We start from the raw sequence: 72089 nt of genomic DNA on the forward strand, positions 1-72089 counted from the left end.
TATATATATATATATATATATATTTATAAATAATATTATCTGTTGGCACTTATGCTCCGAAAAAAAGTTGAATGATGCACTTAATTGAATACTCTTTATTTACCCAAAAAAATAAAGATTAATTCCTACCTAATATTTTTTTTAATAGTGCAATCATATTTTAAAAATCCTAAATTCACATGGACCCGTCCTATTGAAAGACTGGTCAATAATCAGAGGAGTACAGTGTAGCAAGAATAATTGAACTCCAATTAAGTTGAATAATAATAACAATTTTAAAATGGAATAGGTAGGGAACTCCATTTCTAGACAATAGGCCAACTTACTCGAATTGTCTTATTCGGAAGAGATGTACTCAGTGTGAATATTATATTACACGTTGTCGCGTTTCATAAAACACGTTGTTTTTATGCTCTATAACAATAAGAAGTATAATAAATGAACATTTCTACCGTTACATATTCCTTATATATAGCATATTGAGCCTTGGGAAATTTACTATACAGTGTAAAAAAGCGCTAACTTCACTGCAGAGACATGAAGAGCAGCAGGATCAGAGTTCTGTTTGAATCCCTCATATCATGTGGAAAACCTGCCAAAGGTAAGAGTTGAAAGACCATAATCTTGTTTTTATGGATTTTATTATGAAAATTATTACTGCTTTTTTTTCCTTCTTTCCTTGAGTCGAGGGTCTATCGGAAGTAGTTTTTTTATTTTCACAATGTAGGAATACGGTTTGCGTACACTCTACCTCCAGGTCTTAGAGACGGATCTAGAATATTTATAACATGGGTGCATCACTAAAAAAAAGGAGAAAAAAAATTATTAAGTGAGAATTGATTCATGCTCCTTTAGGTAAAAATTTATGCATTCAACCAAGAATACCATTTAGCCTCTTTAGAATATGAGTGTCGAACAGATAATATTAAATCAATTCTAGCAAATATGTACATAAAATGCCTAGTTTGGTGAATAGACTATGGATTCACGTTCCCATAAAATAGACTATAAATCGGCCCCTCCAAACTGACTAATAGGATTACACTAGATTTGTTATTGTTGTTATTGATTTATCAGTGATGATGATTCACACACCAACCAAAGGCAGCGGTAGTTGATTTATTAGTGATGATTATACATAAAATGTTGAATCCCCTTAACGCGAGGAAAAAAAGGTTCAAAGGTTGATTTTAGTCACAAATTTAAATCTCAACTATGACATTCTAGTATTTTCTTTAAATCTCCTTATATAAATCTTGGTTCCGCACTGTATATCCTAACTTGTTATCGTTGTATTGTGAACTGATTTGGGTATATATTACTTCAGTATTGTCTGAACCAGAAAATGAGAATGGCCAAAGACCAGTAGTGGAAATAGAGGAATCAGAAATTACACAAGCCCAAGAAGTAGTGGTAGTAATAGATGATCCAGGAAATGCTGCACGAGGACAAGAGCAGGTGGTGAAAGATCATGAACCGGAAAATGCACAAGGCCAGAAAATGGTAGCAAAACATGAACCAAAAAACGCAAAACAACTACAGCATAAGTTTGTGAAAGATCATGAACCAGAAAAAGGAGGGGTGTATGTAATGGAATATAGAAAACTTATAATTACACATCGAAAAATAGCAATACATGCACGACGATCAGAACCTCCACCCAAACGAAAATATCGTGGTCCTCAGACTGGTTGAACTAATATAATCTCGGAAATTCCTTTTTTTATGCTTTATTTCGTATTTGGTCATCCTTCTATTCTCAATTTAAATTCTAGCTTATCAATATGAGATGGGTAGATTAATGACTTTGTGTAAGTAATTTTTAATTTCTTTCATATGTTGTCAATAATGGAAATGGTAACAGTTTTTCTGCAATCAGCATTGCGGCATGTGGGAAAAAACATGAAGAATTAACCCAAATAGCCGTTCAGCCAATCGCTTAAACTAAAAATAGCTAGAGGTATAATATATGCATAAGTTATATATTATATGTGTATAATTACGTATGATCAATATATAAACGATGTATATGACTAGAAAAAGCAAACAATGAATAAGACCGGCTATTTATATAAAAATCCCAAAAAAAACATTAATCTTGTTAGTCCTATCCGTCTTAATCCAATCCATTTTGACTGAAGCAAATTTTGAATAGGATGAGCCATTCATTTCTAAGCATATTACATTAAAAACTAGGCAAATAAAATAGGGTCAACAACACATAAAATTAGCACACATGCACGAAGCACATGTGGGTAGTTTAATATTTATTATTTCAAAATGATAAAAATCAAATAAAACATTCTAGCCGAAGGTTACTATTTTTAACTATTATTTTTTTCTTGATAACTTCTTTTTTACCCTTGTATAGTAAGCTAATAGCAGCGAGTAAACATTATCTAATAAGATTGTTTTGCAGGGAAAAAGAGTGAACAATATATATATATATATATATATATATATATATATATATATATATATATATATATATATATATATATATGTTCACATGAATTAGATCTAATTAATTAATTAACGAACAATTTTAAAAGAAAAAATCAAGTAGGTAGAGAACTCCATTTCCAGTCAATAATCCAACGTATTACAAATGTCTTATTCGAAAGAGATGTATTCATGTGAATATTTTAGTACTACCGTGCTGTGACGTTGCCTAGGATTCTCCAGATTATTAATTTACAAAGCCACATGGTTCTTAACAGCTTAGTTTGGATTATTATTACATATTGTATTATATCGTATTGTTACTTTAAATACTAATATATTTTTTTATTTAAATTTTATTGTATTGTATCGTTAAATTCATCATTACATAAAATATTCCACTTCATATAACGATCAATTTAGTGTGGTCGCATAGTTACCTTGTCTTTTCTCTCATCTTATTAAATAATTTTGTATACGGGTAAAACCAGAGGTAACCTATACGGGGTCAAACGAAACAAAGGAATGATTATATGATGTCGGAATCAAAGCTGGAACGCCTCGTACTAAGGTCTGAACGGAGTGGTCGCCCCCGGGCTTGATAAGACATTACTTCTCCGATCCCGAAACGAGCTCCGAGACCCCGGAAGCCACGATAACGGTTACCCATGACGAACAGAGCGCCGCGATATCCGCACCCCATCGGATATCATGGCGCAGATCTCGGCCCGTATCCATAGCGGATTAGTGAACAACGAAAAGGAAAACTTATTACCTTTCTTAGAATTGTAATAGGGGTGAAACTCTCTTATTATATAAAGGGGGTAGTCTTTATTGAATGGACACATTGTAATAAGCATATCAAAGCAATACAATTTCATTTTAACTGCTTTCTAACTATAGCCAAATTGTTGTTTTACCTTCCGTCGTTCATTCTCTATTGGCTCCGAACCGAGGGTCCGATCGAGGGTAAAACTATTGTCCAACCCAAGTTCCAACTAGGCCATATCATTACAACTAGTTTGATTATTCGTTTTATCTTTCATTCATTTATCTAACATCCTCAATTACTTGTATTGAATCAATCCACATATCCTTAAAATCGCGTATAAATTTAATTGTTATCCATTTTAAGGGTAAACAATTTGGCGCACACCGTGGGGCTAAGTATAATAGTGGTGGTTCGATACAAATCTCCATAACACATTCTATTTTACACTTGTTCTTTAAGGTCTCAATTTCAGGTCAGCTTAAAAATGTCAAATTTTAATTCCGCTCACTTGAACGTTGAGGATGGGTTTGGCCATCATGGAGAAAACAACAATCTGATGCCTAGAAATGAGGTGCCCTTGCGATCCCAATAGGGTCCCAGTCGTAGACCCAGTTGATGCTAACTCACATGTGGCCATCGACGCCAGCCTTCCTACCGACCCCAAAAATAGTGTTCGCGGAGGAGCCCGACCAATAGCTCAAAGAGCACCCGAAGGCGAATGTGACAGGGTCAGTCTACGATTGATCTTCGAAATGCTGCAGGCTCAGCAGGCGGCGATAGCGCAACTGCAAAACCAAAATCTCGCCCCTAACAAAGTTGAGCCCGAACCGCCCAAGGAAAATACTCAAAGAAATTAGCAGAACACTAAAAGGCAGGGCAAAGCTGAGTCCGGTGTCAGTCATGAAGTAATGAAAATGTTAGAGGCATTAATGAAACGAGTGGAATCTAGTAAAAATAAAATCGCGGGACACGACAAGAAGGTAGAGACATATAATTCTCGTGTTGATCAAATCCCAGGAGCACCTAAAATATTGAAGAGCCTGGACTCCAAGAAATTTGTCCAAAAGCCTTTCCCTCCGAGCGCGACACCAAAACCAATCCCGAAGAAGTTTTGTATGCCGATATTCCAAAAATATAATGGAACCGTGGATCCAAATGAGCATGTGACCTCCTATACATGCGCTATCAAAGGCAACGACTTGGAAGACGATGAAGAGTCAATGCTATTAAAGAAGTTTAGGGAAACTTTGTCAAACGGAGCGATGATATAGTACCACAACTTACCCCCAAATTCCATTGATTCATTTGCTATGCTTGTAGATGCTTTTGTGAAGGCTCATGCCGGGGTCATCAAGGTCGAGACTAGAAAATCGGACCTTCTCAAGGTTAAGCGAAGGGACAACGAGATACTCAGGGAGTTTGTGTCGAGGTTTCAAATGGAACGGATAGACCTACCTCCGGTTGCGGATGATTGGGCTGTTCAAGCATTTGCTCAGGGACTTAACGCCCAAAGCTCCTTCACTTTGCATCAACTGAAACAAAACTTGGTCGAAACCCGGTGGTAACTTGGGCCAACGTCCACAACAACTACCAGTCAAAAATTTGAGTCGAGGATGACCAATTCGGAGCCCCTTCCAGGTCCGTTTATCCCATCAGAACCGTTGACAGGCATAAGAGAATCGGCAATCATGAATCAAGGATGGTTCGAGATCGATATCAACCACACAGTGCAAATCGAAGGGGAAATGTGTCTGTCGCAACTCTACAAGAAACCAAAAGAGAAGTAATTGAGAGCCCAACAACCGAGGCCTGATGAGCAAAAGTGGCTTCAACAGGCTGCACGTGGGATGGGAAGTTCCAAGATTGTCAGAGTATAACTTCAACTTTGACGCAGCAAGCATCATATCGGCTATTGGACGCATCGAGGAAACCAAGTGGCCTCAAGCATTGCAATTTGACCCTACCCAGAGAGATCCTAACCTAATGTGTAATCATCATAGAACTCATGGACACAAGACTGAGGACTACCGATAACTGGGGGAAGAAGTTTCACGATCGTTTAATAACGGGCATCTCTGGGAATTCCTGAGTGATCGAGTCAAAAAACACTTCAGAAACAATGACTCCAACAAACAGGATGACCAAGAAGACCTTCAATACATCATCAACATGATCATTAGAGGGGTCAATGTCCCTCAAAGGCCTATGATAAAACTCACAAAAGTATCGATCATGAGGGAGAAGCGCACCCGAGATTATATCACGGAGGGAGCCATTTCGTTCAGCGACGAGGATGCCGAGGGCATCATGCAGCCTCATAATAGTGCACTGGTAATATACGTAATTATAACCAAATCATGAGTTAAGCCTGTGTTGATTAATCCAGGTAGCTCGACCAACATCATCAGATCGAGGGTCGTAGAAATGTTGGGACTACAAGATCAAGTAGTGTTGGCGGTCCGTATGTTGCACGAATTTAACATGGCTTGCAAAAATACTAAAGGAGAAATAACTTAGCTAGTAAATTACTGCCGGGACGATTCAGCATACCAAATTCTACATGATCGTAGGGGACATGAGGTGTAACGCCTTATTCGGAAGGCCTTGGGTTCACAATATGAGGGCATTACCCTCGACGTTACACTAGGTACTAAAGTTCCCAGACCTGGAGGAATCAAGACGGTTTACGAAGAGCAGTTGGCCGCAAAAGAAATGTTCGTAGTTGACAAGGTGATCTCGGTGCCCATGCTCTTGATATCAAAGAACACGGAGCTGACTAGGAAGGAAGAAACTAAATAGCAATCACCAATATTAGCCCGGACTGAACCAGAAGAGCGAGGAGCAGGCGAGGATGATGATTATGGAGTCCCTAGGTCGTTTATCGCTCCTAATGATTCTGATACCACCAAATCAATGGTCGAGGAGCTGGAGCAAGTTATATTGATCGAACACTTGCCTGATCGAAAGGTATACCTTGGGACGGGGTTTACTCCCGAGCTCAGGAAAAAACTCATTGAATTCCTTATAGCTAACATAGATTGTTTCGCTTGGTCCCATCTTGATATAACAGGGATCCCGTCAGAGGTGACCACTCATAAGCTGAGTTTGGATCCGAAGTTCCATCCGGTTACACAGAAAAGGAGACCACAGTCCAAGGTCAAGCGCACCTTCATCAAGGAAGATGTATCTAAACTCCTTAAAATAGGATCCATTCGGGAAGTTAAGTACTCGGACTGGCTAGCTAACGTAGCGGTAGTACCTAAAAAAGGAAATAAGCTAAGAATGTGTGTAGATTACAAAGACTTGAACAAGGCATGCCCTAAGGATTCTTTTCCTTTGCCTAAAATCGATCGGATGATCGATGCGACGGCCAGACACGAGCTGCTCAGCTTTCACGATGCCTATTCTAGGTACAACCAAATTCGGATGGACCTGGGCGATCAAAAAAAGACTTCCTTTATCACTAAATTCGGAACCTACTGTTATAATTTAATGCCATTCTGATTAAAGAACGCTGGTGCCGTCTATGCCTAGTAAATCGGATGTTCGAAGAACATATAGGAAATTCAATATAAGTTTATATTAACGAAGTGTTATTTAAGTCCCTACGAGTAGAGGACCATTTGAAACATTTACAGGAAACCTTCTACATATTGAAAAAATACAATATGAAGCTGAATCCAGAGAAGTGCACATTCAAGGAAAGTTCCTCGGATTCATGGCATCCAATCGGGGGATCGAGATTAATCCTAACAAGATCAAGGCCATAGAAGACATCACCATAGTGGACAGTGTCAAGGCCGTTCAGAGGCTGAATGGGCATATAGCCGCCCTGGCCTAGTTCATATCAAGGTCCATGGACAAAAGCCATTGGTTCTTCTCACTGTTGAAAAAGAAGAATAATTTTTCCAGGACCCCGGAATGCCAACAAGCTTTGGAAGAACTCAAACGATAGCTTTCGAGTTCGCCACTACTCCACACTCCAAAGGCGGATGAGTAACTGTACCTCTATTTGGTGGTGTCCGAAGTGGTGGTAAGTGGATTTTTGGTCCGGGAAGAGGAAGGTACGAATTTTCCTATTTACTATGTTAGCAGAACTCTAGGCGAGGCCGAAAAAGGGTATCCTCACCTGGAAAAAGTGGCGCTCGCTTTGCTAAGCGCCTCCAGGAAACTAAAACCATACTTTCAATATCACCCTATATGTGTCGTAACCTCTTACCCACTAAGGAACATCATGCACAAGCCCGAGCTCTCGGGACGATTAGCCAAATGGTCCGTCAAAATCAGCAGGTACGACATCGAATATCGACCCCGAACTGCCATAAAATCTCAAATTTTTGCCGACTTCGTGGCCGACTTTACGCTGAACTTAGTGCCTGAATTCGAAAGATAATTATTGTTAGCCTCTGGGACTACCTCGGGGATTCTAACCCTTTTTTCGGATGGCACCTCGAACGCAAAGGAGTTCGAGCTCGGCATCATGATGAAGCCTTCCTACGGGGAATGTAGTTAGGCATTCTATTAGAACTGTGAAATTAGCTAATAATAAGGCCGAGTATGGGGCCATGATTGCAGGTATCGAATTGGCTAAAAGCCTTGGGACCGAGGTGGTCGAAGCTCAGTGCGATTCCCTCCTTATGGTAAATCAAGTAATTGGGATGTTTGAAGTAAAAGAGGAACAAATGCGAAGGTATTTAGATAAGTTACAGGTAATCCTGCATCAATTCAAGGAATGGACCCTATAGCACGTGCCCCGAGATCAAAACCGCGAGGCCGATGCTCTGGCTAACTTGGGGTTCTCGATTGATGACGATGAGTTCAGCTCGGGGATAGTAGTACAACTCACGAAATCGGTAATAGTATAAGGTCACCTGAAGTAAACTCCACGAGTTTAACTTGGGATTGGAGGAACAAGTACATAGATTGCTTGAAGATTGGAAAATTGCCCTCGGATCCTAAAGAATCGAGAGCTCTGCGTACGAAGGCTGCTAGGTTTAGCTTGTCAAAAGGGACTTTATTCAGAAGAACGTTCGACGGCCCACCGGCCATATTCTTGGGGCCGGGAGATACTGAATATGTCTTGAGAGAAGTTCACGAAGGCACTTGCGGGAACCATTCGGGAGTAGAATCTTTGCTTTGGAAATTAATTAGGTTCGGCTACTACTAGATCGACATGGAGAAAGACACGAAGGACTTTGTAAGAAGATGCGACGGCTACCAGAGACATGCACCAGTGATCCATCAACCGGAAGAGCTACTCCATTCGGTCTTATCACCATGGTCGTTCATGAAATAGGGAATGGACATTGTCGGTCCCCTATCGTGGGCACATGGTAAGGCTCAATTCATATTATTCATGATCGATTATTTTTCTAAATGGGTCGAAGCTCATGCGTTCAAGAAAGTCCGGGAAAAAGAAGTCATTGGCTTCATTTGGAACCACATAATATGCCGATTATGGATACTAGCCGAGATCGTATGCGATAATGGGAAATAGTTGGTTGAGGAACTATTACTATCTGAGAAAGTTTGAAAACTTAAAGAAAAAATATGAAGTTTGAAGGAACAAGTTTGAAGGATGAAGAGAAAAGTATAAAGATTTGAAGGTAGGATAAAGATATGGGTAAGAACCGAAGAACAAATATGAAAATTTGAAGATCAAAGATAAAGATATGAAGGTTTGAAAGAGTTAGTAACATCTAGAAAATTTGAAGGTGGAATCTTGGATCGGAAAGTGGAAAAGGAGCAAAGGGTAGAAGCTTTTATAGGGGTAGTACGCGATGTTTCGTATTCGGGAGCGATCATCCGATGGTTGACACGTGTTCAAAGTCAGAACGACATGACTGATGGGACGTTTTGGCTTCTTTGTCCCATCATTTCGGCAAACCTACTCTATGAGAAATGAGGGGACTATCTGTATACAGATAAAACCAGGGGTAACCTATACGGGGTCAAACGAAGCAAAGGCATGATTATACGAGGTCGGAATCAAAGCCGGAACGGCTCGTACTAAGGTCCAAACGGAGTGGTCACCACCAGGCTTGATAAGACATTACTTCTCCGATCCCGAAATGAGCTCCGAGACATCGGAAGACACGATAACGGTTACCCACGACCAATAGAGGGCCAAGATACCCGCACCCCATCGGATATCACCCCGCAGATCTCGACACATATCGGTAGCGGATCAATGATTAACGAAAAAGAATATTTTTTTACCTTTCTTAGAATTTTACTTAGGGTTGAAACTCTCCTACTATTTGGGAGGGAGGGGGATAGTCTTTATTGAATGGACACATTGTAACACGCATATCAAATCAATACAATTTCATTTTTATTGTTCTCTAGCTATAGCAAATTATTGCTTTACCGTTCGTCATTCATTCTCTATTGGCTCCGAACCGAGGGTCCGATTGAGGGCAAAACTGTTGTCCAACCCATGTTCCAGCTGGGCCATAGCATTGGAATTGATTTGATTATTCTTTCATTCATGTATCCAAATATTGTATTTATCAAACAATAAAATACAATTCAATACAATACAATATAATATGATAAGTTATGAAACGATATGTAACAAGCATCCAAACAAGGTGTAAGCATAACTAAGATTGTTTTGGTAGTACAGTGTGAAATGAAATACTAGAATAAAGATCCGTTGCTAGTGTTGGGCTGCAGCCTTTTATTGTTTTGGGCTACATTTCAGTTCTGATAATGCAATTCCTTGTAGAATGAATTGGATAACATTTCTTTGTGCAATATGGAAATGATTGAGGGTGGACTTTCTGAGAGGAAAAACATGCTTGCACACCAAATTCCCCCATGTTCTTGGGAAATTAATGCACTATTACTATTTGTTAAAATTCTTAGCAGAGTCAAAACCCATCTTCATTACAATTGATTTAGCTAGCGTTTTGGCTATAGATCCCAAATTTGTTTTGAAAAATTTAATTTGGGTGAAATTTGGTTTGGAGATAAAAATGTGTTTGGACATACGTTTTCAAAACATATTTCCCAACTTTATTTTGGAAAAACATGTATATAATTCCCAAGTTTTGGGATTTTATCCCAAAATCAGCAATGTGGGTGATTTTGAAATTTGAGGTTTGAGATTTGGGATTTTGCCAAAATATGGACAAAATTTATGGCCTAACATAAATTTTGAAAATAAATCCCAAATTTATTTTGGCAAAATTCATGATCAAACGGGTCCTTAATTAGGATTCAATCATAATGAGTTGACATCACCTTTCAGCTAAAAGTGAAAAACAAGAAAAGACTCACTTCTGGCTTTGGTTGCCCTCTCCTCAAAATCATAAGAATTCCTAAACGCTTTCAGTAAAAGCACATGGACAGTGACATGGTGAAACCAAATCTTCAATTAAAAGATAGCCATTACAACTCAATATTGATAACAAAGAGAGTCTTAAAATATCCTTGACTCCACGAAACAATGTACGGATATATGGGGCGGGTAGAAATCAATTTGGTGGGGTGCCATGTGTCCCAATGAAATAATGTCAGCACATTAAAAAGGGGAGAACACAATATTCCGTTAGTTTTAGACCGAAAGCTAACATTGTAGGTAATTTTGGACAAAAATTGAACGAAAAGTATAAGTAAATCATCTACCAAATGGTGGGGTATTTTTAACTCTTTTCCGAGCAAAGAGAGAAAGCACGATCACTTTGTTCCCATATAGGATTTTGACAATCGCCAGTTCGATCGTTGCAATTTCAAAATTTAAAACCGAAGAGAGATGGCATATTGAAAAAAGTGTGATATATAAGGTAGCTTTTCAAAGGAAGATAAACGAAACAAATGAAAAAAAACTCATTAAAAGGAGAAAAACTATAATAGAGTTCCGTCAAATAGAGGTGTCATCTCACTCTTCTATTTTCCAAAATTATATAAATATAAATATAAATATATATATATATATATATATATATATATAGATTAGATTTGTTTAAGATACGTAATAGTTGAAAGATTGCAAGAAGTACTATAAAGATCTAAATTAAATGGTCACAAATCCAATAGAAATTCTATGGATATGAGTGTTGTTTCACTTCAAATCAATATTTTTTCAAGACAACTGGTAATAAGCATTACACTCTTGGACTTTGGAATAGATATCTAGATCCCAACTAATCATGCTAAATTTTGATTAGCAGTCAACTCTTAACATTTAAATAGTGGAGGTATAAAATAATTTGATTAGGTAGGCTAATTAAATTCATAACCACCACAAGGATATGGTGCGGTGAATGAGACTGTTCTTACCTTAACCAGCGGTCTTGGGTTCGAACCCTGAGTATGAAAAAATTCTTGGTAGAAAGTGCTTTCCCCCAAATATAGCCCTTGCGGCGATTATAGTCGAACTCTAATACGGATAACGAGCACCGGATGAAAAATCAAAAAAATTATAATGATTGTCCAACTGGCCTGGGCCACTTGAAAGACAGATATGTAATCATGTGAATACTATAGCAATAACACGCTATCGACGTGTATGAATTAATAATTTACAAATATGACCTCCAAGCACTATTTGAATAAACTTGATTGATAAACCTTTCAACAACTAATCATTTCAACAATTAATCTCTCATACAGGTAAAGGTAGAGTTTAGGATAAAAATTTACTCGCACTCGATACTTAATTTTGTTGCAATAATAAATAACTATATATATATATATATATATATATATATATATATATAGTTATTTATTTATTTTATATATATTCATACCTTAACTTATGACTTAACCATGACAATTTGGTACATTTAATATTTAACTTCCGTAACTTCCCCGATTTAAATACTATCACATAAAATAGAGAAAATCTCACTTTATAGTAAAAATAGCCAGTTTTTGGACTGGTCATTCAAAAATAGTCATCGTTTACCAAGTCAATGAAAAATAGCCACTATTTTGCTTCAACAGAGACCGGTCCAACATAATATACTGGAGTTCGGTGTACCTGTGTATCAACTCCAGCATATTATGCTGGACCGGTATACTTTGCTGGCTCCAGTATATTATGCTGGACTGGTATACTTGCTGGAACTCCAGTATATTATGTTGGAATTCTAGCATACTTATCCTGGAACTCCAATATAATATGTTGGAGTTCAAGTATAGACGTATTTTTCGAGTTTTGAACAGTATTTTCGCTCAGATTTATGTTTACATAAAAAATAGCTAAATTTCGATTACTTTTGAAACTATGCTATTTTTGAACGACCAGTTGTAAATCTGGCTATTTTTTTAATTTTACTCCACTTTATACCCATTAAGCCTAAACTATTTACCCTTAAATACTCAAACCTAACTATTTACTTTTGAGCAAAAATTATTTATAGCCCTTCGGTGAAAATTGATGACAACGGGTAGCCATAAAATAAAGCATACAATTCATAGCCCAAAACCAATTATAAGGGCTAGCAAGTGAAACCGAGAAAACCAACGGAGACTCTGGCTCCTCAATGCAACCTTCTTTTACACTAAATATTAGTAGTCAAAATATTTAAAATCCCGCCAAAATTCCTTCCAACCTAGTGAAATCAACGTCAAATCCACCCTTTCAACCCAAAAATTTCATTAAACCCAACTGTCTCCTCCATAACCTCCAAAAACCCCTTTTTATCTTTTACAAAAAATTAAAATTTTAGTGATTCAATCTAGAAAAATATGACATTGCATAAGCAAAAATACCCATGATATAAGAAGAGGAAGAAGGTGATGTATAGGTTTTACACGGACTACACATTATACACTAGTATAATGTGTATATACACTTTTTATACATCATCGAACAATATATATTCACTATTATACACTTTATATATAAAATATATACAAATTATATGAATATTGAATTTGTATAAAAAGTCTATATGCATTATATCAGTGTAGATACACCTTCCATATACATGTCCATACATTATATATACATATTATATACAATATTTTCAATACTCACCATAATCACCGTAATCTTTCACGTCCAGTATTGTATAATAAGTGTATCATTAGTGTATAATATATACACAACGATTATACACTATATTATACAATTATTATACATTGATTACACAGTGTATAAATAAAGGAGCGTTAATGATAATGGAGGATACCAAACTTGGCCAGAAAAAGCTTTTCTCCGGCAGCGTCTATTTTATTTTCTCCATTTCTCATCTTCTTGCAAAAGTCATCCGAAAAAATATCATACAATACTATATCTAAAAGTGGACAGAAAGAGAAGAAAGCGACAACCTCCGCCAGACTTTTGCCAGAAATTACTCAAAGAAGATAGATATTTCTGTATCTAAGTAAAATAAGAGGAGATCGCAAAGAAAAAAGAGAAAATTAAAAAAAACATGTGTTGGTGTCGCTATAGGAGAAGAAAAAAAAAGAAAAAAAAGGAGGGAGTGAAGAAGGGAAAGATAAGAAAGGGAAAGATGGAAGATCGGATAAGATGAGAAGAGATAGAGAGAGGAGAAGCAAGCGGTTGAAAGAAAGTGAAAGTGTATTGGAAATAGTGGCTATAACTTGTCAATACATTGGGCCTAAGGGCTATTTCGGGTCCATGTGGAAAAACATGGGCTAATAAAATTTTGAAAGGTTATAGAGGGTAGTTTTCTCTGGGGCATTTGCATCTATATTCGCTTTTTGTGTCACGTTTTAACTTGTGCCCGCTTTGCAAAAAAATTTCCAAACGTGCATGTCAGAAGGCATTTGCATCTATACCCGCTTTTTGTGTCACGTTTTAATTTGTGCCCGCTTTGTAAAAAAAATTGGAAGCGTATTCGCTTTTTCGCATAACTTCAGCATACGAGGCTGAAGTAGCAAAGGCAATCACGCAAAACTTCAGCATTCTAGTAGCCGGGCCTGAAGTTCAGCTCTAGAGCTGAAGTTTTTGTTTTGTAACTGTCGAACTTCAGCTCTAGAGTTGAAATTTTTGTTTGTAACTGGCGAACTTCAGCTGCTGAAGTTTTTGTTTTGTAACTGTCGAACTGTCAAACTTCAGCTCTAGAGCTGAAGTTTTTGTTTGTAACTGGCTTTTTGTTTGTAAGCTTCAGCTCTAGAGCTAAAGTTTTTGTTTTTGTAACTAGCGAACTTCAACTCTAGAACTGAAGTTTTTGTTTTGTAACTGACGAACTTCTAAGCTTTGCTCTTCCAATATATGATATCAAAAGATCAATTGGACATTTCTAAGAGAAATGTCGTCATGGTTGCAAACAGTTTCAAAAAAAAAAGGCCGAAAAACTTGAACCTCTTTAGTCTCAGCAAATTTACAGCCAATGATGAAATATGACCTCTTTCTGTTTGTTGCTTCTGAGGGACTTCAGTACAGAAAGGAAATTCAGTAACATTTGAATCTTTGTTCAAACTTTAAAGAAAGATATTTAACTACATCTGTTCACTTGTGAAAGAAGAGATGATGGCAAAACCAACGAACTTAACTGATCTCAGCGGCAAATTTCTGGTACTTTTGTACAGAGATGTATTAGTGGTTTTAACTATAATTAAATTTATACATAGCCGTAACAGATTTCTTACAGAAAAGGGAGAAGGAAAAGTTTGAGAAAGAAGAGGCGAATATAACTTTGAGGAGCAGAAGAAGGAGGAGAAAGAGGGCTGAAATTATTTAAAAAGTGGGTACAAGTTAAAAGTTTAAAAAAAAATGGGTATAGGTTAAATGGGGGCGACCAAACAGGACACCCGTGCAATTTTTACGTTTTCTCTTTACTTTTCTTACCTATGCATACCAACCAATACTATTTACCCGGCGCACATAGTTTCTTGATATCGGATCCAAGTCAAATTAAGAAGATCTGTGATTTGGCTTATTTACTTCCTTTTTTTGATAAGAACATTTTTTCACTTTTCTCCACTTTGAATTTATCCCGTGTTTAGCCAACAATGACATATATAAAAAGACCGTCAAGTATGCACAGCCTTTCTTATTCAAAGTTTTAATTTCGTCCCATATTTTCTTGTCGTCACCTAATTAAAACTAAAAGAGCACAACCACGAGGGACCTTTTCCAAAGCTGTGATGTTAACTTCTTGCCTTTTCTCTATCAAATTGGCCGTCTGGGTTATGGTAGCGATTTGTCTATATATACACAGAATAAATAATATCTCATATGATTAGAATTTAAATAGGAATAAAAGCGATAATACTTGCATATATGATCAAAAGCCTTTTCCCTTTTAATTTGCTTTAAGCTTTTATCCAGCGTGAGGGGCAAATTGAAAATGCAAAAAAATAATAAAAGATATACTATGCTATATAATGTAACGATATACTCTTACAATTAGATCTTTTTAGAATTTTTTTGAAATATTTATTGACAAATGATATTATTTCAATTTAATAATTAATTAAATTTTTTAACTCTTTGCGTACAATTGAATACCCTATTGGTATAACTATATACTATACTGATATCATATGTTAGTTAATATTTTTTTGATTGTATTAGCTACATTTAATTGGTACACAATTTGATTTTTCTTTAGTTATAGTATAAAAATGAAATAATAAAAAATAGTGAAAATAGTAAATGAAATTAGATTATGAAGAGAAAAAAGAATATAAAAAAAAAGAAGTTAAATGAAATTAGAAAAGGAAAAAAGAAAAAATAAGAAGAAAACGAGAAAAAAGAAAGGAGAAAAGAAAAAAAAAGAAAAGAAGCATAGAAATAAAAAAGAATTGGAGAATAAAGAAAAAATTCCCCACAAAAATTACTATGAGTAGGAAATGTAATTAGTTTATGGGTAGAAAAACAAATGGGTAGACAAGGATAAATAGTTTTATTTTTGTAGGTAGCTGTGTCATTCTCCCCATAAAATAGGTTAGGGCTGAAGAAGTAAAACTTTAGCCTTTTTCATTATAAAATCAAATAACACCACTATTTTGACTGTCGATAAGAAAAAATGGACAACAATTTTGAGATAAATGGTTATAATATTTGCTATTCAAATTTATGCAACTCTTGCAGGTTGTTTCTTGATAAATAAATAAATAAAATTTCCCCTTGTAAACAACTATTTCCGTGAATGCAATTAACTTTTCTAAGTTGTTTTCCTTTGTAGACAACAATATCTAAGTTCACATGAATAATTTCCAATCGAGTTGAAAAATGATTTAAGGGCCTGTTTGGAAAGTCAAAATTTTTGAAAAATGATAGCCAACTGTCTTATTGGAAAGAGAGATGTAATAATGCGAATATTTATACAACAACTAGCTATCACGTCTTGAAATTTAAAATTTCTCACATGGGTCTCAAGCTCTATTTTAATAACAAGTAATTAGTGGAAATTTCAACATTTAATCTCCTATAAACTCAGTTGATCAGATGGGGAAACAATACCAAGAAAATAAAGAAAAATGGCTAATTTCATTGCAGATACGAAGAACAAGATTCAAGATCTGTTCGTATACCTCGTTTCATGTGGAAAATCATCTAAAGGTAAGAGTTGAAAACTATATTTTCTGGAAAACTTTGCCCTTTTTTTCTTAATTTTCATGTTAGAAACTCCATTTTGTTTTGTGTGTGTGTGTGTTGGTTGGGGGGAGGGGCTAGTTTGGTACGAGAGATAAGGAATAATTAATCCCGGGACTAAATTTAAGAAGAGTTTATCCCATGTTTGGTTGGGAGAAAATTATGATATAATTAATCCCGAATTAATTATCCCGGGATTATAGTGTTTTATTATCCTCATAAAAAGATGAAATAACTAATCCCGAAATAATTAATCCTGGGATAACATCTTTCCAACCAAACGACCCCTAAATGTTAAACGGATTTAAAGTTATATCAATGTAATATTTTTTTCACACAATTAGTGAACTCTTCTTATATGTAATAACATGTTAGCTTCCATTATTTTGACCAAATTATCAACTTGAGTAATAGTTAGCAAGAGATTTACCTATAATTACTCAATGATTTAAGTTATATATACTAACGGTGTAATAAATTTTTATACAATCAGTGTGATTTAACATATTATTTTTACACCATGCCTCTTTATAATTTTAAAATTAAAAAAAAGACCCTTTTAAATCTCTTATGTGTAAAAGACAGATCTCTTACATGTAAAAGTAAATCTCTCATGTGTCAAAAAAAAAGGTAGGGTCATTTCAAGTGAAAATGATATTTGAAAATTAGAGCTGTGTTTGGGAATGAATACAATTTGAAGTTGTTTCTAAATTTTTGTAAGTGATTTGAAGTGAAAATTTTGAAAAATAATTTTTTGAAGTTTTTCAAATTTTTGAAAAATTTCAAAATTCAACTTCGAGTGAATTCAAAAAAAATAAAAAAATTGTTTATGGCCAACCGAGCCCTTAATCATTGTATTAATATTTTTACATACCATCAGTACATAGAACATAAACTCGTGTTCATTTTGTTAGACCAAGGGCCAGCAAAAGATGTAGCAGAAAACTACCAGGATAATGGTGGACTGATAATAATAGATGAAGCAGGAAATGCACCAATAACACCAATTACAGGTGAACAAGGAAATAATGCAGAGGAAGAGCAGCAAGATTTTGCAATATTCCCACCTGGAGATCCAAGAAACAATATAATATATGATGAACCAGAAAATAATAATAATGATGAACCAGCTGCAGGAAATGAACAATATAATGTGCCGCCTGTATACCCTGAAGGTAAAGCAAATGTTCCTAGAGCTCCGGCCAGACGAGCGCCTCCTGGCGGTGGAACTGGTTGAAATAATACAGTCAGACCTCTCTGTAACATCATCCTTATATAAAACTCTAATTTTCTCGGAATTAATTTTTTATGTTATGTTATAATATATGTTCTCTGTAACAGCACTTTACTATAGCATCCAAAAAATATTGGAACAAACGCGACTGTTATAGAGAGATTTGACTGTATTACTCCCTCAGTCTAATTATATGATACTCTTTTCTTTTTTAATCAGTTCAAAAAAAAAAAGAATGATATCTTTCTATATTAAGTAATAATTTAGCTTTAAATTTTTTTTTACTCTTAATGAAATGATTTTAGCCACATAAATTTCTATTATTTATTAATTTAGACCATAAATTTTAAAAGTTTTCCTTTATTTTTCAAACATCGCACCAAGTCAAATACTTCCACATAAATTGAGATGGAAGGAGTACAAACCTCGGAGTTGTTCATTTGAAGAATCCTGCATATGGGGATGAGTACTTTTCATTTTTTTTACTTTGTGTTTGCTATTGTTAGTTCATCCTTCTGCTTTATTTGTGATGTTAATAGCTCATGAACTTTCAGATTATTGGTGATGATTTAATTTCACATCTTGTAATTTCCTCCCCCACTTTTTCTTCCCCTATTTTTTGTATGTAAATTTTTTTTAAAAAATAAAACATAACATGAGCTTCCATATAATTAATTAGGTTAATCGACGAGAACACAGCACATAATATTCTCATTATAGTGTAACTTGATCCACATGCAGCGATAATAGATGTATTTAAAAAAAAATACCCTCTATAGTGGAATAGTATTTGGTCAACTCTAGTAGGCGTGTTCTTATCCTGTTCTTGTTTCTTAACCGTAGGCGGGTTAATTTAGAATTTGAAGTTTTACGACTTTTTATAGCAATTCGAAGTTAAATTTAATAATAATTGAGTTCAAAATTAAATATTTATAAATACCCAATATATTTCCTAATATATTTATAGATCTTGGTAAAAAAATAATAGTGGGTTTCTGTAACCCATTAGTCAAAATGTAGATCCGCTAGTACACGGGTTTCTTTCTAAAAATATTGAGAGAAAAAATTCCTTAGTCCCATTTTATCTACTCCCTCCATTTCAATTTACGTGAACCTATTTTATTTTTAGTCTGTGCCAAAAAAGATCCCTTTCCATGTTTGGAAATAATTTGTCTTTATATATGTTTACCTCAAAAATACGAGTAACAATTAAACTTGATTTGTGGTTTTAAAGATATGTGATTTAGTTCAATACTAATTAATAACCAAGAAGTATAACGTATAAATGAAGAAAATAGTAAATCAAACCAGTGTGCAAGACAGTCTCGACCTCGAGCTAGGTGGCCTCGAGGTTTATTAGGAACAGTGAAATAAGAACATCCAAGGACAATTCTGATAAAATATGAACCAGAAAGTAAGAGAGAATATTCTTTACTAATGATTAATCCTGGTTACAAATGATTGGGGTCCCCTTTATATAATAGAGGAACCCTAAATAAGGTACATTTCTATTTACAATAAGTAATCATATTGGGACAGCTGTCTAACCGCCTAGTACGAACTAATACTAACTCGTACAAATCTATTCCGGAATTTACGCCATGATCTTGGGGACGTGGCGGGAATCTTGCTCATTCTGTTAAAAACTCCTAACAACATTATCTCGAGGCCGATCACGTTCGATCTCGATGTTCATCGGGCATTTTGATATTCAAAGCCTCCCATCGGGCTCGCTCCTGGTCTATTTCGATCGCGCTCTTGAAGTGACCCTCGAGCCCACGAAATCGGGTAGCCTCGATTTCTACCGTATACAGATAGTCCTCGTGTTTCTTAGCGTATAACGACAAGACACTTCTACCGATAAGGACCGTGCTGCTTAGGTTTCGTGCTCTTTGTAATTTTTTGCTTTTGAGGTTGATCGGCCCTTGCTAGGAAATCTTGATCATGACCTATAGCTCTTGTAAAAAGGTTTATACAAAGCCTTTTTCCTTCCATGGCTTCTGAATCTGTTACCCTTTTGTGGGGGTCAAAGCGTTTTAGCATAAAATTCCTTTTGAATGTTCAAAGTTTGAGATAGTAACGACGACAATAAGTTCTGCCCTCGAACATTTCTGATCAATGGTTCCCGAATGATCATTCGAACTTGAGTTTGAGTAGCTCTTAGGCTCAACACTCGATGAGGTAAGGTAGCCCTTGGTCTTGATAGTTAAGTGAGTGCACGCTCGAACTTGAAATAAAAATAGCCCTTAGGCCTTATGGCCAAGTGAGGACATGCTCGAACTTGAGATGAGCTGGCCCTTCGGCTCGAAAGATAGTCCCCGAGTGAGAATTTCTCGAACTCAGGTAGCCCTTGGGCTTAGTAGTTGATAGGTTTTTAATTTCTTTGCCTTATGTTTTGATGATCTAACAAACTTACTGTCAAGGACCAGATAGGGAACCTGACACACTTGGGCTACACTGCAAGTTAACGGATTCCAGCTAAATGTGAATTGCTATAGCTTCAGGAGATAGAGAACCAAACAAGGACTTGATACTCTTGTGGTTCCCTCATAGCAGTACGAAGTCAATTGGACACAGTTGGAAGAGTACTGCCTGCACTGTTTCTGCCTGCACTGGACTGTTTCTAGTGGCCACTTATCTTTTGACCAACTAAAGTGCTTACATCATTCAAGTGATGTCATCAAGGTTTATCAACAAGGAGTTTATATCAAAACATCACTTGAACACTCGTGATATTCATTCAAGCCTTTTACAAAAACTGTGGAAATAATTCTCATGAGCTTGAAGAATAAAGTTAAACGCTACTACGAACCAGTTCCTAAAGTTAGTATTTTGTTGTCCTTAGTAGAGCTGTAACTTTGTGATTGTTCTTATTGTATCTCCTAAATTGCTTAGCCAGAAGCGTTGATTAGGAACCCTCTTGTAAAATCCGTAAACTCTCTGAGTTTATGTTGTGACTAGGTTTAGTCATAAGTTAAAGTCTTTATAAGTATAGAGTGACAAAGTGGCTTGTGGTAAGAGTATTACAAGTTAGTTGAGTTGAATTCTTTTTAATGGAGTCATTACAAAGTGGATTGTAATAGGTGTTTACAAGTTAGTAAAGTTGAAAGCCTACGAGTGTAGGCCATGGTTTTTTTGTCCCCTTGAGTTGGAATTTGTCCACGTAAAAATCCCGTGTCTTATTTACTTACTGTTTTATTAGCATTCTCAGTAGAGGACCAGGTACTCTACTGTTTGGTGGACTCATACAAACTAATAGTGAAGTTTGGTACTTGCTCGAACTCGAAACAGAGTTAGCCCTTAGGCTTCATAGATAGTCCCCGAGTGAGAGTTTGCTCGAACTCGGGTTAAGATAGCCCTTGGGATTTTATGATCGAGTAAGGACTTGCTTGACTACTAAGCCCAAGGGCTACTCGAGTTCAGTACTAATTCTGATAATACATGCTATTTTCACACTTCTTCTTGTCAAAGATTCTTTGTTTTCAGGTTAAACATGTCAAACTCACAAAATGTGCCTGTGCACGGCGATGTCGTTCTTGGATTTCATGGGGAAAGCAAAAATGTAGCTGCTCCGGGAGCCGATGTACCATCGATTAACCCTGGAGAAGTGCCAAATGTAGAACCAGTTGATATTAGTTCACTCATTGCTTTAAATGTGGATTTAGGCGCAGATCCCGGGGGGAAGTGTATGCGGGGAAGTCAGATCTGGTGGCCAAGGAACACAGGGTATATGAGATGGGAAATCAACCTCCAAGTAATATTCAAGATGCTACAAGCTCAACAGATTGCCATCGCTCAACTTCAAAGTCAGAATAAAACTCTAAGTATGGTCGAACTAGGGAACACTCGACGTACTGAGCCGGTGCCGGAGAGGTCAAACGGTAATGGCTCGGAGACTGACCCCACAATTATGAGGATGCTCGAGGAACTCACCAAGAGAATCGAGTCCGGGGAGAAAAGATTGAGGATAATGATAAAATAGTGGAGACTTATAACTCCCGTGTTGATCAAGTACCGAGGGCAGGCCCGATCTTAGAATGACTAGATTCTAAAAAGTTCGTGCAAAGGCACTTCCCCCTAGTGCGGTTCTAAAGCCAATCCCCAAGAAGTTCCGTATGCCCGAGATCCCTAAGTATAATGGGACGACTGATCCGAATGAACACATCACCTCGTATACGTGTGCCATCAAAGGAAACGACTTGGAAGATGACGAAATTAAATCCGTACCGCTGAAGAAGTTCGGGGAGACTCTGTCCAAGGGTGCCTTGATATGGTATCATAACTTACCCCCTAATTCTATCGATTCATTTGCAATGCTTGCAAATTCTTTTGTAAAAGCACACGCTGGAGCCATTAAATTGCAACGAGGAAGTCGGACCTTTTCAAGGTAAGGGATAAAGATAACGAGATGCTCAGGAAAATCGTATCTCGGTTCCAAGCAGAGAGAATGGATTTGCCTCCGGTCACCGGTGGTTGTGCTACTCAAACTTTCACTCAAGGTCTCAATACTCAGAGTTTTATAGCTTCACATCAGTTGAAGCAAAGTTTACTCGAGTACCCGGTTGTCACTTGGGCCGACATACATAATCGGTATCAGTCAAAGATTAGAGTCGAGGATGATCAACTGAGGACTCCTTCAGGGTCCGTTTATCCTAGCAGGCCCATGGGTAGGATCAAATGGGACATCGATCAAGAGCCGAGATCGAATAGAGATTGATATCAACCGTATAACGCAGACCGTAGAAGCAGTGGGTCTAGGCAAAGCTTTGCACGAAATGAGAGGAGAAATGATCGAGGTCAAAATCCACGGTGGGCGCCAAACTGTTTATTTTGAAAATACGAGTAACAATTAAACTTGATTTGTGGTTTTAAAGATATGTGATTTAGGTCAATACAATTAATAACCAAGGAGTATAACGTATAAATGAAGGAAATAAGTAAATCAAACCAGTGTGCAAGACAGTCTCGACCTCGAGCTAGATGGCCTCGAGGTTGATTAGGAACAGTGAAATAAGAACAACCAAGTAAAAGGACAATTCTGATAAAATATGAACCAGAAAGTAAGAGAGTATATTTTTTGCTAATGGTTGATCCTGGTTACAAATGATTGGGGTCCCCTTTATATAATAGGGGAAACCTAAATAAGGTACATTTCTATTTACATTAAGGAATCTTATTGGGACAACTGTCTAACCGCCTAGTACGGATTAGTACTAACTCGTACAAATCTCTTCCGGAATTTACGCCATGATCTTGGGGACGTGGTGAGAATCTTGCTCATTCTGTTACAAACTCGTAACGACATTATCTCGAGGCCGGTCACGTTCGGTCTCGATGTTCATCGAACACTTTGATATTCGAAGCCTCCCATCGGGCTCACTTCTGGTCTATTTTGATCTCGCTCTTGAAGTGACCGTTGAGCCCACGAAATCGGGTAGCCCCGATTTCTATCGTATACAATATAATAATTTATAACCACATAAATATATATGTCTCATTTTATACTACAACTTCAAAAGTCTTTTTTTTTTTTCTTAAACTCTATACCCGATCAAGTAGATTCACATAAATTGAAACAGAGAGTATTATTTTAGCTCTTTTATTAACGAGCTCCCAGTTCCTTTTTTTTTTTCTTTTGTCGCGCTCGTCCTCACGCTGCCCTTTAGTTTACTGTTTTATTTCACAGCCAGCTTCCTTAGCTCGTGCATCTCTCCTGCGAAGCACGAGCTTTGGATGAGCCATCTTCAGTTTTCTTTTCTCTGTCTTTTCATGTCTCGTTTCGCTCTAAATCACCTTCTTTTGATTAACTTTCGTCCAAATACATTGCTACACTTAAGAAACATAAAATGATCGTAAATTCATCCAATAGTAGTGCAATCTTCATCAAATCACACATGATAGGGGACATAAAAATGCCCAAAATATGGACTTTTTGCCAATTATCACACATTGAGAAACTAATAAATACAAGGGGGCTCATATATGAAGTTCGCTGGTTTAGTTGGTTTGTTCCTGAAGGATGAAAAACTCCATCTATCCATATTACAAGCAGGGGCGAATGTAGTGTTCAAGCATGAGTTTAATTGAATCTATAATTTTTGACGCGAGTAAAAATTTATATTTAAAACTAGTGAATATATCCACGCTTCGCCGCGGTAAAAAAAGAGAATAATGAAAACATAAAATTATTATTTTTTCTAGTTGAGATAGAAGAGATTAATTTCTTTTTGTATGTAATTATAAAATTAGTTTTATGTGACAATTTTAAATCTTTTCATCAGAATTTTTTTCTCATGGTTGTTCTTTTTATGAACATATCAAACATAGAACCTTCAACGTCATATCGTATAATTATAATTATAAAACTAATTTTGTAAGTTCGGTTGAGATAGGAGAGATTAAAAAATTTAATGTGCATGTGTATAAAACTAAAGTTATATCACTAACATAAATTTTTTTCTTAGAGTCTCATGGTTGTTCTTATTATGTACATGTCAAATACAGAATCTTCAATTTTATGATTTATATTTATAACTATTATTATAATTATTCTTTCATTTTAAGAAAAATGTCCATTGCATGTAATTCTTTTTCAATATTTAATAGTTGTTGTCAATACCCAAGAACCTCATTGGTGGAAATGAAGGGTTTGGATTACAAGCGTAATTAAATTTTTTCTTGATGTAAGGAAAGAAAATTAAATAATTAATTAATAAAATGAATAATAATTTGCATTATCATTTACTTAAATAGGAAGATATATTGTGTTATATTGAAAAAACTAATATCACAATTTACGTGATTCAATTTGAAAGATTAACTACAAATAAATAAAAAATAAAAATTAAAGAGAAATAAGAACATACAAACAAGTTTATGAAAAAGTAGATAAAAAACATACAATAAGTCTCTCTCTCTCAGAACGAATCAAACTGAAACAAAAAACAAAGTAGATCAAGATCTCAAAAGAGGAAAAATAAAAGAGAAATAAAAACTTACAACTTGCTTAAGAGAAAGTACTTACATAATGTTAACCCACTGTGCTTATTTGGATTATATCACCTGATCGTAGGCAACACAAATGAACACCATTAAATTAGTGAAGATTTTACAGCATTCAGATCTTTTTTAAATATCTATGTCATAACGCAATGTATTTTGTACCTGAGGAACAACATGAGCAACAACTGAACTAAACATTAAGGAAAAAAAATTAAGATATTATACTAAGGAAAACTCAAAATGAATAAAATGTAAGTATTCATAATCTTATGTACCTATAATATTGGTTAGTAGTATAAAACAAAAAGAAGCGTGGCAGTGGATTCCCTCGTTCTTCTTCCTTTCCCATGCTTGTTAGTTGCTCTTCTCTGCCTATTCCTATCTAATATCTAAAGTGAGAAAACTTATGTTTTAGAGATACTCACAGTTCAAGATATGTGAAAAGCAAAATTTATTGAAAATCATTAGTTATTGGGGTGAATTGATGGAAAAGGGAATATGAATAGATTGGATAATGAAACCGTGCTTTAGTTAGTTAAATGAAACGTTAGAACAATAAATAGTATTCGATTAGTAGATGAATCAGTGCTTGCAATTTATGAAACGGTGGAGTAATAATTATTAGACTTTAATTTTTACAATAGCATAAATAAGGAAAAAGCAACAAAAAAAAGCCAAAAAAGGAGAAAAAAGATAAATACAAAGTCTAGCATTTGAGACATGCCACATCACCTTTTTCATTCCCACAATTATATAGATATATAGATTCATTAAAATTTCAAAAATAGTATATATCAATCTATAATTTTAAAATTATAATTGGTTTAATACTAAAAATCTTGAAATTTGAACTCATAAGATTTAAATTCTTGATTCACATCTTATTATAAGTCCTATTAAGGACATCTCTAAACTTTACCCCATTTTGGGGACAATTTACTCCAACCATTCCTCCATTTTTTCCCCAAACTTTTTTACATTCTTCTCTCTCTTCTATATTATATTATTATCTTTCATTTCAATTTCATTTTTTAATTTCCATTAAACAAATTTCATCTTTTATTTTTATTAATTTGTAATTTCCATAATTAAAACAATTCCATAAAATTTTAAATAATATAATTTGTTAGCAATTATTATAGATTAACTAATAATTCAAATAAAAGTGAAATCATTGTGATACAAGATTAATTAAATACATATTACATTACGATAAAATTCATTCAAAATACTAGATAAATATTCAACTTCAACCTCTAGTATTCTCCCATAAATGATCTATTAATGCATTACGAAGTGCAAAATGAGCATCTTTGTCCTTAATTTTTCTATGTCGAAATAAAAATTCTTGAAATCGTTGATTTTCATCTACTGCCAATTCTACATAAAAATAATAAATGCACGAAAATTAATTTATCAAAATTATACACCAAAATTAAGATATAATATTAATATTATAAATATATTACATAAACATAATTAGGTATATATAAAGAGATAAATTAAAAGATTAAATAATAAAATAATAATAAAAAGTGATGAATAGTAATGAGGGAGATGAATAGTGTACCCCATATTTGAGGGAACACTATTCATCCCCCATTTTAGAGGAGGATTGTAGCTAAATTCCCCAAAAAATTTTCCCCATTACGAGGGACGGGGGCAAAGGTTGGAGATGACCTAACACATCTAGATGGACTCATCAATATTATCAAAGAAACTCTTGAATGCTGAGGAGCGGTGATTTCTAAGGATCTATGTTATTGAGGAAAAGCTATGATATTACATGTCATGGCTTATTTGTAATGATCATTAACAATTGAGTCTGTTCATGACAACTTGACATCCGTTATTTTGTTCATCATCTGAATGACTCTAGATTATAGGACGAGAAAGAAAAGAAAAGCAAAGAAAGTTTTTCCAAGACCATTGTGATTTGAATAGTTTATTTACAACTATCAATATTGTTATCTACTTGACAAATTATAGTGGAATTCTAGCTTGCAGTGCTTGCGTTGTCAGTTAATGCTTGTTTTTAAATTAAAGCGGGTCGGATTCACTTTTAATTTATCGCGGGATTGTTATCCCTTATCCCACCAATCAGACGGCCCTAAAGGTAATTGAACGGAATTCTATAGGATTAGTTGTGGCAGACGCAGATTCAAACATTTGCTTCAGACACAAAATTTGGGACTTAGAGTGTACCCTCGTATGGTTGAATCAGTCTCAATCATCACATTTGTGAAGCCTTTATGCACATAAATTTCAACACCTAATTGAATTGCCATTAACTCTGAGTATATATTACTTTGAACGGAATTCTATAGGATTAGGTGAAGGGGAGCCTTGACGTAACTGGTAAAGTTGTTGCAGTGTGACCAGAAAGTCATAAGTTTGAGTCGTGGAAACAATCTCTTGCAGAAATATTGGTTAAGACTGCATACGGTAGACCCTTATCGTCCGACCCTTCCTCAAATTCCGTACATAGCGGGAGCTTAATGTACCAGGTTGCTGTTTGATCTCTAAAATCAAATAGAAGCACACAAACAATCACAGCAACATCTCAAAACACCAAACAGTACCACTCTTATAGTTGAAAGAATGATGGGACAAGTCAATAGTTCAACGGCCTCATCTGAAAGAGAGATGTAATTATGTTGAATTATTATAGAAACCAGTAGCTATCACGTTTCATATTAATGTTTAGAATACTGATGCTATCACGTTTCCTGCGGATCCGAAGCCATTACTTCCACCTTCCGGATACTGATGTTTAGAATTCCATAATTGATATAGAAATGACACAAGTCTTGACACCCTCCAAATGCAAACCTCAGTTTCTAGCCAGAATACAAATTGAAAATCTTGAACTCATTAGAACCATTCCCGAAAGTCATTCACTCTACTCAAACTGCAATTAGCCTGATCAAACGAACCGAACAACCTATGCCTCATTAGCACTTCTAACACTACCGAATATAACCTTACCTTAATGCGACCAAGCAACTTCCTATTCTATGCAACGCATACCCTTACCAATAACCACTCAAGACATCCCGTGATTCTCATACACCTATGAAGCATAATATAACCTTTGTCAAAAAATTTCCTTTACTCGAGCCATCCTCGGTCTCAATTTCTGCAAGCCATAACTGATTCACCAGCACACCTCAAACTGGAACCAACATAGCACCTAACCGTGTAATCGCCTAATCAATAGTAGACTCCCCCACTTGGCTCGAAGCCATAGACCAAATCACACACAAAAACTCATAACGCATATACTCTATTCCTGTCATAATACCATAGTGAGATTAAACTCAATCCTTCATAAGCTCGTAAAACACAGACCACCTGGTACTTTAAATCTTCTGCAAATCTCACATTCATCCTCGCAATAATCAAGCTCACTCTCTTAAGTGACCCAAATTTAATTTCAACACATATTTTTCACTTGTAAATGAGATTTTCTAAAAGATAACAAAAGGATCACACAACCTCAGAACACTCTGTAGGAGATAACCCACCTGCTTTGCCTCCAACTAACATTTCTGTATACTTTCCACTGTCATAAACATTACGCAGTCACTTAGTCTCCCTGAGTCTGAACTCATACCACAACATGAGATTTACTTCACTCCCAACTAGGAAACATGAAAAGATTCTTCACACGCCCATAACTCGGGGCTATACCTCGAATCAAGATGGAATTCAAGCACCTAATAGTTCTTCTATCCTCCAGCAGACCCTTCTCGTTGCTTCCAAATCATATGGATACATCTCGCAGTACTAACATACTCATCACATAGTTATCCAGCCGTCACTTCTACTAATAGGGATACTACCGAACATATAAGTTCAAAAATACTTGCTCACACAATCAGCACCTCGGTGCTCAAGCTATAGGCAAACATCCGGCCTCAAGTCCTCCAGACTGGCCCAACATCAACTCACGAAGATCACATCTTGCCTCTCGATAAGGGAATCACAAGCCATCGATGCACATCTGATACTGAGCGCTCATGTGCGCATACGAACGCGTGGAAGGAATTCAAAGAGTTACATTTCAAGCTGAATCAAGGATGTACGATAAGAATTCAAGAATGTGAAGTTTTTTCCTAAAGGTTCTGCAGCCTCTCGAGGATAAATACAAGCGTCTCCGTACCGATCCGCAAGACTCTACTAAACTTGCTCATAACTCGTGAGACCTATGTAACGTAGGCTGTGATACCAATTTGTCATGACCTCAAACCGGACCCGGTCTTGATGGTGCCTCTCGTGAAGACAAGGCCAACCGACACAAATTACCAAATTCAATTCAATAATTTTAATAAATCAATTTAATGCTTTTTTTTCTAATTAATCAGATATTGCATAATATGAGTTTAAATGAACACTGCGAAAATAAATACAGCCCGACATCGGGGTGTCACAAGTCACGAGCATCTACTAGGGTCAAAATACAATTGAAGGTCTGAAGTGTACAGAATACAGACTAATGAAGTAAAGAGGGAGAAAAGCAGTGCTGCGAACACCAACAGCTACCTTGTTGAACTCCGATGACTCTGCCTCCGATCAGCCAAAACCTGCTACCGAGTGTAGAAATACCTGAATCTGCACACAAGGTGCAGGGAGTAAAGTGAGTACTCCAAGTCAGTGAGTAATAATCATAACTAAAGTCTGAATGGTAAGAAATTACGAAAAGTGCATCAACATGCTGTATAGAAGCAGTTCAAAAACCAATAAGAAAGCAATGAAGTTGTAAAATCCTTCAAACCTCTCAGCTCAGTTTAAACTTCTTTGAAAATGACTTTTTCAACAGTTACACAATTGAATGCAAAACAATTAGTGTAGATAAACACAGAAAATTCGCCCCTCGGTCACAAATACACAATTAAACAGGTAAAAGACAAGCAATTAAGAAAGATAAGCACATAAGTTTCACCCCTCGGGCACAATGTCAACAAATCTGCCCTCGGGCAATATCTCAAAACAATACCAGCCCCTTGGGCAATCACATAGAACAATACCATCCCCTCGGGCTCAATCTCACATCACAATGGATACCCGCGCTCACTGGGGTTGTGCAGACTCCTAGAGGGGCCCCTTACGGCCCAAGCACAATATCAAGTCATCTCGTGACATCATCTCTAGGCTCTCGGCCTCATATCAACAAGTCACCTCGTGGCGTACATATCTCAGGCCCTCGGCCTCATAATCAAAATCAGTGTATCACCGTTGCGGTGTGCAGCCCGACCCAAAAGTATCCTCATAACATAGACCCTCAGCCTTACTCAGTCAAAAATCACATAAGCCACTCGGGCAATAGTAAAACATGATGCTCAACCCAAAATATGATTTAAAATATTATTTCAAGTGTTAAAGCAGAGTTAATATGGTTGCGTTTTGAAAAAAGTGGAAAATAACATAACTGAGTTCAAGCATAAAATCAAAACAGTGAGGAAATATCAACAAAAATCCTCGAAGGGTTCAAACAGTTGGCAGGGAGCCTAGATATGGCATTCAACCCAAATAATGATGATAGCAAATAGATTTCAGTCAAATACGCGGTAAAATCATCAATCGGGACGAACCAAGTCACAATCCCCAATAGTGCATGACCCCACGCTCGTCATCAAGCGTGTGTCTCACTTCAATACAATGTGCAATCCATGATTTCAAACCCTCAGATGGTTCTGCAATTTCTGGTAACTGGTGTCTGATCTCGCAATTTGATATCAGTGTTCGCATTTGCGAAAATTCCCCAATCCTGATAGGCTCGAATTTGTGAGAAAATTCTTCTCGTTTTCTAAGAGTACCTGGGTCGGCATGAGTTCGCATTTGCGATAAAGATGTCGCAATTGCAGGGAGGCCAGAGTACTCATTTGCAAACAATACTTCGCATTTGCGAAGTGGGGCTAGGGCAAGCTTGGTTGCATTTGCGATCATTCTTGTCGCAAATGCGGAAGATCATAGTCGCATTTGCGAACAAGTCATCGCAAATGTGATGAAAGCAGAGTTGGGAGGACTTCGTTTTTGCGACTGTTACTTTGCATTTGCGAACTCCAGGTCGCAAATACGACATCTGTGACTGATCAAATAGCTGAGAAACGAGATTTGTTTTCATTCTCTAAAATTTTCAAACTTAGAAATCCTAGAGGCGATTTTCCCAAGAGCACTTCTTCCCCAAAACATTGGTAAGTGATTCTAACCTATTTTCTTTCAATCTTTCATTACATTTCCTGAGATTTCAACCTAAAATTTGGTATTTTCATGGTGGAAAATGGGGATTTGGGTAGAATTAGGGATTTTCGCAAAATTGGGAATTAGACCTCAAATTGAGGTCAGATTCCAAACAAACTACATAACCGGGCTCGGGGGTGATTGGGAAATTGAGTTTTGGTCCGAATTTCGGTTTTGTACCAAGCGAGCCAGGGAGTTGACTTTTGTTGACTTTTTCAATAATGACCTAAATTGAATCCTTTGCAATCGTGGGTAGTTCCTAAGGCTTAATTTGAATAGTTTGGTTGGTAATTTACTCAACTCTATTGGTTCAGAGGCTTGTTTGAAAGGCAAAGTTGTGGTTAAGCTTTGAATTGATCCTTTGGAGCGAGGTAAGTGTCGAGGTTAACTTTGACGTGAGGGATTAGGACTTGTTTGCCTATTTGCTGCATGTTTAAAATGTCGGGTACAACGTATATAAGAGGTGACGAGTACTTATGCGTTGTTGTTGGGTTAAATCATGCGGGTGAGACTTGTTCCTTGTAATTTATTGCTTAATTTGATCATGTTCTCCATGCTTAGACTAGTTACTCATTATAATGATCGTTCTTACCGTGTTTATGAACTTTGTGATAATTGAGTATTGTTTCTAAAGTTGAGATTGGTATTGTGGAATCATTGTTGAAGTAAGGCTTGTTCTTATTGATCCTATCTTCCTATTGTTACTTGCTCATTGTTATATGGTATGGGAGAGTGTTAATGCACGAAGGTGATGCCGTGCCATATTGTGAGTGTTAATGCATGAAGGGTGATGCCATGCTATGTTGTGAGAGTTAATGTACGAAGGGTGATTTCGTGCCGTATCTATTGATTAATATTAAAAGTAGTAATGTCTCGACCGGTCGTTTTGAGCATTTGCACTTCGCTCGCCAGTTCTCAGGCATGACTAGCCCTGTATGATGCATTATGACTTATGTAAAGACCGATCATTTTGAGAATTTGCACTTCGTTCGCTAGTTTTTGGGCATGAATAGCCTCGTATGATGTATTATGACTTATGTAAATTGTCGGTTTTGATTTTCAGGATAATCGGAATAGATTTGGAAGAACAATTCTCAGCTTGAAGCTTTAAATTTGAAAGGTTTGACCAAGTTTTGACTTTTTAGTATTCGATCTCGGATTTGGATTATTATGAATTGTTTAGCTCCTTTATATGATTTTGGACTTGGGAGCACGTCCGGAATATGATTTGGAGGTCCATGATAGAATTAGGCTTGAATTGGCGAAATTGGAAATTTGGCATTTTTTGGTCGGTAGTGAAAATATTGATATCGGTGTCGAAATAGAAATACGGAAGTTGGAGTAGGTTCGTAGTATCATTTTGACATGTGTGCAAAATTTCAAGTCATTCGGAGGTGATTTGATAGGTTACATCGTCGTTTGTGAAATTTGAAAGTTTATAAGTTCTTATGCTTGAATCCGAGGGTAATTTGGTGTTTTGATGTTGTTTTGAGTGATTCGAAGGTTCAATTAAGTTTGAATGATGTTATGGGATGTGTTGGCATGTTTGGTTGAGGTCCCAAGGGCCTTAGGTGAGTTTTGGGTGGTTAACGGATCAATTCTTGGTTTTGGAAGTTGGCAGAGTTTTTGGTATTTTGTTGCAGAGAATTCCTTCATCGCGTTCGCGAGAGGGCTCTCGTGTTCGCGAAGGAATTTTTCAGAGGGGCAGCTGAGTTGTTCTTTGCGTTCGCGATGTAGTTCCTACGCTCGCGACTAGGTCATCGCGTTCGCATAGAGTCAGCGACCTTTGGGGAGCTTCAGGAGGATAAGCCTATGTGTTTGTGAGGTTTGTTCCGCATTCGCGTAGGGTCAGTCAGCTAGGTCTTCGCATTTGCGCGTGGGTCCCCACGTTCGATAAGGAGGAATTTTTGGTCTGAGGCAGCTTGTGCTTCGCGAACGGGAGGGCGCTATCGCGTTCGCGAAGAGTAAAATCTAGGCAGCAATGTTAAATATCAAAATCGAGGGTTTGAGCCCATTTTTCACATTTTGAGTTAGAGACCACGGAATTGGGCGATTTTTAAGGCAATTTTAGAGAGGTGACCAGCGTAAGTGTTCTTCACTTGATTTTGGTTAGATTCCATGATTGTTCTTGATTTCCACAATCTAAATTGGGAATTGGGTGTAAATTTGAGGAAAAAGAGAAGAGAATTGGAGAGGTGATTTTTGGGGAATCAGATGGCCATTTGATGTTGGATTTTGATAATTTTTGCAAGGGTAGACTCTTGAGTGAATGGACTTTCTAGTTTTGTAGTTTTTGTCAGATTTCGAGACATGGGCCCGGGGGCCGGGTTTGAGCCAAATTCGGGATTTAGAGTTTTGTCCTTTAGCGTATATTGATGATAATATACTGATTTTGGATAGATTCGGAGCATTTGGAGGCCGGTTCGAGAGCCAAGAGCATCACAAATTAGAGTTTTGTCTGGTTTGAGGTAAGTAATGATTGTAAATCTAGTTCTGAGGGTATAAAGCCCCGGATTTCACATTGTTTTACTGCTTTGAGGTGATGCACATGCTAGGTGATGGGCGTGTAGGCGTGCACCATTGGGGATTGTGACTTAGTCCATCCCGTAGCAACTATAAAGTTGCGTATTTAACTAAAACTATATGATACCTATGTGATTTAGAAAATATTTCTATAAATTGGGTTGGGTACTATATTTGGGCCTTTTGCTAAAGCTGTTTGGACCCTTAGGGGCCTTTTTCTTATTATCCTCTCACTGTTTTGATTTAAAACTCTATACTCTGTCATGCTATGTATACTAATTTCATAACTCAGTCTTTATTACTCCGTTTTGATGCAAAAAAATGTTATTTTGGGCTGAGCACCCTGTTTTACTGATAGCCTGAGTGGCTTGAGAGGTTTATGGTTGAGTAAAGCAGAGGGCCTATTTTTGTGAGGATATTTATGGGATCGGGCTGCACGTCGCAACATGTTGTTACTGATTCATGATTCTATAAGGCCGAGGGCCTGATTAATTTATGCCATGAGGTGGCTTGTTATAGCGCTTGGGCTGTAGGAGCCCCTCCGGAGTATGTAAACCCCCAATGAGCGGGTACCCTGAGTGAGTGATATGATATTTTGCCCGAGGGGCTGTTCTTGATTCATGTTGTGCCCGAGGGGCTATTTTCGAGTGATTGTGAGATATGATCGAGGGGCTGTATATGAGTGACAATGATGATTGCCCCAGAGGCTGTTTATGATTTATGTTGCCCGAGTAGCTGTTTATGATTTATTTTGCCCGAGGGGCAGTATACAAGTGAGTTTTGCCCGAGGGGCCATCTATGTTTTCATTATTTTTACTCACTGTTTCATCACTTTGTTTGAAAATAGCTGAAAGATGTCTTAAATGGTTTTTACACATCTTCAAATGATTTTTGCCGAAAACTGGATTTTAAAAACGGGATGATTTGATTCATATACTAATTTAAAAGCATGTTATATTCTACTGAGATTTCATGATATGAACTGTATATGTTTTATTGCTTATCACTATTGCTCAATCTTTATTTACTTTTATTACTTACTGAGTTGGCGTACTCACATTACTCCCTGCACCTTGTGTGCAAATCTAGGTATTTCTGAACCTGGTAGCGGGTGTTGATTACTCAGAGGTATCACTTTGTTTGAAAACTGCTGAAAGATATCTTAAATGGTTTTTACACATCTTCAAATGATTTTTACCGAAAACTGGATTTTAAAACCAGATGATTTGATTCATATACTATCAGACGGTTGTTGTAAGTGCTTATGACTAGTGACACCCCGATATCGGGCCTTCTTTCCATACTTTAGTTTTGATTTAAACTCCTTATGAAGGTTTATTGTTAAATAGCTTGGTTTCATCTTCAAAATGAAAATATTGATTGGTTTTGGTAGTGTGTCAGCTTGCCTAGTACCACGATAGGCGCCATCACGACAGGGTTAGTTTTGAGTCGTGACAAAAGTGAGAGTAAAAGCACGAAGGGTGACATAGGTCTCATGGGTCATGAGAGGGTTTAGTAGAGTCTTGCAAATCGGTACAGAGATGTCTGTACTTATCTTTGAGAGACTGCAGAACCTTTAGGAAATCCCTCATTCTTGAATTCTTATCGTGCGACATTGATTCAGCTTGAAATATAACTCTTTGAATTCCTTCCACACATTCGTATGCGTGCATGAGCACTCGGTATCAGCTGTGCATCGACGACTTATGATTCCCCGAATGAGGGGAGCGATGTGATTCTTTGTGTTGATACTGGGCTAGTTTGGAGGACTTGGGCCAGGTCTTTGCCTGTATCTTGAGCACTGAGGTGTTGATTGTGTGAGCACGTGATTTTAGATTTATATGTTCGGTAGTGTCCCTATTAGTGGAAGTGATGGATAGATGGCTATGTGATGAGTATGATGTGACTACGAGCTGTGTTCATATGATTTGGATGTGACAAGGAGGGTCTACTTGAGGGTAGAAAGGACTATTTGGTGCTCGATTTCCATCTTGATTTGATGTATAGCCCCGAGTAATGGGTGTGTTGAAGGATTTTTTCATGTTGTTTAGTTGGGGAATGAAGTATATTTCCTGTCGTGATATGAGTTCAGACTCAGGAAGATTAAGTTATTGCATGATGTTTATGACAGTGGAAAGGTATAAAGAGATGTTAGTTTGAGACAAAGCAGGTGGGTTATCTCTTGTGAGGTGTCCTGAGGGCGTGTGATCCCTATGCTGTTTTGTAGAGAGTCCTCCTTTACTAGTGAATTATATGTGCTGTAGTTTGAGTTTGGATCGCGTATGAGAGTTGTCTTGACTGTTACAAGGGTGAATGCGATATTTGCAGATGACTTAAAGTAGTAGAGGGTTTGTGTTGCACGAGCTTATGAAGGATTTAGTTAAATCTCACTATGGTATTATGGCAGTAATATAGTATGGACATTGTGAGTTTTGTGTATTTTGTCCTATGGCATTGAGCCAAGTGGGGAGTCTGCTATTTATAGGTTGATTGCACGGCTAGTGTCGTATTAGTTTCAGTTTGAGGTATACTGGCGAATCAGTTGTAGCCTACATGGATTGAGATCGAGGATGACTCAAGTAAAGGAAATTTTGGATAGGGGTTGTGTTATGCTTGATGGGTGTATAAGAATCACAGAATGACTTGAATTGTTATTGATGAAGGATGTAATGTGCATGAAACATGAATTTATTTAGTTACATTAAGGTGGGGTTACTTCTTGGGGTGTTGGAGTGCTAATGGGGTACATGTCATTCAGTTCGTTTGATCAGTCTAATTGAGGTTTGAGCAGAGGGGATGACTCCTGAGAATGGTTCTAATGGATTTAAGATGTATATGTAACAATTAGGGGATTCTTCAGGTTGTGTGCTTGGTTAGAAACTGAGGTTTACATTGAATGTTGTCAAGACTTATGGCATTTATATATCATTATGGATTCTACATATCAGTATCAAGAAGGTGTGGGTAATAGCTTTAGATTCGCAGAAAGTCTCTTTAGGGTAAGTATTTTGAATGTGGTGCTTTTGGGGGTATTTGAGAGAGTATTCTTCGGCTTATGAGCCTTAGACGGTGTGGTTTTGTGCTTGGGTCTCGTGTGGTAAGTCTGGTTGAGGATTACACTATTATGGCAAGGAGGAGTATCAATTTGAAGTAATTTAGAAGGAATTTTGGATAAATAAGACAGCTTGGTAGTAGGTCGGATCGGCATGGTAAGGGATATGATTAGTTCTTTGGGTGCTTATGAGGTAATGAGTTTCTACAGGTGTCTTGTGGCAATGCTCTTGGGTTTTTGGTGACTTGTGTAGCTTGGTTGAGTTAGAAGGATTTAGTCATGACGGTTTAGTTTTGTGCAAATGAGATTCAGAGAGTTCTTGATGGTTTCTACCATGGTTAGAGATGTATATTTTCTACACCGTGAGGAGCATGTGATGTATGGTTATTTTCTCCCAAATGGGATCAAATAGAAAGTTCTTGTCTAGTTGAGTACGTAGTTGCTTGTGGCTCGGAGTGGATTATGAAGTTGTCATATCTATCATAGGATGTCATGGTATATGCGGTACGTCGTGTTGGGTTGAGATTTGCATGTGTAAGGTCACAATTCAATTCTGAAATGAAGGTCATAAATTCTTAGGCAGCATGGACAATTTTAGATGACTAGGTAAATGATATTACGAATTGGTTCGGCTTGATGAGGGTAAACATTTCTGAAAGGGCAATGTGGTTAGGTTAGGATACTTCATTTTTATTGTGGCACTCTCTTGTTTGATCGACTGCTGATATTCGAGTTTGCTTGGTGGAACAGAAGAATTATAGGAGTACCTCTCATGAAATGATCGAGTATTAGAGGTGTGTTAGATATCCAGGCGGTAGAGTTGAGATCGAATATGGTGATTCTTGTGCTTTATGGATTTGGAGACTAAGAGTTCTCATAAACAGGTTATTTTGTGGTTGTGAACTGTAAAGATGTGGTCAAAGCTAGTCAGATGTTGTACGTGCCATGATTCAGTCATTGTGAAATTTAGGAAAGTTATTCATCTATTGTGGGTGACCAAAGTTGATTTGGGCTTCATTGGTAGGCCCAATATGGATGTGTGTTCTGTATCGAGTCGGATATGTTGACTCTGAACTACTATTGTTAAATGAGGTGCCATTCAGTTGTTGATAAGCTTATTCGTGTTCCGATATTTGTTTGTGAGCTACTATTGTATGCTACGCGGGATTGTGATTTGATGATTTTATACACAAATGATATGGTTTTATTTGGGCTTTATAGCGGAATTTGAGTGAGACGGGTATTTAGGTGTTGCATGATTGATTGCGCATTGGATATGTTTTTCGGAATGGTATAGCATTGCATTATTTGCTTCTCCATGGTTATGATAATGCAATTTGGGTCCTTGATGTTGAATTCCAAATGGTTATAGATTTTGAGTAGAGTGGCTCGAGGTATATAATGCAGACCAGTGTTTGGATGAGGTCACGTGTTGTAGCAGAGTTATGTGGAGGTACAATCCTTCAGGTTAAATCCGTGTGTGCTGGTTCTACGATGTGTAATGGGTTCTTAGCATTAGTTGTGGTGGTACCGGTGATCTTGTGGTACATCTCTCTCATTTGAGTCATCTTTTCCATGATTTGAGTACATTTAGATTGTTACTTATTGGTGCGCAGGTTGTGGCTTTAGATTGTATCAATGTTTCATGTCACTAGAGTAGTCGTGTTGTATGAGATGAGGTCATTGAGATCTAGAATGAATACTATCGGATTCGATTTCAGCATGTTGAAAGGATAATATCGGAATTCGGCTTAAATATTTACTATGGTCCTTGCCAAAGGAGATGGAGCTCCATGACTGGTTAATCTGACGAACGGTTATGACTTTCTGCGTGCTTCATTCATCATTGGCAGTATACGAAAGTGTTGGAATGAGGCTTTGGTTTGATAAGAGGTTTATTACCGGAATTGGATTGTTTGAGCAGTTGCTATGAATAGAAGTTATCGCTATGGGTGTTTGAGTTGTGTGGTATATCATGTGATTTCATCTTGAATTGCAGATATGGTTAGATACAACTTGTTCGGACTTATACAATGTATATATGTGAGATTCTGATCTTATAGATAATTTCGGAAGTCAAAATTTAGTTCTAAGGCTTATGGGCTAGGCTGGAATGCGAAATTTCAGTTATGTTATGCTATCAGACCTATATGGGATAGGGTGACATGGGATCACCCCCGGGTATGTGCATAGTGGGGATAGATGGCGATTTGATGGCTTTTGGAACAACTCTGGGCACGTCTGAGGACGAACACATATTTTAATGAGGGAGGATGTAACGACCCGACCGATTATTTTGAGCATTTTCACTTCGCTCGCTAGTTCTCGGGCATGACTAGCCTCGTATGATGTATTATGACTTATGTAAATCGTCGATTTTGGTTTTCAGGATAATCGAAATAGATTTGGAAGAACAATTCTCAGCTTGAAGCTTTAAATTTGAAAGGTTTGACCAAGTTTTGACTTTTTAGTATTCGATCTCGGATTTGGATTTTTATTACTTGGTTAGCTCTTTTAGATGATTTTGGACTTGGGAGCGCGTCCGGAATGTGATTTGGAGGTCCGTGGTAGAATTAGGCTTGAATTGACGAAATTAGATATTTGGCGTTTCCGATCGGCAGTGGAAAGCTTGATACCACGATCAGAATGGAATTCTGAAAGTTGTAGTAGTTTCTTAGTGTCATTTGTGATGTACGTGCAAAATTTCAGGTCACTCGGAGGTGATTTGATAGGTTTCGGTGTCGTTTGTGAAATTTGAAAGTTCATAAGTTCTTAGGCTTGAATCCGAGAGTAATTTGGTATTTTGAGTGATTCGAAGGTTTGACTAAGTTTGAATGATGTTATGGGATGTGTTGGCATGTTTTGTTGAGGTCCCGAGGGCCTCGGGTGAGTTTCGGGTGGTGAACGGATCAATTCTTGGTTTTGGAAGCTGGTAAATTTTTCTGGTATTTTATTGCAGAAAATTCCTTCATCGCGTTCGCGAGAGGGCTCTCGCGTTCGCGAAGGCATTTTTGAGAGGGGAAGCTGAGTTGTTATTTGCATTCGCGATGTAGTTCTCGCGTTCGCGAAGGTTTTGGACTTTAAGGCTACACATTTGCGACCAGGTCATTGCGTTTGCATAGAGTCAACAGCCTTTGGGGAGCTTCAGGAGGATAAGCCTATGTGTTCGTGTGGTTTGTTCCGTGTTCGCAAAGGGTCAGCTAGCTAAGGCTTCGCGTTCGCGAAGGAGGAACTTTTGATCCGAGACAGCTTGTGCTTTGCGAACGCGAGGGCACTAGCGCGCTCGCGAAGAGTAAAATCTGGGCATCAGTGTTAAATATCAAAATCGAGGGTTTGAGCCCATTTTTCATATTTTGAGTTAGAGACCACTGAATTGGCAATTTTTGAAGGTAATTTCAGAGAGGTGATTGGGGTAAGTGTTCTTCACTTGATTTCTGTTAGATTCCATAATTGTATTTTGATTTTCACCATCTAAATTGGGAATTGGGGTGTAAATTTGGGGGAAAAGGGAAGAGAATTGGAGAGGTGGTTTTTGGGGAATTGGATGGTCATTTGATGTCGGATTTTGATGATTTTGATATGGGTAGACTCGTGAGTGGATGGGCTTTTTAGTTTTCTGATGTTGGTCAGATTTCGAGACGTGGGCCCGGGGCGGGGTTTGAGCCAAATTCGGGATTTTTGTTCTAATTTGATAATTTTCATGTGGAGTTCATTCCTTTAGCGTATATTGATGATAATATACTGATTTTGGATAGATTCGTAGCATTTGGAGGCCGGGTCGAGAGGCAAGAGCATCGCGAGTTAGAGTTTTGTCTGGTTTGAGGTAAGTAATGATTGTAAATCTAGTTCTGAGGGTATGAAACCCCAGATTTCACATTATTTTACTGCTTTGAGGTGATGCACATGCTAGGTGACAGACGTGTGGGCATGCACTGTTGGGGATTGTGACTTGGTCCGTCCCGTAGCAATTATAAAGTTGCATATTTGACTGAAACTATATGATACCTATTTGATTTAGAAAGAATTTCTATAAATTGGGCTGGGTATCATATTTGGGCCTTGTGCCAAAGCTGTTTGGACCCTTAGCGGTATCCTCTCAATGTTTTGATTTAGAAATCTATACTCAGTCATGCTATGTTTACTGATTTCATAACTCAGTCTTTATTACTCCGTATTGATGCATAAAAATGTTATTTGGGGTTAAGCACCCTGTTTTACTAATAGCCCAAGTGGCTTGAGAGGTTTATGACTGAGTGAGGCCGAGGGCCTATTTTTGTGAGGATATTTATGGGATCGGGCTGCACGTTGCAACATGTTGTTACTGATTCATGATTTTGTGAGGCCGAGGGACTGATTGATTTATGTCACGAGGTGGCTTGTTTATGAGGCCAAGGGACTGCTTGATTTATGCCACGAGGTGGCTTATTATAGCGCTTGGGCTGTAGGAGCCCCTCTGGAGTCGGTACACACCCAGTGAGCGCAGGTACCCTGAGTGAGTGATATGATGTTTTACCCGAGAGGTTATTCTTGATTCATGTTATGCCCGATGGTTGTTTACGAGTGATTGTGAGATATACTCAAAGGGATGTATATGAGTGATACTGATGATTGCCCGAGGGACTGTTTATGATTTATGTTTCCCGAAGGGCTGTTTATGATTTATGTTACCCGAAGGGCGGTATGTGAGTGAGTTTTGCACGAGGGGCCGACTATGTTTTCATCATTTTTACTCACTGTTTTATCACTTTGTTTGAAAACTGCTGAAAGATATCTTAAATGGTTTTTACACATCTTCAAATGATTTTTACCGAAAACTGGATTTTAAAACCAGATGATTTGATTCATATACTATCAGACGGTTGTTGTAAGTGCTTATGACTAGTGACACCCCGATATCGGGCCTTCTTTCCATACTTTAGTTTTGATTTAAACTCCTTATGAAGGTTTATTGTTAAATAGCTTGGTTTCATCTTCAAAATGAAAATATTGATTGGTTTTGGTAGTGTGTCAGCTTGCCTAGTACCACGATAGGCGCCATCACGACAGGGTTAGTTTTGAGTCGTGACAAAAGTGAGAGTAAAAGCACGAAGGGTGATGCCGTGCAGTATCATTGTTTCATTGTGAAGTTGAGAGTAAAATCACGAAGGGTGATGCCCTGCAATTTTTTTCATTGTATTTAATTGTTTTTATTGGTTAAAAGCATATTGACTGTTCTGGTTATCATTTCCACTGTATTTCTCGTATCCTGTATCCCCTTTAGCATGTCCCCCTCCCAATAGTACATATTTAGCTTTTATTTGTTGTTATCTTCTATGTATGCTGCTATCTGCACATGTTTATTATGTGGGTGTCTTGCCATAGCCTCGTCACGACTTCGTCGAGATTAGGCTCGACACTTACGGAGTACATGGGGTCGGTAGTACTTATACTATAATCTGCACTTCTTGTGCAAACTTTGGTATCAGCCCTAGCTGTTCGTGAGGCGTAGCAGCTTGGATTTTCTCATTGGAGACTCGAGGTAGATCTGTTGTCGTCCGCAGACCTTGAAGTCCCCATTTATTTTCCCTATTTTACTATTTCTTTTCGTTAAAAAACAGTTGTATTTATTTCAGACTCTATTTCTAGAAAATACTAGAAGCTCGTGAGTTGTGAATCTAGATCCGGATTGTATTAGACATTATGTGCTTTATGTTATTTCGCAATGAGTTTTATCTTCTATTTGGCTTAATTGATTTTGTTATTGAAATTGACTAAAATTGGCTTAAAGAATCCTCTAACATTGGCTTGCCTAGCAAGTAAAATGTTAGGTGCCATCACGATCCTGAAGGTGAGAATTCCGGGTCGTGACATACTCCATCAGCAGTTCAAGCTAAAGGACATAGGTGAGGTCAAGTACTTCTTGGGCATTGAAATCTTAAGGTCAGCAACTGGGGTAGTTTTGAATCAAAAGAAGTATGTCCTAGAACTCATTTCTGAAATGGGACTCAGTGGTGCCAAGTCAACAATCACCCCTTTAGAGACCAATATCAAGCTAACAACAATTGCATATGATTAGGCAGCAGGTTCTACAGGCGGCTCACCTTTAGAAGATGTTAGTGCATATCAGAGATTGATTGGTTGTTTGATATATGTGACTACAACAAGACATGATATTAGCAATGCTATTCACACCTTGAGCTAGTTCATGCAACACCCTAAGAAGTTCATTGGGAGGCTACTCTTAGGGTGGTAAGATATCTGAAGAATGCTCCAGGCCAAAGTATATGGTTGAGGTTTGGTCCTGCATCAGAGTTACAATGTTGGTGTGATTCTGATTGGCAGCTTGCCCCAATACTAGGAGATCAGTAATAGGCTATGTGGTAAAATTTGATGAATTTCTTATTTCATGGAAGTCAAAGAAGCAACAAACAGTGTCCAGAAATTCAGCTGAAGCTGAATATCGTAGCATGGCTTCAGCTGTAGCCGAAGTCACATGGTTTCTTGGTCTATTTCAAGAGATGAGAGTTCCCATCAAGCTTCCTTTTCTAGTGCAATGTGACAGCAAATCTGCTATACAATTGGCTGCTAATCCTATTTTTTCACGAACAAACAAAGCATATTGGGATCGACTGTCATTTCATTCATGATAAGATCAAGGAAGGGGTGGTCCAGACTATCTATGTCCATTCCAAGGACCAACAAGCTGATTTACTCACCAAGAGTCTCTCTCAAGCTTCGCATGTTCATCTTCTCAGCAAGCTTTGTGTGCTGAATATATTGCACCCTTCAGCTTGAGGGGGAGTCTTGTGAGCTCAAGTTAGTTAGTGGTAGTTATGGTAGTTAGTATGCCAATTAGTCGGTTAATACATACACTTAATGTCAACTCATGTCCACCTCATAAGTTAATGTTAGTTAAGCGCATTACTTGTATAAATACCATGTATCTTTAGAGAATGAATAGAAGAGAATTATTTTTCAATGCCCGCTTCTTCTTCATTTCTTGTGAGGACCCAAACTGCCCAGTCATGATGGGGCCTATCGTAGTACTAGGCAAGCCGACTCTTTTGCCAAAACAACCCGATATTTCAAAATAAAGACTTCTCCAAGCTATTTAATTAATAAGACTTCATAAGATAAATCTGAAGAACAAAGTGCAGAAAGAAAATCCTGATATCGGGGTATCACTAGTCATGAGCATCTACTAAAAACAAACTGTCAGAAAATGTTAAGACTAATACATTCTAGAAAACAACTAATAACAATCTATATGAAGATAGGAGGGAGAAGAGCAGGATTGCGATCACCATGCAACTACCTTTCTAACTCGACAGATCCGCGACGGATGAAATCAACGCTCGCTAGCACGCCAAGCAACCCTGGATCTGCACACAAGGTGCAAGGAGTAATGTGAGTACTCCAACTCTGTAAGTAATAAAAGTAAATAAAGACTGAACAGTAGGAAATACATAAAGTCCACATCATGAAATTTCAGTAAGTACAACATGCTTTCAAATCAGTATGTGAGTCAAATTATCTCGTTTAAAAATACAGTTTCAATAAAACCATTTAAAAATCTCTTTCAACAGTTTTTTAACAAAATGATGAAACAATGAGTAAAAATGGTGAAAACATAAATAGCCCCTCGGGCAAACATCACTCGTGAACAGCCCCTCGGGCAAAACATCATATCACTCACTCGGGGTACCTGCACTCACTAGGGTGTGCAGACTCCGGAGGGGCTCCTACAGCCCAAACACTATAACAAGTCACCTCGTGGCATAATCAATCAGGCCCTCGGTCTCACATAATCATGAATCAGTAACAACATATTGTGGCGCGCAGCCCGAGCCCATAATATCCTCATAAAACAGGCCCTTGGCCTCACTTAGTCATAACCTCTAAAGCCACTTGGACTATCAGTAAAAACAGGATGCTCAGCCCAAAATAATATTTTATATGCATCAAAACGGGTAATAAAGGCTGAGTTTATGAAATCAGTAAACATAACATGAGTGAGTATGGATCTTAAATCAAAACAGTGAGAGGGTAACAAGAAAAGGGCCCTAAGGGTCCAAACAACTTCGGCACAAGGCCCAAATATGACATTCAACCCAATTTATAGAAATTCTTTCTAAATCACATAAGTATCATATAATTTCAGTCAAATACGCAACTAAATAGTTGCTATGGGATGGACCAAGTCACAAATCTCCAATGGTGCACGCCCATGTGCCCGTCACCTAGCATGTGTGTCACCTCAAAACAGTAAAACGATGGGCAATCCGGGGTTTCATACCCTAAGGACTAGATTTACAATCATTGCTTACCTCAAACCGGTCAAATCCCTACTCTGCGACGCCCTTGCCTCTGGAATCGGCCTCTAAACGTCCCGAATCTAACCAAAAGCAATACAATGTAATCAATACAGGCCAAGGGATTAATTCTAAACGAAAAACTATCAATTTAGACCAAAATCCTGAAATTCACCCAAACCCGGCCCCTGGGCCCACGTCTCGAAATCCGACAAAAATCATAAAACTAGAAACTCCTTTCACTCATGAGTCTATACATACCAAATCCATCAAAATCTGACATCAAATGGTCCCTCAAATCCCCAAATCAAACTCTCCAATTTCCAAGCTCTAACACCTCAATTTCATCCCTAATTTATACTAATTGCATGCTTAAACAACTGAAAATTATCATAATCATGAGTATTGAGCTCAAGAAACTTACCTCAATGAAAACCCGTATGATTCCCTCTTCAAAACTCTCCAAAAAGCTCCAAGTCCGAATAAAAATGGTGGAAGATAACTCAAATTTCGCGAAGGGTTCAGTATATACCTTCTACCCAGGCATCTAACACCTGCGACTCAAATTCTCACATTTGTGCGACCACACCTGTGGTCCAAGCGCCGTACCTGCGGTTTTCACTTATCCGCCTAGCTCCCGCTTCTGCGGTCCATTCCCGGCACTTGCGGTCTCGCAGGTGCGCTTCACCTTCCGCAAATGTGTTCCTGCCCTTCTTAGCCTTGACCACTTCTGCGGCCCTTTCCTCTCTTCTGCGGTCCCACACCTACGGTCTCCACTCCGCAAGTGCGATTATAACAGCTGAAAAAAATCTTCAGCATTCCTCAAATCCCATCCTTGATCCGTCAACCACCCGAAATCAACTCGAGGCACTCGGGACCTCTACCAAATATACCAACAAGTCACATATCAACATTTAAACTTAGTCGAACCATCGGAACACTCAAAACAACATCAAAACGCCAAATCACCCTCGGGTTCAACCCTAAGAACCTCTAAACTTCCGAATTCCGCAAACGGTGCCGAAACCTCGTCCGAATGATCCGAAAATTTACACACGCATCACAAATAAGACTACGAACCTACTTCAACTTCCGGAATTCCATTCCCACCCGGATATTAAAATTTTCACTGCCGACTGAAAATGCCAAATTTACAATTTCGTCAATTCAAGCCTAAACATATCACGGACCTCCAAATCACATTCCGGACGCGCTCCTAAGTCCAAAATCACCTAACGGAGCTAACCGAATCATTAGAAATCACATCCGAGATCGTTTACAGATCAGTCAACATCCGCTTGACTTTTCCAACTTAAACTTCTAAATAGGAGACTAAGTGTCTCATCATACCGAAACCACTCCGATCCCGAACCGACCAACACGATACGATAAAATACAGCTGAAGTGCACATAAAGAAGCAGAAATGGGGAAGCGGGGCTATAATTCACGAAACGACCGGTCGAGTCGTTACATTTTTGTACTCTAGAAGCTTCTGCCATTTGGGCAGTACATAGCTACTGCAAATCTGCTCAGTGTGAGAGCAGATTTTAGCATAAGAGTTGGAAACTATTCCCTCCATTAATTCCAAGCTATCCGAATATGTTACTATTTGCAGCGTGAAACAATTTTTTCTTTGACTATGATTTTTTAAAACCCTTTCTAAATCTTTTGATTTATTAACCATGTTAACTTATACGTTGTATTTTCTTATTAACTTTTAAATATATAAATTTTATTTTATCAATTTTTTTTAAAGAATCTATGCCTGAATTTCACACCAAAACTTGGTGCTTTAACCCTTTACTTCAAACCTTTTTCCCGTAAATTAGATTAGCAGGATTTTCTTGTTCAATTTAGAAATTTTTTGCGTTTTTAATTTATTTTCATTTAGGAACATTGTGTCATAGTTTCAATGGTATGAGTTGAGCTTTAAAAAAATGTAAAAATTTATATAGTCGACATCAACTTGTTTAAGACTGAGGCGTAATAGTAAAGCCTGATGTTAAAGCATATATTTTAACAGCTCCACGCAAACCACCGCCTCCTCCTCCTCAGACTGGTTGAAATAATAGTATAAATTAAGTCCTGAAAATCAAATTACTCGTAGTCAGTGTTTATTTTTTTGTACCTTTGTATTTTCTATTGTGCATCCTTCACCTTTGTTGTGTTTAGTTTCGAAGACTAAAAAGTTATTTGCATCGCATATTTACATTAAACTAATAAATATATAATATATTTTTTGCATATACAGATTTATCACTTAATCATAATTAAATAATAAATAGTTACCGTTCTGGAGTATCAATGAGCTAATGAAGATTACGTTTGTTTAAATTCAATTATGAATTGTAAAAAGAAAAAATAATTAACTTGTAATAGGAGTTTTTTTTAAAAATGTAATGGGAGTTCAAATTTTGTGTTTGGCAATAACTAGGGGTGTCGATTTTTTTTCTTTAAAAAAAGAGTGTCGATGCATATTTAGAAATCGACTAGACCAAGCAACCCAAATCATACTGATTATTAGGGTTTTAAATAAAATTGTAGCTTTTTATGTAAATCTATAACAATACCAAATAGTTAGGATATGTTTTTAACTTTATGAAAATAAACCGTACCAAAATTTATATTTGAAATTAATTTAGTTCTAAACTTTTCATTTTATCATAAAGTGTGACGAGAGAGCAAATACCTTAACGAGAGAAACTAAAATAATATGACGATATGCGACCTTTCGAGGTAGTAACGGACTATTTTCTGGTTGGAATATTTAGATCAATTGGTGATAAATCAGTACTACATTCCCTTATTCCAAAATAGGAATTTGAACCAGACTATTAGAAAATTCCAAGTACCTCCTCCTACTCCTTTTCGGTACGGATAGTAATGTGGATTTGATTTCAACAGCATATTTATGAGTATATATTCTGATAACAATTTCAATTTTTCTCATATCGAAAGTAAGATTCCAAAATCTTTGGTCGTACATAAAAAGATTACTACAGTTGGATATTTCTTTTCGAACAAGCAGATACATTGTTTTCAAGAGGGAAATTACAAAAAGAAAAAAAAATTATTCATGTCAAAACTAATTAATAAAGAAAAAAGTCGCTATAACTCTATAAGTTTTAAAACTACAATCGTTTTACTTAATGAATTCTGGATAGATTATTTAAACATATTAGTACATTAACCAAACAAGATAAAATAACTAAGAAAAAGGGCAGTCTGATGTACTAAGCTCCTGTTATGAGTTGGGTCCGTGGAAGGATCGGACCATAAAAGTTTACTTTATGGAGTCTCACCCTGCATTTCTGCAAGAGGCTGTTTTCACGACTCGAACACGTTACGCCCAGTTATGACAAAGCTCCCTTTCAAAATAACTAAGAAAGAAACAGGACAAAAAACCAAAAATCGAGTAACAATCAAAGAACTTTAGCTAGTGACATATGTTCTGCGAATAATATTTCAAAGTGATGATTATATTCTTTTCATATTCAGCTTGAGTGGGTTATGCTACTTTAAAATCCAGGTAGATAAGGCATACTTGCCCTTATCATGCAAATGATCTAGAAAAATCTAGATATATTCACCAACTTGTAATTCTTCTAGAAATTTTCACCCTTTCAAATAAAACTAACATAGCGCTGCTAATGCCTCTATATATAGCTTCATGTGAGGTTCATGTTTCTCACAACAAGTCAAGCAATCCTTCACTATTTCCTGTAGCTTTCTTTCCTCTTAACCAAAAGCTATATAAAATCTTGGCATTTTGCCAATAATTAAACACATTATTTCTTGAACATATAAACAATATGGATATGGTGATGAAGTTGGGAGCAGCAAGTCCAGTGGTGATATTCAGCAAGAGTAGTTGTTGCATTTCTCATAGCATCGAAACCCTAATCCGTAGTTTTGGAGCAAACCCTACTGTTTACGAGCTCGATAGACATCCAAATGGGAAGCAAATAGAGAAGGCACTAATTGAACTGGGGTGTCAGCCAAGTGTGCCAGCAGTATTTATAGGGAATGAGTTTATTGGTGGTTCTAATGAAATCATGAGCCTTAATGTGAGAAGCAAGCTGAAACAATTGCTCATTAGGGCTAATGCCATTTGGGTGTAAAATTTAATGACTATAGGTAGCAATTTTAGGAGTTTTGATAATAAATATCAACCACTAATAGAGTCTTCTAGCTTCGGACTGCTCTTTTTCTCCTATTTTGCTTCTTGATGTACTAATAATGTTATACAATAACAGTTATAAAAGAAACTAATAGAAATGAACATCTTTATGTATTGCATTTTAATCTAAGGTATTCATCATATCTTATATATACTACATGCAGTGTGTGGTTACATATATGTGTTAGTGTTTTATTATTTTTACAACTCATTTTGAGATTGAGCATTGTCTACTATATGAACTAAATAATATCAAGCTCTTAATAATGATAACGTGCACAATTTCTCATCAAACAACTCTAATTAATGAGCAACAAAGACATGGGAAAGATATCGATATCATGTTCTGATCATGCTCCATTATATATTAATCTCTGTCGTCTCGACTGATTCTGAATATGTGAAGTATTTTAAATTTCTCGCAATGAATACAACCAAGACAAAATATAAAAAAATAAAATAAAATGCTTTTGTTGAGAGTCAAACTCAAAAATTCCGCTTATTAAGTTGGTGGTTTAACCAATTGAGCTACAAGAACTAGTTGCTCTTTTGTTTCAGCTCAAAACAACCAATATCTTGTTTTAGTACTTTCAGATGGATTTTTTTGCTACAAAATTTAAATATAGTTACAAATGGTAATTTTTTGAAAGTATAGTTACGAATGGTAAATATAATGTATATATTTATTGTATCGCATAATTTCTCCCTATTTTATACATTTGTCAATATTTCTTTGTATCAACAATAAGCTACTAGTGCGGGTACGTAGAATCGAATTAATTGTCCCAAATTGCATCCCTTTTGTAGACAACATATCTAACTTCACATGAATTATATCCAATTGAATTGTAACAAAAGGTAAAAGAATTGATTAGGTAGGCACCTTAAATATTCCCCTTCAATACTCCAACTTTAAGAAAATCAATAGTCAACCTTCTTATTTGACAAAGAGATGCAATTACGTGAATAGCAACAATTAGTTGTCACATCTCGAAATTAACAATTTCTCACATGGTTCTCAAGCTCCTATGAAGTTCATTTTGATACGTGGCAAACAATATATACAGCTTATACAAGAAAAGAAAAAATGGCTAACTTCATCGCAGATACGAGGAATAAGATTCAAGATATGTCCGAATACCCTGTTTCATGTGGAAAATCTTCTAAAGGTAAGAAAGAGTTGCAATGGTAATTTGTTCAGAAAAATTCACTCTTTTCTTAATTTTCATTGTACAAACTGTGCTATTTTGGTAGATGTCTTTAATTTTGTCAGTGAGAATTTATATAGCGACCTAATATGTTTGAAATTAAGACGTAATTATTGTTGTTCTTCAATTTTATCAGATCCACAAAGCCAAAGACCGATGTCAATAATAGATGAACCAGGACGGGCGGTGGTACTTGAACCATCACCGATAGATGAACCGAGACGAGTGGTGGTACTTGAACCACCACTGATAGATGAACCAGGACGGGTGGTGGTACTTGAACCACCACCGATATCAATAATAGATGAACAAGGAAATGCACAAGGACAAGAGCTGGTCCAAGAAGAAGAGCAAGAAGAAGGGATCCATGATACAATAGCAGAAAGAGCAACAGCTCCGCGCAAACCACCGCCACCTAATCCTAAGACTGGTTGATAATACAACAAGCATTGGAAATTCTAAAGATCCTTCATTTGAAGAAACTCGTTGGCGTGCATGGTTGTATTCACCTAATTTTTACTTCCCATTTCCATTTAATTATGTTGCCTTGTATAATTATTATGGATGCTGCTATTATTATTATTATTATTATTATTACTATTGTTCTTAGATTGTATTGATATATTATAGTTTGTTACAGTTGTTTGACCAAAAAAGTGTTGAACCTTTTAGTTAAACTAATTAATAGAGAAATGGAGAGTAAATCTTAGCCAAACATAATTAACTCTAGATCCAAACATATTAAATATAAAAATCGAAGTAGGCCAGACTTATATAACATTCCTTAAGATGATTGATAAACATTAAATGTAAATAATAAGCTTACATCTTTAATTTATTGTTCCGTACTTGTAAGAGTAAAGAAGGAAAAGAGGGAAGTTGTTGGTAACTATGAGATCTATCTTTGTTGATTCAACAATAATGATTACGAAGGGTTATAGCCAAAATCTGAACTGTTGGTTCGTTGTTGGAGATCTCCTCTTGTTCTTGTCTTTGATGCCTTGCTCCTCTCTTTTCTTAGATGGGAGCCCCCATTCTTGCTTTCTCCCCTCATATATATATATATATATATATATATATATATATATATATAATATTAATTAAATAAAGAATTATTCAATGGTCTTTATCCAACGTACCCTCTCATGACTATACTCTTCCTTGCCTTCCCAAGTATTACGTCGTACGTGCTGTCGTGCAGGCCTTCTGACGGCTCGATCTCGACAGTGGCCGAGGTACTCGTTGCTATTACGCCTCGTGGGTACAACTACCGTTTGATCGACCCCTTACCATTTTTTTTAATGATAACCCACTTGTGGTCAGATTTTGACCAATACAACAGTACATTTGATGGTAGTTTTATTTTATACAGTCAAACCTCTCTATAACAATATCTCTATATAAAAGCCAGCTTTTTATGGAATATTAATTTTTATGCTATGTTATAATATATGTTCACTATAATAGCACTTTATTATAACAGTAAAAAAAATCCGGAACAAATGAACATGTAATAGAGGAGTTTGAGTACTGTAGTTCTTAATGTATTTCTTAATTCATGGTAAAAGAAAGAAAAAAAGGAAAGAAAAGGAAGAAAAAAAACACAAGAGCAGGAAAATTTAAAGGGCCAAACCGATCGAAAAAGGGAAAAAGAAACAAATGAAGAAACCAAATCACTGAAAACTTAACCCACCATCCGACTGTCCCATCATCAAAATAATATGCAAAGACCAATTATTTTATTTTATTTTTTGTTGCTGAAAATCACTATCAGGGGGCTGTCTATATATATGTTCCTATTTTCTACTATCAGTATCAAGTATGGCATTTTATATACGGGTAAAATCGGGTTTGCCCGATTTTGCCATTATTTCGAGATCGGAGAACTGTATCGAAGGTCAGCCTCGTAATGGATCAGGCTTGAGCACGAAGGCAAGATACCGAGTTTGGAGATCGAGGTACCCATCGAGATCGAGGTTCCCGATGACCGAGATCAAATATGATCAGCTTCGAGCGGAACGCAATAATGGAAAGGAGAAATATCTATAACCGGTCGGAGAACACGGCAAAAATCTCGGAACGGATCAAGTCAAGGGCGGTTGTTTGTAACAATAATGGGATTTACTTCCGTAATTAGAATTGTACCACAATTAGAATTCCTCTAGTATATAAAGAGGGATCCCCATCATTTGAAAACACCTTACATTCATACAGATCAAGGCAATATAATATTTCTCTATTGTTCATCAACTTATTGTTCTTTAACTGTTCTTACTTTATTACTCTCGAGGGTTCATCAGCTCGAGGGCATTGTCCAAGCACCAGTTTGTTTTATATTCTTGTCAATTCACATCATTTATCTCTAAGTTAATCAATTGGTATTAAGTGAAATCACGTATCCTTAAAACCACATTACAAGTTTAATTGTTCTCGAATTTTAGGTAAACAGTTTGGCGCCCACCGTGGGGCTAAGTATAATAGTGATTGCTTAGTATTAACCTTCATAACACACACTGCTTTTACACTTGTTCTTGTAAGTATTTTTGATTTCAGGATTCAACATGTCAAACTCTCAAGTAGTACCCACTCACACTGACACCGGCCCTGGTCTTCATGGTGAAAATGAACACGTAGTCACCCTGGAAAACAGAGTGCCTCCAATCAACCCCGACGCACCATAGAGCGTGCATCCGGTTGATGTCAGTTCTCGTGTCGCCGTTTGTGGGGAGTTAGGCTCCAACCCTGAAAATAGCGTCCGCAGAGATGCCCGTGCAGCCGATCAGAACGCACAAAATGGTGAAGAAGGCGGAATTAGCCTTCGAATGATATTTGACATGCTACAAACTCAGCAGGCTGCAATAGCGCAACTCCAGAATCGGGCACCATGTAGAATCGAATTCGATAGGTCACAGGAAGTTGTTCATAGAGTCGAGCCTGTACAGGAGAAATTGAACGATAATGGAACGGGAGCTGACCCCACCATCACGAGGATGCTCGAATAACTCACTAAAACGATATAATCAGGTGAAAAGAAAATCGAGGCCAATGACAAAAAGGTACAGATGTACAACTCACGGGTTGACCAAATACCGGAGGCACCCCCGATCCTAAAGGGTTTGGATTCGAAAAAGTTCATGCAGAAGCCTTTTCCTCGAAGTGCGGCTCTGAAGCCCATTCCTAAGATGTTCCGTATGCCGGACATACCTAAGTACAACGGGACCACTGATCCTAATGAACACATCACTTCGTATACACACAAAATAAAGGGAAATGACTTAGAAGATGATGAGATTGAATCCATTTTGTTGAAAAAATTTGGAGAAACTTTATTGAAGGGGAAATGATATGGTACTACAATTTGCCACCCAATTCCATCGATTCTTTCGCCATGCTCACCGATTCATTCTTAAGGTCACACGTCGGAGCGATAAAGGTCGCGATCAGGAAGTTGGACCTCTTCAAAGTGAAACAAAAGGACAATGAAATGCTAAGGAAATTTGTATCTCGATTTCAGATGGAGTGGATGGACCTATCCCCACTTACCGATGATTGGGCTGTACAAGCCTTTACTCAGGCTTTGAATGAGTGAAGCTCAATAGCATCACGTCAACTAAAGTAGAATTTGATTAAATATCCAGCGGTGACCTGGCCAATGTGCATAATCGATACCAGTCAAAGATCAGAGTCGAGGGTGATCAGTTGCGAGCCCCATCCGGTTCTGTTTACCCAAACAGGTCCGAATGCAGGATTCAAAAAGACATCGATAGAGAGCCCCGATCAAACAGAGATCGATACCAACCATATAGCTCAAATCGAAGAAACAGCGGGCGGGGACATAATCCCATTCGAAATGATCGAATGAATGATCGAGGGTTCATGAGTAAGAAGGGCTTTGATAAACACATTGAGCCTAAGGAAGCACCGCAGTTATCAGAATACAATTTCAGCATCGATGCTTTAGGTATCGTGTCGACCATTGGACGAATCAAAGATACTAGGTGGTCCAGACCCCTGCAAACCGATCCAGATCAAAAGAATCCGAATTAAATGTGCAAGTACCATGGAACTGATGGTCACATAACCGAGGACTGCAGAAAATTAAGGAAGGAGGTAGCTCATCTATTTAACGAAGGTCATTTTCAAGAGTTCTTAAATGACCGAGCAAAAAATCAATTCAGAGACAAGGATGCAAACAGGAAAAATGAACAGGAGGAACCGCATCGCGTGATTCATATGATCATCGGTGGGGTCAATATCACTCGGGGTCCGACATTCAAATGCACCAAAGTCACAATCACAAGAGATAAGCGTACATAGGACTACTTACCAGAAGATACCTTATCTTTCAACGATGAGGATGCGAAAGGGATAGAACAGCCCAACAACCACGCACTGATAATATCTATCCTTATGAATAAAATTCAAGTTTAAATGTGTGTTGGTGGATCCAGGTAGCTCGACAAATATTATTCGATCGAGGGTCGTGGAGCATCTTGGCCTTCAGGATCAAATTATTCCTGCAGCTCGAGTGCTCAATGGTTTCAACATGGCAAATGAGACCACCAAAGGGGAAATCCCAGTAAACGTGGATGGAACTATCCAGGAAACAAAGCTCCATGTAATCGAATGTGATATGAGATACAACGCACTGCTCAGAAGACCTTCGATCAATAATATAAGGGCGATACCTTCAATGCTTCATCAAATCTTGAAGTTCCCAACACCGGAGGGAGTCAAAACGGTGTATAGCGAACAACGTGCAGCCAAAGAGATGTTTGCAATCGATGAGGTAATACAAGTATCGACTCTAACATCAACAAAGGGACCAGAATCAAAGGAAAAGTAGAAGGTCAAATAGCAACCATAGTCGCCGGCTTCGACCAGAGCAGGAAATTATCAAGGATGATGATTGTATGGTACCTTAAATCTTCATAATCCCCGATGATTCCGATGCCACGAAGTCAACGTTCGAAGAGATGGAACAAGTTATACTGATCGAGCACCAGTCCGATCGAAAGGTATACTTGGGCACGGGGTTAACTCCCGAGCTCAGGGAAAAACTCGTTAAATTCCTTATAAAAAATATGGATTGTTTTGTTTGGTCTCACCTTAACATGATAGGGATCCCACTAGAGATAACCACTTATTGCTTGAGTTTGGACCCGAAGTTCAGACCGGTAAAGCAAAAGAGAAGACCACAGTCCGAGATAAAGCATGCATTCATCAAGGATGAGGTAACCAAACTTCTCAAAATAGGATCCATCTAGGAAGTAAAATATCCCGAGTGGCTAGCAAACGTAGTTGTAGTCCCCAATAAGGGGACTTAGAATGTGTGTAGATTATAAGGACTTAAATAAAGCATGCCCTGAAGACTCTTTTCCACTGCCGAACATCGATCACATGATCGATGCCATGGCTAGCCGCGAGATCCTCAACTTTCTCGATGACTACTCCGGGTACAACCAAATACAAATGAACCCGGAGGATCAAGAAAAGTCCTCATTTATCACTAAGTATGGTACTTATTGCTATAACATAATGTCGTTTGGGCTAAAAAATGATGGTGCTACTTATCAACGCCTAGTGAACCAAATGTTCAAACAAATAGGTAAATTAATGGAGGTTTATATTGATGGCATGCTAGTTAAGTCCCTGCGTGTAGAGGACCATTTGACACATTTGCAGGAAACCTTCGACATATTAAGACAATACAACATGAAGCTCAACCTCGAGAAATGTGCATTCGGGGTTAGTTCAGGCAAGTTCCTCGGCTTTATGGTGTCGAATCAGGGAATCGAGATCAATCCCGATAAAATCAAGGCAATCGAGGACATCACAGTCGTGGACAACATTAAGGTCGTACAAAGATTAACTTGGCGAATAGCTGCTTTAGGCCGGTTCATCTCGAGGTCTTCTGATCGAAGCCACAAGTTCTTCTCACTTCTCAAAAAGAAGAACAACTTTACTTAGACCCTGGAATGCCAACATGCATTGGAATAATTAAAGCAGTACCTTTCAAGCCCACCATTGCTTTATACTCCGAAAGTGGACGAGCAACTCTACTTATATTTGGCAGTCTCGTAGGACGCGGTAAGTAATGTCTTAGTTCGAAAAGAACAAGGTACACAATTTTCTGTTTACTATGTTAGCCGAACTTTAGGTGAAGCAGGGACCCGGTACCCGCACTTAGAAAAATTAGCGCTTTCTCTAATAAACGCCTCTAGGAAATTAAAACCGTATTTTTAATGTCACCTAATTTGTGTTGTAACCACTTAGCCCCTACATAATATTTTTTACAAGCCCGAACTTTCGGGCTGATTGGATAAATGGTTCATCGAAATTAGTGGGTACGATATCGAGTATCAACCCTGAACGACCATCAAGTCTCAAATCTTAACAGACTTCGTGGCCGACTTTACACCAGCCCTCGTGCCTGAGGTCGAAAAGGAACTATTGCTAAAGTCGGGTACATTTTCAGGGGTGTGGACCCTTTTCCAGATGGAGCTTCAAATGTGAAAGGGTCCGGGCTAGACATTGTTTTGAAGCCACCGACATGCAATACGATTAGACAATCTATCAAATCCCCGAAGTTGACTAACAATGAGGCCGAGTAGGGTTGTGCACGAATTTAGAATTTCAGATTTTGGATTCTAGAAAATACAATCCGAATATGGTCCGAATTATATCAGTCAGATCGGATTTTAAAGTTTGGATCGGCTCGGATCAGATTTTGTATTGTATTATTATGCCTCAAAGTTAAACTAAAATGTTTATTTTCCTTGTAAAAGAGGCAATACATTAATAAAAATTCATGTTTATATAATTATGACAGTGCTATGGTGCCAATATAGCTAAATCTAGCAATTTTAAAGGTAATAACTTGGAGGTTGATGTAAAGAAAGTACTGAGTATCCAAAATTAAAGTGCAGTATTTATACATGTCCTAATAATTTCGGATTTTGGATCGGATCGGATCTGATTAAAATATGCCAATCCAAATCCGACCCGAAATCCAAAATTTTAATAAACACAATCTGAAATTTGATCCAATCCGAAATCCAAAATCCAAAATTGAATGGTTCGGTTCAAATTTCGAATATCCGATCCGAATGAACAACCCTAAGGCCGAGTATGAGGCCATGATTGCAGGTCTCGAGCTAGTTAAAAGTTTTTGAGCAGAAGTGATAAAGGCCAAGAGTGGTTCCTAACTCGTGGTTAACCAGGTCAACAAAACCTTCGAAGTTTGAGAAGATTGAATGTAGAGGTGCTTAGACAAATTGCAGGTAACCTTACACCGGTTCAAAGAATGGACCCTACACCATGTACCTCGAGAACAAAACGGTAAGGCCAATTCCCTTGCAAATTTGGGGTCATCAATCGAAGATGATGAAATTAGCTCAGGGACTATTGTACAACTTTCAAAATTGGTGGTCAAAGAAGGCCACGCCGAAATAAACTCCACAAGCCTAACATGGGATTGGAGGAATAAATATATCGATTATCTGAAAAATGGGAAACTTCCATAGGACTCTAAGGAATCGAGGACTCTACCAATGAAAGCTGCACGATTTACATTGGCCGAAGATGGAACATTGTATAGAAGGATGTTCGATGGGACGTTGGAAATATGTTTGGGTCCGGGAGACACCGACTACGTCCTTCGAGAAATTCATGCGGGCACTTGCAGGAACCATTCCGGTGCCGAATCATTGGTTTACAAAGTCATCGGAGCATGGTATTATTTGGACAGTATGGAAAGAGATACTAAGGAGTTCATTTGAAAATGTGACAAATGCCAAAGGCATGCACCGATGTTCCACCAACCCCGAGAGCAACTTCATTCAGTCCTATCCCCGTGGCCATTCATGAAATAGGGGATGGACATCGTTGGTCCTCTGCCATCAGCCCCAGGTAAAGCTAAATTCATTTATTTATGATTGAATATTTCTCTAAATATGTTGAAGCACATGCTTTCGAGAAAGCTATAGATAAAGAAGTTATAGACTTCATCTGGGATCACATCATATGCCAATTCGGGATGCCCGCCGAGATAGTGTGCGACAATGGAAAACAATTTATCGGCAGCAAAGTAACAAAGTTCCTCGAAGATAAAAAAATAAAAAATATATTATCTACACCATATCATCCTAGTAGGAACGGACATGCCGAATCAACGAACAAAACCATCATTCAAAGCCTAAAGAAGAGATTGAACGGCACTAAGGGGAAATGGAGAGAAATGTTTCCCGAAGTACTTTGGGCATATCGGGCAACGACAAAATCTAGTACGGGGGCAACGCCGTTCTCCTTAGTGTATGGCCCTAACGCTCTGATACTGATCGAGGTCGGGGAACCAAGCGTCAAGTTTCAATACACAATGGAAGAATCAAATCACGAGGCTATGAACACAAGCCTCGAATTGTTAGACAAAAAATGGGAAGCCGCCCTCGTCCGAATGGCCGCCCAAAAACAGCGAATCAAAAGATACTATAATCGAAGAACCAATCTTCGACACTTCAAAATAGGGGATTAGTCCTGAGGAAAGTCACCCTCAACATCGAGATCCAAACGAGGGGAAACTCGGCCCAAATTGGGAAGGACCATATCAGGTCCTCAGTATCATCGGAAAGGGATCTTGCAAACTTGGCATGATAAATGGCGAACAACTACCAAATAATTGGAACATATCACTCCCCAAACGATACTATTGCTAAGGTATGACTCTTTTTTTTCTTTTATTATCGATACTAACTTATTGCAGGTGTTTGATCAAAGGCATAGGGACATTCTTCAACACAAAGACCTTAGGTTTTAAAGCATGCATTGCACTCTTTTTCCCTTAGATCGGCTTTTGTCCCACATGGATTTTTCCGGCGAGGTTTTTAATGAGGAATAATTATCTGTGCTACCTGGGGATAATTCAACAGTATCCTAGGCTTCTTAACAATTAACCTCGAATAATGATGGGCATCACCCTCGAATGTTATGTTTTCAAGGAACATGTTTCATGTCAATAGGGTCTCAATAGGAAATTTGTAATGTGCCAAACGGTCAAGTGAACCGTGCCTATGTATATTTCTTAAGCTCTAATGACAAAACATGTACACATAAATGATCTATTGAAAGAAGTACCTTTTCCTTATCAGATATTCATGCCTAAGTGAAATTTCTACTTTGCAATTTCGTACTTATGATATTTTACGGAAACCGGCTCAAGAGCCAATTGCAACTAAAGCTCGAGCAATTAAACCCATACTCGGGGACTGCCATCCGAAAATCGACATGCTGGAATTGTTAAACTTCAAAATCTTAAGATCTTAAAAAGGCAATCCTCGATTTTATAGGCCACGACCACCTCACTCGAGGATTGATACTTCAAACAAGTCTGAAGTATAATCGAGAGACAAGACCAATGGGTAGATATCAAATTAAAGGCTACGGCTAAACTAACACGGTTTGAATATGTCCGAATTCTGTAATCCAACAGGCCTCCAAATATTCTCATAAAATCGATAAAAAGGGCTACCCTCGACAAATTAAATAGGATTTCGATAACATCAACCCTCTAAAACCTTAAGAGGTACCAAATTGTTCGAACTCTCGAACAAACTTATGCTAAGGCATAGCAAAGTTTTTCAATAACACTAAATCCTAATGGGTATAGATCTATCTCATGCTAAGGAATAACAAATCCATATATGATTAAAACTTTTAAGCATAAAAAAGGGAAAAAGCCACTCTTTTGAGGCCATATCGGCCCGGTTCAAGAGTCGAAGGGCCATTACATTGTCAAGCTCGAGGACCCGCCCTTGCTTAACCAAAACCTAAGGGTTTTTTCTACTCCAAGTTCGAGCAAGTACTCACTCTACTATAGAAACTATAATAATCCGATTTCAACAAAATTTTCACAAGGTAACGAAGTGAGTCAAATTTCTCACAAGACCTAAAGTATATCAGAAGTATCATATTGTGAAAGCAAAACAAACTTTTCACGAAATAGCAATCATAGACAAATCGGAAAGAAAAAGGTTCTTTCATATATGCAAAAACATTTACAAAGACCACTTACGATCTTTCAACAAAATCCAAAATTGAAGAAAAAAATTCTAAGTGCCTAATCTTCCCCGGGAGCTTCATCTTCATCTTCTCCGCTCTCGGATTTGCTTGCACTCTCGGAGTCATCATCGTCAAAGAGCAAAGCTTCGGCTTCGGCCTCTAACACTTTCTCATTCTCGATATCGGCCGTGAGGTCAAATATGCGAGCATGAATCTCTTCGAGACTGGCACTTAGAAGGATAATCAAACCTGAGCGACATCAAAATTTCCTTTGCTCGAGCATTAGCGGCTTCAGTATTGGCTCGATAGATGGCCACGACCGCCTCTGCGTTGGCCTTTACTTTTTCCAGTACAGTTGCGGCCTTTGCAAGCTTAGCGGCCAACCGATTCTCGAGCTCTTCAATTTTTTTGGCTCTGGCAAAGCTCTCCTCCTTCATGCTTTGGAGTTGACGCTCAACTGAAGACAACTGGGCTCTAGCCGTATCTTTCTCCGAGGCGAGGAGGTCCATGTTCTGCTTCTACCCCAAAGTCTCTGCTTCTTTCACCTCATCCTCCTTGTGAAGCTGCTCAATATTTTTGGCCTTCTGATGAACCTATAGGATCTAAGTGTTAGTTGCCAATATCAAACTGATATGTCAAGCTCCTAAAAATTTATGTTACTTGCTCGATGAGATCGATATGCTCTTTATGAGCTCTTGCCAATTCAACTCGGAGGTCCCTGATCTCCTCTTCTTTTTGCACATAGAGGAGTTTGAGGGCGTATCTCCCCTCCGTGAGCCTTTTTAAATTAGCCTCACACCGGTTCAGCTAAGCTCAGGATTTGGAAAAAGCTTCCCGATAGAGCGTCACATCCTATGGAGAAAGGAAGGAAATCAGACAAAAGGAAATAAAAGCAAACGTAAACCTAATAATGGGGGCTGAAATCTACCTAGTTTAGGAGTCGATGAGCCTCATCGAAAATCATTGATGCATCCAGGTCGGAAACATCATCGACCCCCATGAAGCAACCACAAAATATGTCATCCCTTTCGTAGGTTGTTCCCACTTTGGGGGTCTCCACAGACTGAGCCTCCCGAAATTGCCCTCCAGAAAATGTGGGGCCGGGTGGTGAATCATCAATATTGATTGCCCCAAGCAAGTCACTTGGGTCACTCTCTCCTTTTCGGAGGGCTGGGTCACTCTCTCCTTTTCAGAAGGCCTCGGAATCGAACCCTTCAGGCATACCCGCTGATTGTCCATCACGGCAGACATGCACACTTACCAGTTGTTTGTCATGGTGGGAGACATCTTCAGCCCCTAATGATTTGGGGACTTTTCTCGGACCATATTCCGATATCTCCTTGGTCCGAAGATGAGCCTCCTCGACCATCACCAGCTCAGCTGCTTTTGAAGCTTCAGCACTTTCGCTCTTTCGAGCCACCAGCTCACAGTCAGCATCTTCCCGCTCATCTTCTTCATCTCGTAGTTTTTTGGTTACGTGATCAGGCAGAGAGGCAGAGTCATTCTTCGACTTACGATCCTTGCTCTTCTTAGGCTTTGGAGTATCAAAAGGTGAGGCCCTTCTCCTCTTCTTATCCTTAGTCGGTTTCGGGGCCTCCTCTTCCCCAGGTGGGGGAGGCCTCATGATAGCTTTGTCTCCAAGACCTATATGGGAGGAAATCAAGTAAAAATAAAAAAGAAGCATTTCACAGGAAGGCATCGAACTTAGACAGAGAAGGTAACCGTGATTTTTGTCCTCCCATTGGCCATCGACCAGATCGCGCCACGAGCGCTCAACGTACGAGGAAGTCGAGGCCAATTTTCGAACCCAACCTGCAAGGTTCGGGATCGCACCGGGCACCCAAAAGACCGCTACATCATAAGAAAGAATGTTGATGAGAAAAGGTAAAGGAAGAAAAACAATCAACAGAAGCTATTGGTGGTTTTGTACTTTCGCTTCATGTTCCATTCTTCAGGGAATGACATCTTCTCGTCCGGGATTATGTCAGAAGTCCTTACTTGGACAAACCGGCCCATCCATCCTCGATCTTTGTCCTCGTCTATGCTCGAGAACAACACCTTTGGGGCCCGATGCTGAAGCCTTACTAATCCGCCTCGATAAAGACAGGGACTGTATAATCTAATAAGATGATCGAGGGTGAAAGACATCCCTTCGACCTTGCTCATGAAAAATCAGAGCAAAATAACGATGCGCCAAAAAGAGGGGTGGATTTGGCCTAGGGTTATGTGGTATTAGCGGCATAAGTCTATTATAATGGGATCGATGGGACGCAACGTGAAAGGGTAAGTGTATACACTTAAAAACCCCTTTCACATGAGTGGTAATAACCTCCTTGGGGGTACGGATTACCACCTCTGTGTTTTTCCAATGGCAGTCTTTTTTCACCTGCTCGAGATCGCCTTCGATTATCGAGCATATATATCTTGACATGGGCTCACATCGGCTATAGACCGTAGAGGGGTTTTCAACTCTGAAATCAGAGGTAAGGTCGCATGGCCCGGGAACGCACTCTTCGATGCGTGGCTCCACCGACGTTTTATCACCAGCCGACTGCGATGAGGAGGCTTTGTCCTTTTGGGGAGCGGTTTTAGATATTTTTTCCATTTCTATGTAAGTTCAGAAAAAAGAAGAAGATGAAGTTTGTTGTTTTAGGAGAGGATTGGCAAACAAGATGTAAATAATTTGCAGAATTGAGGAACTTGAAGGAAGGAGAGCTTTGAAGATTAAGAAAAGTTTTGAAAATAAAGTTTGAGAAAATTATGAAGAGGATCTATTTATAATATTGCTTTGACGGTTTGAAAACACTAGTGGCCGACCATTAACTGGCACTAATTGATGGTCTTGGGAACTATGTAGGCATAACGCTTCAGTCGCTTACGTCACGAGGGTGGCATCGCAATTGGTTGATGTACAAAATCAAAGATTCAATTCGTTTCTTCTCATTACACTCAAAGAAACGAGGGGACTATCTGTATACGGGTATAATCGGGCTTGCCCAGTTTTGCCATTATTTAGCGATCGGAGAACTGCATCGAAGGTCAGCCTCGTAATGGATTAGGCCTGAGCATGAAGGCAAGATACCGAGTTTGGAGATCCATCGAGATCGAAGTCCTTGACGACCGAGACCAAATATGATCAGCTTCGAGCGGAACGCAATAACGGAAAGACAAAATATCCGTAACTTGTTGGAGATCACGGCGAAAATCTCGGAACGAATCAAGGCAAGGGCGGTTGTTTGTATCAATCATGGGATTTACTTCCGTAATTAGAATTGTACCATAATTAGGATTCCTTTAGTATATAAAGAGGGGTTCCCATCATTTGAAAACACCTTACATTCATACAGATCAAGGCAATATAATATTTCTCTATTGTTCATCAACTTATTATTCTCTAACTGTTCTTACTTTATTACTCTCGAGGGTTCATCAGCTCGAGGGCATTGTCCATGCACCGGTTTGTTTTATATTCTTGTTAATTCACATCATTTATCTCTAAGTTAATCAATTGGTATTAAGTGAAATCACATTACATATCCTTAAAACTACATTACAAGTTTAATTGTTACTCGATTTTTAAGGTAAACACATTTGCATTAGTATTATCATATATAGTCACTATTAAGTAAACAAGAATTTGCGACGGGCAAGTTTTGTAGCTAAACAAAAAAATTTGTCATTAATCTTATTTAACGACGGATTAACAATAAATTATCAATAACTTTTGTTAGCTACGAGCGATTAATGACAGATTAGCGACCAAATTCATAGTTAATTCCACTTTATTTTTCTTTAGAAGTAAATATTTTATGCAGTATCTTCTTAAGGATAGGAATCTATTCTAGCTAGATTGATCTTCATTAGAATCTATTTACCCCTTAAAACAAATAACAATTAAATTTGTATGTGATTTAAATGATACATGGTTTAATTTAATACAAATGATCAAAAAGCAACAAGTAATTAAATTAAAATGTAACGAAACGATCAAACCGAATTGACGTAGTAATTAAACCTTGAATTCAACTTAAGTGCCAAGGGCTAGTCTCGATTGAGCCTTCGAGATAGAGTTCCGATTCACATAAACGGATGAACAACCGAAGAATAATTAAACAATTGTTAAAACCAAACCAAATTTTATTACTTTGATATGCGTGTTAACAATGTCAAAAAATTTGGACCCACATGCCCATATTTCTCCTTTTTTATACATTTATGAAAATTTCTTTGTATCAACAATAAGCTACCAGTGCGGGTACCTAGAATCGAACTAAGTTTCCTAAATTGCATCCCTTTTGTAGACAACAATTATCTAAATTCACATGATTTGGTAGGAACCTTAAATATTCCCCATCCTTAGTCCAACTTTAAGAAAATCAATAGTCAACTCTCTAATTTGACAAAGAGATGCAATTATGAGAATAGCAACAATTACCAGTCACATCTCGAAATTAATAATTTCTCACATGGTTCTCAAGCTCTATTTTAATAATAACAAGTAATTATTGAACCTTTCAACAATTAATCTCCTATAAAGTTTATTTTAATCCGTGGGAAACAATAGCTTATAAGAAAGAAAAGATGGCTAACTTCATCGCAAATACAAAGAACATGGTTCAACATCTGTTTGAATACCTAGTTTCATGTGGAAAATCTTCTGAAGGTAAGTAATTTTCTTGGTTGTAATCATATTTTCACATCATTTTAGAAAAACAATGTGATAAAGTAATTTTATAGATATTTTCAATTTTGTTTGTACGAATTCATATAGCTGACTCTAACTTGTTTAAAACTGAGACGTAATTGTTATTGTTCTATAATTTTGTCAGATCCGCGAGACGAAACACCGATATCGAAAATAGATGAACCCGGAAATGCACAAGGACAAGGACGGGTGGTTGTACTTGAACCACCAAATCCAGAATGGGTGGTAATTGAAGAAGAACAAGAAAATGCACAAGAACAAGGGCTGGTTCAAGAAGATGAACAAGAAAATGAACAAGAAGAAGGGTTTCCTGATACAATAGCAAGAAAATCAAGAGCTCCGGGCAAACCACGGCCACCTGGTCCTGGGACTGGTTGAACTCTAATACAAGTCTTGGAAATTCTATTGATGTTCATATGAAGAAACCAGTTGGCATGGTTGTACACGCTTAATTTAAACTTCTCATTTCTGCCTAATTACGTTGCCTTATTGTTGTTGTTATTATAAAATATGTAGGGTAATAATAGGTTATCAGTTGGGTTTTGTTAAATACTTTGTGTATATATTTTGTATCAACCTCTCTACCTTCAATGTGGGAATAACGTTTCCAGATCCCACTCGTGGAATTAAACTGGGTGTATTGTTATTGTTGTTGTTAGTGCCTTGGCGTAACTGGTAAAGTTACTGTTATGTGACCAGGAGGTCACGAGTTCGGGCCGCGAAAACAGCCTTTTGCAGAAATGCAGGGTAAGGGTGTGTACAATAGACTCTTGTGGTCCGGTCCTTTCCCGAACCCCATACATAATGGGAGCTTAATGCATCAGGCTACCTTTGTTGTTGTTGTTGTTGTTGTTGTATATATCATTGTATTGGAAATTGTTTTCTTATTAGTACCAGAAAATGTGGGTTTTAATTTATGTTATATAACAGGTAGAGTTTTAGGCATATTCTAGTTACAAATAAAATTTAACTTTTGTGACTTCAGTTCAATAAATTTTTAGGTTGGTATTTAAGAAATTCACCCGATGAGTAAGATTGAGCTTGATTTGGTATTATAAAAAGCTTTCAGAATCATTAGGATTCTAATTAAATAAAATTAATTCTTTTTAATAAATTATATAACTAAATCCTCATAAGGAGAGGGAATCTATTCCAACTGGAGCGATCTTCATTTATCTCTAAAAGATGTTGGCATATTTTTTTTACCTGAGGGTAAGAAATATTCAAAAGATATCCGTACAAAGAACAAAAAGTAAAAGAAAATAACAATATGGAATATTTTTCTGCTTTAGTTGATAACTAGGGATTTTAATACATTTTATACTCCCTTTTGCTTAAGTTTAAATTAGAAATTTGTACAAAATAGTCCCAAAAGGCTCACAAGTTGTGCTTGATTACAGGTTTGATCGACAAAATGACAAGATGTCAAAGATCAACTCAATAGGAGTGAAACTTGCACAAGTATCAAAGACAAGACAAGCTCAGGCAAAGCAGACCCAGTGCGGTCGCACATTATTCTGTGTGGTCCGCACTCCAGAGAGGTTGATTTCCAGGCAAACATGCAATGCGGACGCACTAGGTTTTGTGCGGTCCGCACTGAAGGCAATGCGGCCGCACTCGATTTAGTGCGATCCGCAGAACCCAAGATCAGAGAGGTGCCAGATTTGAGGATTGAAGCCTATGCTGTCCGCGATCCATTTTATGCGGACCGCACTAGAAGCCTATGCGGCCGCAGTCCATTATGTGCGGTCCGCATTGCCCAAGTGCAGAGAGCTGTATTTTCAAGTTTAGAGCACTAGTGCGGCCGCACACCATTTTGTGCGGTCCGTACTAACCCCGCAAGAGCATTTTTGTCTAGAATTTTTAGCTTAGTATAAATAGCTTCTTTACCCATTTTTAGTGTATCAGATAGTTTTGTAACGTAGTTGCGCTCGTGGGTTCGACTTTCTGAGCTATTTTGGGCAATTTTATCTACTTTTCATCATTGAATCTTGTTATTTACCTTAGTGATTAATTAATATGAGTTGTTTTTCATCTATTTCTTGCTTTTCTTCTTTAATTATGAGTAGCTAGACCCATAAGCTAGGATTGTGGCTCAATCCTAGTGTGGGTAATTGATGAGTCTTGTATTTTAGGGCTAGATTGACTATGGATGTATGATATTTGGGCCAATTTCATGGTTAATTACTGAATTAGTGGTTGCAAATACTAGTTTGTGTTTAGTTGACTAGGGCTCTTCTTGAGAAAGAGAGCCTAAGTCTCCGAAATTGGTCCAACAAGGAATTGGGGCGTACTCGAGAGATTGATAGACCCAATTAAAGGGTTAAACCTCGAGAGAGTAATACCCGACTTGAACCCTAGTTGCTTGTGCAAATTTGCGTACCCAATTGGTCTTGAGAAAGTCAATTCGGGCAAAATCACTCGAACCACCGAGAAGTGTAGAGTGGGTAATATCGTGCAACGGTTATATCATACTCCCCAATTATGTCAATCGTGTCTTAGATTCAATTACCCGTCAATTAACCACCTAGGTGAAAGTCATTACCCTAGTGCCTTTTAAACCATTTGAACAACCCTTTTTAGTTTAACTCTTAGCTTAATCTAGTTGCATTTATCATTTGTATTTTGATAATAGTAGAAGTAAAAAGAAAACCCCAAAAATGAGTAGAAGTGTAATTTGGAATACATACGCAACTCTACACTAGATAGATACTCGATTCTAAATTCTAGCTCTCCGTGGATCGATCCCGACCTTAAATCAGGTAAAAGCTGCTCTGACTCTCTCTCGCTACTCAATAATAGTGCGGAGTAGGCCGCGATCAGTCGACACATGAACATGATCGAGTAACTAGATCTTCTCAGCTATTCCAAACAGTAGATTACATGATCACAGCCATCCTCTTATCATCAATTGATTCTTTCTGAGAAAAAGTGATAAGAAAATGATGGTCCTTTGCTACTTTGAAAGGCTAGTGAAAGAACAGCTTATTTGTTTCGACAAATGACTGCTGAAAAAGCTATATATATAGAGAGAGGGAATTGAAGGTTTTGTTTTCGGAAGGGTATTTCAGTGATTAAAAAACTAGCAGGAATTGTTCGCAACAAATTTTTGTAATACGAAAAATAAACTGCAACAAAAATAATATGAAGAAAAAGTAATTTTATTGATAAATATTTGTGAGTACAATTTTATGTATTCCTTGATTCTCCTCTCTAAAATTCTCCGCCAAGAACGTCGATCAACACTTTGTTGGTACGGGTTGATCTCCGGGAAGAACTTCGTTGATCACTCCTTTGTTGAAGAACTAAGCATTTGATGATTGATCTCTCTATTTGTGGATGCCTTTACCAATTCCAGAGTGTTCTTCTCCAACTCTGAATGTCTAGAGATGTTATGTAACCCCTCTATTTATAATTGTAGATGGATAGTCCAAATACATATGAACTCTCTTGCTTGATTCTGATTGGCTCATGTCATTTAGCCACTTGACGACCTGTGGTTGATTCTTGCTTTTTGACTTGGATTGCCACATCATTTAACGTGGCGTCATCTTTTTGGCTTGCAGTTTGACCAGATATGCCATGTCACTTGACACATGGCATGAGTGTGGGCCTTAAGATGAAATGGACCTTGGACTTGAAAATAATAAAAGGGACTAATTTAACTTGTAAATGCCAAATTAATTATTTAACCCAAATAAAACTAAGATTCAATCCAAATTTTGTATGGATTAAACTTTATAAATTTTATATGTCTACAGATGCCTCTTACTTCAAGTCTTGTCGGGGTGTAGGCTTGCTGAAACGAACAACGAGACTTGATGTACCAGTGAATGTTGATATTTTTATTTCAGCACTTGTGGTGACTTCTACCGGTCAAATCTGAACTTTTATACAATTGCACATTTATGTGAAGTGCTAAATACAATCTCCAAGCAAAAATTAACCTTCCAATACTTTAGTTGTAGAACACGTGTGTGCAATGTAATTTAGTTTGGAAGTAGCAATTGTAAATAATAGTAATGGAAAACTCTTGCAAATTGTTAGACAATTTTCCATGTTAGTCCGACGTTTGCCCTCTTTCCTTTTTTACCAAAAGCAAACAAGGAAAAATATTTATTGACCTGGTAGGACAAGGCAACATTTTTTTTCCTTCTAGAATTCTAATTCCTTGTTTTGTTCACTTATAGCTCATACTTTGTAAGATCCCTATAAAAAGAGGACCAAACCAACTAGTTTTTCAACACAATTGAATATCAAGCTCCTTTGTCTAACTAGATCGAAGCACCAAAACTGATATTAGAGCTTCTTCCATCTTCACTTACTTTCACGAACTGCTTGCACTTGCCTTTTTTTTTCATTGCCTTTTTTATCTCCTTAATTTTTTTTCTTGAATCATGACTTGCTCTCTCTCCCTTTTTTTTTCTTATGCAGCAGATCATTCAATTTAAACAGGTAGAAAAGAGAACTAGAAGCAATCAAGCGCGCACCGTGCAATAACTTGGGGATGTAGTTGTGCTTCCTGTATTGCTTCTTTATTCAGAATTAATCCATATTGAAGGACTCCACCAGCATGAGAAGCCAAATTTGTAAACTTTGAGTAATGAAGATCGCTGTTCAAGACCAAATTTTTTTGATGCAAGTTAAAGATTCGTGCCATGGGCACCGATACCTGCCAAGCTGAACTAAACTGTTCTGCTGCTTCCGATGTCTTTTTTTATGTCAAATCGAAGCGCCATGGTGCTGAATCGTCGTGCTATTTGCACCGTATCTAGAAAAACTTCGTATTGTTGGCATCGAGGATTTCCAAATATTTTTCTTTTACAGGCTTTTGCGAGAGTACCAATGGTCTTTGATATCCTTAAGGAGATGCCAATATGATTTGCAGCAGAACACTTGTCTCATTGTTGCGGCCTGGCGAGAGACATATGAAGTGTCCTTTCAACCTTGGAGACAAAATCCCTACTCTTGGAGGCTTGGAGAGACAATATTTCATCATTGGCGAGCCAATATGTACACCACATCGCATCATTGCAGGTTAACGAAGAAGACAACTGGAGTAGGCCTTTCCAACTTCGACAAGCAAACCCTTAGCGCGTCTCTGTAAAAATATTTATTTCTCGATACAGGAGCGATAAAATCACAAGCCGTTTCTTTCTAAAGAATCATAACACGAGGGTATGGAACATATAAAAAATTTAGTATCAGATTCTTTGAGGATTAGCCGTAATAATATTTTGAAGCTGATAAGCGTGTCCAGCATTTTAACTTTACAACATTGTACAGTCTCGCCAAAAGATTGATATCTCGAGCTAAGAGTGTCTGAATCACGATCCGTTTGTGCCGTTGGAAAGAAATCTCTGACACCCGTCAATCTGAAAATTTCATAGCAGGATTTCTCTCATAATGGCTGCAATAATATTCTAAAGTTGCACCTGATGTATGCCGTACTTGCAATCTAGCTTTGCGCACTCCTGTTGAAAAATTTATATCTCGAGATAAGAGATTCCAAATTGCAATCCGTTTGTGTTGTTATAAAGTAAACTCATAGATCTGAAAAACATATGAACCCAATGGCAGAACTCATTTTGAGTTGGAAACAGAAAATTCTCAAAGTCCACTTAGCTGTAGTAACTTTCAGATTTGTGTAATTTCGGTGAAAGAAATAGTATCTTGAGCTAGGAGACTCCAAATTGCGGTCCGTTTATACTGTTAAAATTAAACCTATAGAGCTGCAACACAAATGAATTTCATGGCCGAACTCTTTTCGAGTTGGAAACAGAAAATTCTCAAAGTCCACCTAGCTGTAGTAACTTTCAGATTCGTGTAGTTCCGACAACAAAAATCGTATCTTGAGCTAGGAGCCTCCAAATTGCAAACAGTTTGTGTTGTTGAAGAGTAGATATAAAATCTACAACATATAAAATGTTTGGGGTAGAACGTTTTCTGGATGGACCATAGTAGTTTTCCAAAGTTGATCTCGTCATCCGTTGAGCTCGCTTCCCATCTCTGAGTTGTCTTATGAATGTTGTTGTTTTCTTGAAATTGACTCTACAGTCTTGAATACAATAACTTTAGCTATTGTGCTTCACAAATATTATCTCTTTATTTATTTCTTTTTCAGACATGCAAAGAAGTTCAGTGAGTCCAGATGGCGGTTTGAGATGTCATACGAGATGCGGAGTCACCCCTTCACCAACTACTGCACTTGATTTGTTGACGGTCTTAAAGTTTATCAATGGCGGCTCCCATGGTGATTGAAGGTTTTTCAAGAGATATGACTTCTTATATATGAGGCATTGAGGATAGTATATTAAAATTAGGTCATATGGACTTGGAAGAAGCATTCAAGGCGAGTCGGCCACAAAGCCTAGTTTACGATCATTTTCATGACTTAGGCTTTTGTATAGGAAAATTTTTAATTCCTTTTGTCTCTATATTTTTTTATGTACCAAATTTTGTACTATTGAAGCAATAAAACATCTTTTATACTTCAAAGTAGATCGTCTCTTTTCCTCATAGATATGTGCCTCTACACTTGGAAGAATTAATGTAATGATCTGATGACGCAAAACTTTTACTTTTTTAAAGCTCATGCAACTGAACTTAGAATAAAACTCTAAGCTACCTACATACCTTGGTGAAGAGGATCAAGTCATAACGTAGTTCAGAGGGGTGAGTTTTTGTTTTTTTTTTTTTCTGTTTTTCCTTTTTTATGTCCTAATTGTTTTTGCCTAGGCCGCCTCTCACGAGGTTTTCAACCTAGCGGACTTTGTTTGGGCTGTACATAGTTTAGTCTCATGCATCAAGGAGCGTCATAACTTACAGTTTAGGCTCGTACGTCGAGAAGCATCAGTG

At 37.7% G+C, this 72089-nt stretch overlaps 4 protein-coding genes and 1 long non-coding RNA gene across 5 annotated transcripts; all 5 read left to right on the plus strand.

Annotated features, from left to right (window-relative positions):
- Positions 1-458: 458 nt before the first annotated feature.
- LOC107765155 (uncharacterized) lies at positions 459-1819 on the plus strand. Its single transcript, XR_012699858.1, has 2 exons — positions 459-601; positions 1328-1819. It is a non-coding gene; the product is annotated as an uncharacterized LOC107765155 (long non-coding RNA).
- A 14682-nt stretch (positions 1820-16501) lies between these two features.
- On the plus strand, positions 16502-18548 carry LOC107765154 (uncharacterized). Its single transcript, XM_016583763.2, has 2 exons — positions 16502-16703; positions 17651-18548. The coding sequence occupies exons 1-2, from the start codon at positions 16622-16624 to the stop codon at positions 17971-17973; spliced, it is 405 nt and encodes a 134-aa protein (XP_016439249.2). The 5' UTR covers positions 16502-16621; the 3' UTR covers positions 17974-18548.
- Positions 18549-48894: 30346 nt separating this feature from the next.
- Positions 48895-49203, plus strand: LOC107765153 (monothiol glutaredoxin-S6-like). The gene has a single exon (XM_016583762.2). It carries the CDS (start codon positions 48895-48897, stop codon positions 49201-49203), a length of 309 nt encoding a protein of 102 aa, XP_016439248.1.
- Positions 49204-50257: 1054 nt separating this feature from the next.
- On the plus strand, positions 50258-51035 carry LOC107765152 (uncharacterized). The gene is made up of 2 exons (XM_016583761.2): positions 50258-50431; positions 50607-51035. The coding sequence occupies exons 1-2, from the start codon at positions 50350-50352 to the stop codon at positions 50903-50905; spliced, it is 381 nt and encodes a 126-aa protein (XP_016439247.2). The 5' UTR covers positions 50258-50349; the 3' UTR covers positions 50906-51035.
- A 14021-nt stretch (positions 51036-65056) lies between these two features.
- On the plus strand, positions 65057-66124 carry LOC107765151 (uncharacterized). Its single transcript, XM_016583760.2, has 2 exons — positions 65057-65189; positions 65356-66124. The coding sequence occupies exons 1-2, from the start codon at positions 65108-65110 to the stop codon at positions 65607-65609; spliced, it is 336 nt and encodes a 111-aa protein (XP_016439246.1). The 5' UTR covers positions 65057-65107; the 3' UTR covers positions 65610-66124.
- The last annotated feature ends 5965 nt before the right edge of the window (positions 66125-72089 follow it).

The sequence above is a fragment of the Nicotiana tabacum genome, chromosome 16, assembly GCF_000715075.1.
Source record: "Nicotiana tabacum cultivar K326 chromosome 16, ASM71507v2, whole genome shotgun sequence".
NCBI lineage: Eukaryota > Viridiplantae > Streptophyta > Magnoliopsida > Solanales > Solanaceae > Nicotiana > Nicotiana tabacum.

Bases quoted from the DNA above. Each gene is read 5' to 3' on its own strand.
- LOC107765154 (XM_016583763.2), top strand. From the start codon at position 16,622: ATGGCTAATTTCATTGCAGATACGAAGAACAAGATTCAAGATCTGTTC. The intron at 16,704-17,650 runs GTAAGAGTTGAA...TCATTTTGTTAG, and splicing joins ATGTGGAAAATCATCTAAAG to ACCAAGGGCCAGCAAAAGAT.
- LOC107765153 (XM_016583762.2), top strand. From the start codon at position 48,895: ATGGATATGGTGATGAAGTTGGGAGCAGCAAGTCCAGTGGTGATATTC.
- LOC107765152 (XM_016583761.2), top strand. From the start codon at position 50,350: ATGGCTAACTTCATCGCAGATACGAGGAATAAGATTCAAGATATGTCC. The intron at 50,432-50,606 runs GTAAGAAAGAGT...CAATTTTATCAG, and splicing joins ATGTGGAAAATCTTCTAAAG to ATCCACAAAGCCAAAGACCG.
- LOC107765151 (XM_016583760.2), top strand. From the start codon at position 65,108: ATGGCTAACTTCATCGCAAATACAAAGAACATGGTTCAACATCTGTTT. The intron at 65,190-65,355 runs GTAAGTAATTTT...TAATTTTGTCAG, and splicing joins ATGTGGAAAATCTTCTGAAG to ATCCGCGAGACGAAACACCG.